Source organism: Mus pahari, chromosome 3, assembly GCF_900095145.1.
Source record: "Mus pahari chromosome 3, PAHARI_EIJ_v1.1, whole genome shotgun sequence".
NCBI lineage: Eukaryota > Metazoa > Chordata > Mammalia > Rodentia > Muridae > Mus > Mus pahari.
The window spans coordinates 60,342,317-60,414,405 of NC_034592.1; the positions used below are offsets into that span (position 1 = coordinate 60,342,317).

General features: G+C 40.9%; 1 long non-coding RNA gene across 1 annotated transcript; it reads right to left on the minus strand.

The window, feature by feature from the left end:
• Positions 1-13,500: 13,500 nt before the first annotated feature.
• Positions 13,501-22,421, minus strand: LOC110317535. Its single transcript, XR_002380325.1, has 5 exons — positions 22,373-22,421; positions 21,879-21,956; positions 18,947-19,084; positions 14,960-15,068; positions 13,501-13,636 (listed from the first exon to the last, which is right to left on the minus strand). It is a non-coding gene; the product is annotated as an uncharacterized LOC110317535 (long non-coding RNA).
• Positions 22,422-72,089: the final 49,668 nt, after the last annotated feature.

Consider the following 72,089-nt stretch of genomic DNA (forward strand, 5'->3'; position numbering starts at 1 on the left):
CTCAGAGGTTTAACAGGCCAACTGACCAACTGCTTCAGAATTATCTGGGAGTTTATGCATAACCTGGCTTCCTGCTCCCCATCCGCAGCATGGACCTGTTCATGCGGTAAGTCTGGGAAGAGTTTTAGAAGCAAGTATTTTCAGAAATCATCTCCCATGTCTCCTGTACCCACCCATCAGACTGAGAAGCCACAGCCACCGACGTTCTGAGATGCATGTGCTAATTTCTGGATACTTGGTTCCTTCTTAGAATGGGGAACAACATACCCATGGAAGGAGTTACAGAGACAAAGTTAGGAGCAGATCCTGAAGGAATGACCATCCAGAGACTGCTCCACTTGGGGATCCATCCCATAAACAACCACCAAACCCAGACACTAGGCAGATGCCCACAAGAGCCTGCTGACAGGAGCCTGATATAGCTGTCTCCTGTGAGGCTCTGCCAGTGCCTGGCAAATACAGATGTGGATGTTCACAGTCATCCGTTGGACGGAGCACAGGGTCCCCAGTGAAGGAGCCAGAGAAAGTACCCAGGGAGCTGAAGGGGTCTGAAGCCCCACAGGAGGAACATCAATATAAACTAACCAGTATCCCCAGAGCTCCTTGGAACTATACAACCAATCAAAGAAAACACATGGTGGAACTTGTGACTCTAGCTGTATATGTAGCAGAGGTTGGCCTAGTCGGTCATCAATGGGAGGAGAGACCCTTGATCCTGTGAAGGTTCTATGTCCCAGTATAGGGGAATGCCAGGACCAGGAATGGGAGTGGATGGGTTGGGGAGCAGGGGGATAGGATGGGGATAGGGGATTTTTGGAGGGGAAGCTAGGAAAGGGGATAACATTTGAAATGTAAATAAAGAAAATGTCAAATAAAAAAATTAAAAAAAAAAAAAAAGAATCAGGCATTTTCAGAAGTCATTCCACAAGTCTCCTGTACCCACCCATCAGACTGAGAGCCACAGCCACCGACGTTCTGAGATGCATATGTGCTGAGTTCTATTTGCTGACAGGGCAATCGGTGGGTCTTTCTTTCAGTGGATAGTCCTTTTTCTGTTTGGGTCACAGCCGCGTCTCTTCTTCCACTCTACAAATTCAGGGAATTCTGCTTCAGGTTCTTGAACACTTGCTGTTTATGGCTGCCTCACTTTTGAACTTACAACCTCTGACTTTTGTATTAGATCAATCTTGGAACACCCTTCAACTCCAGAAGCAGAAGGCGACTGTCACTCTTTCATGCTCCCTGCTCTTTGCCCCGGGAGTCTACGTGTCCCTGTGGGCATACATGCTTGTGTACACAAATTCTAGATCAAAGAATGTTTGGTCCACGCTAAGCTCCACACTCCTACACAGACTTTGGCCTGCGCAGAAGAGGCCTCAGGACAGAGGGTGGATGAGGAGGCGAAGGCAGTGGTGGTAGCCCAGCCACTGGCGCTGTGGCCAGCAGCCCTGACAAAGTGCGGCAGCCTCCGTGATGAGGAGAGTCCCCTGCTCTGGCCCCTGCCAAGTTTGCATGAAAATGTCCTTGATAAGGTTGGGGGAAAGTGGCTCGTGAGGCATTAAGATGTTCTCCAATTATGCTAAAAGGTAGGCAATCTTAGGAATATTTGATAAGGTTCAGCAAAGAGACAAAGACTCGGCGAGCATACTAACACGGCAGCATCTGGGCCGAGGATGTTCAGCCCCTTAGTGCAGAAGTGATTGCTTCTTGAAGATGCCTGACCTCAAGCTCCCAGACGCAATGCTACTGCTTTGACCGCCTCCTTGCAGCGCTGGGAAGCCATCTCCAAGTCCTACTCCTTGTGCTGCAGGAAAGGATAGGTTAAACTGAGTGCTTGGACTTAGTACTAACAGACAATACGCCAGACCTGGGGTGGGAGGTGAGGGGTGGAAGGACTGTGGAGAAAAGAGAGGAGAGTATACGGAGGCCACAAGGTGGAGAGAAAGACTGTTCAGTGTGACAGTGTGAGGGAGGAAGATTCCTTCCCTCCCTCTCTCCCTCCCTCCCTCCCTCCCTGCCTCCCTCTCCACTCCCCTCCCCTTTCCTCTCTCCCCTCCCTCCTGTACTCGCCTACATGTGAAGTTTTCACATCCTCTGCATGTATTAAGCCTCAGAGGGGAGGTGGACAGACCTGGAGGGAAAGTTCACGCTAGGGGTGCACTTTAGAAGCTCTTTAGTCTGAGGAACAGGGCCCGCAGAGCTCTCTAGGTACTGTAGGTAGCTGAAGGACTTGCCTTGACCTTGCTTCTTTCGGCCACAGTGTCTATCCAGAGGCTACTCCACAGCACTGCAAAACCAGCTTTAGCAGCCAGTTCCGCCACACCCTGTCAGTCCCTTTGCCATTCTTGTTTTGTCTTGTTTTTTATAGCTCTGCTTAAGCCAGGGTCTCACTCTGGAGAGCAGACTGGCCTCAACCACCTTTCCTTTGTGTTTAAATGACGAGTGAACAGGAACATACAGCTGAGACATAGTAGTGTGGAAAGTCTTGTTATTCTTTCCAGCTGTGCCCACTTGTTTGGTTCTTGAAAACTGTAATGGCCTCACCGCTAATCTCAGATATAAGACTGGGCTTTAAGGAATCTTCCTCTCAAAGAGGAAGCTGTTCAGCTGAAAATCTGTCTTTCCCAAGGAAGATGCTTTACTTGGAAAACCTTTCATGGACCTAGGAAGCAAACTGTGCAGAGATTTTTTTTTTTTTGTCTTTCTACTTTTTAAGAGATGTCACATGTGGAAATATGCCAAACATACTATATGCATATTCCTTGTATGCTACACAGATTTCTTTAAAGAATGACACCATTTGTATTGGCTCCCAAGACTCTAAAGGACCCCAGAGCTACCTAACGTCTTTCCTGGAGAGAACTGGGCATCAGAGAATCAAATGATCCACTGAACATCACCCAGCTTGCCCAAGACTGCAAGTGGTGGTAACGAAGTTAACCCCAAGAAGCAGCTACTGTCAATCAGATCCACACTAAATACTGTACCTTCTTTATTCATGGCCTATGGAGTGAATAGTATTTATTCTCTGTTTTGAGAGGAGCAGGGGAAACGTGGGGGATTAAGTACTGTCTGCTGTTTACTAGTCAATGATTTCAAAAACCAGCAGAGATGACTTCCGAACATAGGGGACCATAACTGAGAAGCAAACGCACCCGGAGCCAGCTGCCAGAGCGTGTTCTGACAGATGCTGGCAGACCCCGAACTACCAGGACAGCACTCACATGCAGAAGAAAATAGAAATTAGAGTAAGGTATTATGTTTTAAACTTTTATAGCTCTTCATGGTCATTGAATTCTAACCAGTATTCTGGAGAATATTACAGAGGAAAAAAATGAGCCTTGTAATATGGTCTAAACCTACTTAATAGTTGTGTGTATTAAAATAGCATCTAGAAAAGATATAACTGGGTCCCTTCAAAGCACATCTTTTTTTCCCCTCAAAGCTTTAAAAGACTGTTAGAAACAAGAGCATGTTTCTTTTTATTATTCTTAAAGTATTAAAGAAAAACACCTTGACTTTATCCTTTCTGATCTCTCCTATTTATCAGGCTGACATTTTGAAATTTGGGTTTGCTATGAAAGTAGCTTAGCCAATGAAAGCACATGGTGTTGGGGCCAGTGTCTTTTTTGAGCACCAGGACTCCTGCCTTCATTGTTCTGCTGCAAAATTACCATAGCTATTTTTAAAGCTGTGCTGTAGCCTTGTCTGTTGTGAACCATCTCTTCCCTTGGCTCACTGGTCCCAGTAGCTTTTCTAGTCCTATGGATGAGCCATCCCTCATGTAAGATTTCCGTGGCTTCTCATCTATTTATAATTGTTTCACAAAAAGTAGAAAATCATGTTCATGCCCTACATACCACCTCCTCAATCTACAATACTCGCTGACTGAAGCAATGACCTGTCATGCTTAAACAAATAGTGTAGGAAGCTGAAGAGATGGCTCAGTGGTGAGGAGCATTGGCTGTGCTTCCAGAGGTCCTGAATTCAATTTCTGGCAACCACTGGGTGGCTCACGACCATCTATAATGGGATCTAATGCCCTTTACTAGCATTCAGGTACACATGCAGACAAAGCATTCATAAAATTAAATGAATGTTAAAAACAACAACAACAACAACAACAACAACAGTGTAACAGAGAGGACACTCGGGTTCTTACAAGATAATGACACATCAAATGAAGCTTTGGGAGGTTAGATAATGATTCTTTTTTTAAAACAGGGACCAGTGATGTACTCTGGCAAGTCTCTTTGGTATACATATGACTAATACAGGCCACTGTCCTGGACTGATTCTTGAGAGGACTCAATGTTCTACCATCCAGGACTCTATGGTACAGTCTCCATGATTCCGACCTGGCTGGTGCTACTGAATGGTCGTGTCATGCTTACTGTAATATTGTGGTGACTTAAGGCCTTTGTCCTCTGCTGGTGGTGTTGTCTAGATGTCGTTCTGGGCTACATTCCTGGATGTAGATAACACAAAACTTTTCATCTATGTGTTAATTCAGTTGGTCATTCGTGCATTCACCCATCCATTCACTCCACAACTAGACTACCAGTGAATCAAACTTTGTAAGCCCTTATTCTAGAATGTCCCTGATTTTAGGCTTACAACCTCAAACATTTCAGAATTGAATTCTGAACCTTTGCATTTTGGTAGAATTGTAAGCAAGGACACCATTTCTGGACTCTTACAAAGAAGCAGTGTGATTCGTGGCTTAAGATGACAAACTGTGGTGATGGGCTTGAACCTGACACAACTTAGATGTTGGGAGACCCCCTCAACCCCCGAATCCTCAGTTACCTCACACTTAAAATCAGAATACTCTATCACCATAGGGTTTGTATACGAATCCCACAAATAGATAAGAAAAAAAAAAGCCCTCAAAAAACTGAGTAAGTGTGAAGTCCTCCTTCCTGTTAATGTACCAAGCACCAAATACTATGGTAAGCATGCTATATAAATTGACGCAATGAAATCTACGGTTCAGGCGTAGATTTCAGAGCAAACCAAGGCTTCAAATGTTAAGCAGATTGCCTAAGTTTGGGTAGGTGCACTGAGGTGTAAACATAGAAGCCCAATCAGGGATCCCACCAATGGTGCCCATTCCCTTCAACTCTCTTACACTGAAGTGACCGTGGGGTGGTCAGATGTGCTGTGCTCTGACCCAGGCATCCTTGCTTCATGGAAGTGGGTAAACACAGGTCCAATTCGGAAAGCAAAACACCCTAATCAGCTGTGTGGTCTCCCGAAAAGTGGACAGGGCTTTGGCTAACTTCCTTTGTTCTCTGATTTTCCTTTCCTGTGATTCCTAGTGACCGTGGGCTTCCTCAGACATCTGAAACAGGAAAGCCACACCTTCCCATTCACCGAGGGGGTTTCTTGGTACAAAACTGAGTTACATTGAGGGTTGAGATCTTCCTGGAGTCCTTTAGGTCTGTACAGAGATAGAGTCAAAACAAATACTCTTACTCTTAGTAGAAATGGTATGGGAAGAAATACTAAAATTGTTCAGTAACTAATGAAACGATGGTGCATTTGCTGCCCCCTCAAAGAAATTTAAATTTACCTCAACTTCTAAATATTGTCTGAGTACAGAGCACACAACAGGAAATAGCGGGGCCTGGATTTTACTGGCAGGTTTCAGATCCTTCAGAGCTGTTGCACTGTGCAGTTTTACATCCTGCCCAAGACAGTCTCTTTGGTCAGAAAATGAATTTTTCATATATATATATATATATATATATATATATATATATATATATATATGAATTGTTTTTATCACAAATTATTTGTCTAGTTATTATAATCAGAGTAATACATGAATTATCAATATCTGCTGAATAGACATAAAAATAACATTTCAGCAGCAAAAATAGATGAAATGAAGGTTTTTATTGAGTACTTTTTGTATGCCAGTTATATTGGGTACATTATCTCATTTAATCATAATGGTTATGAAATTGGGTATTTTAAATTTTGCTTTTATTATAGATAAAAGAACTAAAGTGAAGTACAAACTGATTTATCTTGCCCAAGCACACACAGGGGATGCCTTGCTTTTCAGAAAAAAAAAAAAAAAATTGACATCCTTTCCATAGATTCAAACACAACTCAAGAAACAGTTGCCCATCTCTGAACTACATTTCCCAGCTTCCTTTGCACCTTAATGAAGTCACTCTCAAATCATCAGCTGGTTGGATGCAGAAAACACAGAGCTTCTAGGAGACTGAGAACCAGCCCCAAGACAAAGGAGCCTCTTCCCTCAATCAGATCATGGGCACAATAACTCTTGAGGAACCCCCAGAATATTTGATTGTTATGCAAGAGAAAAAAAATACAATTCTGCTGTGTTTGTACAAAGAACTGTAATTCCAAATCTATTTGAGACAGCCGTCAGGGTGACCCTAACTAATATAAAAGATTACTCTGGAAGAGCCAAAAAGAAACGATGGCATCCAGAGACTGCCTTCTTAACTGCTGAGCGAGGGCCTCTAGGGAAGGAGGCCCAGTCTTCTCCCTGCAGCTCCCACATGGAAGAAAGGTAAAAGAAGGTACGGATGCTATAAAGAGCCTGCTTGTGTCTCGCTGTGTCACACTTAGTTGTGACTATAAGAAAACAAACAAATAAACAGGAACAATAAGACATTATCTTGAAATGCTGCTCACAGGAAGTTTAATTTCTTTTCCTTCTCCATTCAGCTTTAGAGACGGCGTGGGTAAAGTAATTATTCTAGACACATTCTTCAATGAATCGGGTAATTTTGATTCTCTAGAATTGAGAAGTATCTCTTTAATGCAGTGATGCTCAAATCCTACAGCACTGACTGAAGTTGGCAGCTGGCCATGGATTTTGAAGCTAACTAAAGTCTCAAGCAATCTGGATTTCCAAGTTCCTTCCTTGTGCCATTCCCCCCACTGCCCTTCCCCCACCCCAACACACACACTTCCCCTCAACCATTCTAGCTATCTGGACCAAGGCATACCTTTTTTTTTTTTTTTTTTTTTTTTATGAGCTAAATTTCCTAGATGGTTATGATTTTAAAATCTCTGGCCTCAGAGTGCTATAATTACCTCTTGATGATGTAATTAGTAACAAAATTTAAAAGGGTGTCATGGGACACCTAGAACCTTTCCAAGGCGTCCACCTCGTTTATAAAAGGTTTCGAAACACTCCCCTGGCCAACTTCCTCATAAAATCGGGGCTCCCAAGGTAACAAAATTCACTTCCTTCCAGCCTACACTGTACATTGACCTATGCAATAATGTTCGGTTGAAGAATATTATAAATGTTGTCAGTGACCAGTAACTCACAAGCACTCTCATTACCTTACCAGCGACGGAGGCAGGTGTGCTGAAGTTAGCACCCTGGGATACATTAGACATGATGTAGGGAATTAGTCATTAGTCCCCATAAGGTGGTGCTTTTTTCCCACTGTGGTGATATGGAGGGTTTAACACAAGAGCTTCAGTGTGAGAGCTGAGCCACTCTCTGGCAGCTTACATGCTGGCTAATGAGAGCCCAGCAGCCAGCCCTGAGTTCACATGGGATGGCAATTGTCCCCTCCACCCTGCTTCCATCTGTCACCCCATCACGATGACGGTTACTGAAGAGAATCAGGGTGCAGCCCTAACATGAGGGTTGTAAGAGCCCATTAAAACAGCTAAGTGACCCCCCCAACACACATGTCCTCAGCCTGCTTGCATCTGCTTTATTTCTCCAACATGTAAGTATTACCATATCAAATGAAAGAAGCTGGGTCATAGCAAACTCAGCACATGTCAAGGAAAGATTTAAGTGGCGTCCAATAAAGCAATGCCAACCTTAACATTGAAATTCTGGTTTACAATGGCAACTTCACCCTATTGGTGAAGAATCAGTGGGTGAATCTCAAAAGCTTATGGGAATCTGTCCGAAGTTTCTAGAATTGGCCTAGTATTTCAATGACCTTGGGACTTTACGTGGATGTTAGATGTACAGATGAGCAAGCAGAGGGTCCGTGTTTTATGGAAAATCATATGTGGCTTGGAAGGGAATGAAAGAATTGTTGTCAGAATGATCTGTGACATTACTGAGAGGGAGAAAGGCAGCTCAGTGAAGAATGAATTCCAATGCAGTCTTGCTGATCAGGACTCTCAGCAGGAGTAAAGATGTTCATAAGAGATGAATGTGGAAATGGCTTCCCAGCGAAGGCACAACGGGTGTTTCAAATGCCCTATAGGATCTAGACTAGTATTGGGTCTGTCAACATCAGAACTGGACTATGGAGCTTGGAAGAAATTGTGGAGAGAAAGAAAGGTTCTTGCTATCTTTCAGGACTTTCTTGGACATCAATAGTCTTTTGGGGGTTTTAACCTTGGGGTCCTGTTTCACTAGCTGTGTCTTCTTAAGCTAAGAATGTCATCTCTTGTTATTCTCACCGGGAAAATGGAAATAACCTCTTAATTTGCCTCTTGTAGTATGGAGATTGTACAAGGTATCAGAAGAGATTCTACAGGGCTGCTCTATCACGGTTATAAGTAGATAGCCCTCTTTGCCTCTCTGGGTTATAACTTCAAGTCCTAGTCAGAACAATGACTTTGCTCTGCAGAAGTACAAATCTGCTGTGGTTTTCCTTTTTTAATTAATTAATTAATTTTTAAAAAATCATTATCTTTTTATCTTTTTTTTTTTAATTTATGAGTCTGTGTGTGGGGGGGTGCAATTGAACACGCACAGTCTGGTGCCCATATTCATTACTTTTCTGTTGCCCTGACAAAACGCCATGGCCAAAAGTGATTTATGGAAGAAAGAGTGTGTTACGGCTGGCAGTCCCAGAAAAATAGGAGTCCATCATGACAGGATGCCATTGGCAGCAAACAGCACAACACTGCACGGGTGCAGGAAGCTGAGAGTTCACATCACTTCGCAAATACGAAGCAGAGAGAGTCAATGGCAAGCGTATGAGGCTTTAACCCTCAGAGCCCGCCCACCGTGACGTACTTCCTCCAGCATGGCTGCACCTCCCCATAACCTCTCCCAGCAGCAGTGCCACCTGGCGACCAAGGCTTCAAGTGCCCGAGCCTATGGGGGTATTTCTCATTCAAACCACTTCAGTGCCTATGGAGAAGAGGTGGTCTGAGCCCCTGAAATTGGAGACACGTGTTGTTATGAACCACCAGGTACTGGGAACCAAACCTTGGTCCTCTAGAAGAACAGCAAGCACGAGTAAGCACTGACTCAATCTCTTGTCTCATAGAAAAGTAGAAAGATTGATCAAACTAGTCTAACCTTATGCACCTTATCTTAGCTATGTGTATAGCAAGCAGAATTCTGAGGAGTCACTAAAATGGTGTTGCAAAGGACGTAGTCCATGCTCAGAGATTTCCTCAGAGGAAGGGAGGCAATGACCACAGGACTGTCATCACAGAGACAAATCCATGGCATGTCTGGTGAAAAAAGGCGCTGCCTTTTTTGAAAGTGAGACATGTGTCACATCTCAGCCTTGGACCTAGCGGGTGGGTATAAATTACCATGGTTCCCTAGTCAACGCTCCATATTGTATTGCTCACAGCAGCGATTTACTCACAGACATATCGAGGGTCACTGGGTGGGTCCCTGTTGCCATTGCAACAGCCTGCAACATCTCCATATTGCTAAGACATCGAGCTCTGGTACTTCCTGAGTGGTCACATTTACCACATATAGAAGAAAAACCCAAGATTCTCCACCATTCTGTCAAACTCCCTTACCTGCCAGTTAAGGACATCCAAAATCTGCCCCATTCTCTTTCCAAAGTGGCCCTGGCTTGTAAATTGTTTTTTGGTCAAGCTATACTCGTTTTTTTCAAACCCACTATTTATTTCCCCATTGTCCTGACTTTGTCTTTACTGGATTCCTCTCATTTTGATATCCAGACCAAAGGTATAATGTTAATTGTGCCTTATGTGCCTGTATTGTGTTGAACAGATTTCTTTCTATAACACCTCCTTTGAAATGTGCCTCCTACCCTAATCCCTTTGAAAGAGCTTAAATAAACCCCCTTTGAATTTCCTCAGAATGGTTATATTTTTCCTTGGTAGCATCATCTTTTATACCTGCTGTATTCTGTCTTCCAGACTGTAAACTCTTAGAGCCTAGAAAGCATTCAGAAAGTGTCTAATGTTTATTACATGGACAGATGTGCCAACAATTAAACAGGAGAAACCTTACCTTTCTTCCTTTGCTCATTCATTCTGCTTGAAACACTCTTCCTTTGACCCCAAAGTGTTCATCAGACTTTATAGTCAAGATCGAGGTTCATTTGCTCCATGAAGCCTTTCCCAAAATACCTGAGCTAGAGTCTAGCCTCAACACCAAACAGATAATCTGCAGAATGCTCATTATCTGTTTAAAGAACATTGGCCTTGTTTCCCTAGAGCAGAAGCTTACATTGGAGGTCCATTTGTGGGACCGGGGAGACTATGGACCCTCTAAAATTAAATGTAATTTTTATATAAATTCTCAAGTACCTGAGAGTATCCAAAGTTCTATAGCTCAAAAGGAAGTGAAGAAAGCCGCTGCTCTCAGAGGACCAGCATCTCCTTCCTGGAGCAGAGGTGGAGTGTCCTGGGCATCCTTCCTACCCACTCAGTGGTTAAACTGCCCTTGACTTGCTGGCAGCCTATCCTGGAGAGACCAGTATTTTTTGATGTCCCCAGCACTTGGCCAGAAAAAGCCCCAGCCCCTAGAGAAGTGACAAAACTGAAATGGTGGAAGAAGACCTGGTCTTGGAGACTCCCCTCTGTGTGCCTGGAATTCTGAAGAGTCAGAACAGACCCCTGCCAACCTGCCTGAAGACCAAGAATGAACATGGGGCAGATCTGGAGAGTTAAACAGTAAACCCATAAAGGAGCTGATGAGTGGATCCTAGAGGCGGTGCATCCTAGATCCACCATTGTTTCACCCTCTCCTTTCCTGGGCTCAATCCAGCCATCTCAGGCCTCCTAACAGTGCAATGTCATGCTAAGGGGTATGGGGGTCTAATATCACAGAGCCTTTCCAGAGTGCACTGCTTTCAGGGACAGTGCCAGCAAAGATGGCTCAGAATTTTCACTTGAGCTTGAACAGCAGGACTAAGTCAGCCACCTTACCAGGTCTGATGTTCTTATGGGAAAGAAAGAAAGTAAGAAAGAAAGAAAGAGAGAGGGGGGGAGGGAGGGAGGGAGAGAGAGAGAGAGAGAGAGAGAGAGAGAGAGAGAGAGAGAGAGAGAGAGAGAGAGAAAAAAAACATTGGAATCTTTCAAAGTCTTAATAAAAGGGTTGGTTTAAAAAGAAAAACAAATCAGGTTGAGTGCAAGATTGGTGACTTTTATTTTTAACAAGCTGAAATCTTGTGGGGTTCTCTTTACATCAAGGTTCATATTCCAACCTCTCTCCATCCCCTGCTCCCCCCCCAAATTATAAGCAGCTATTGCCATGCTGGTTTCAACAAAACTCTCCTAAGTAATGATAATCCCGCCTTATCTGGACAAGTCAGGGGTCAATACGGCCTCATTTGCCTCTGCTTTTCATTAGTGGTGCTCTTGACTGTATAGCATCGCATTTCCTATCAGCCCCTGGAATACACAGAGGATTCATGCTTCAGTTCTGCATGTATTAAGAATGCAGCCAGAGCAACTACTAGCATTAATGAACTATTTGCTTATGCAGTAATAATTAACTTCCATTACATTACTTTGTGTGATTACTTTCTTAATTGCCTGAATTATGCATCCATTTAATATTTAATAACCATTCTCAGAAATCAGACACTGGTAAAAAACAAATTGCTCACAGTTTCCTCGCAATAATTAAGCTCACAAGAATAAATGAAACCTTTTAAAAGCGAATGCCTTGTGATTATATCCTTGCATATAGAACAAGATCCTAAATTAGTTATTTATTAAATCTAAATTTAAGTCCAAATAGTACATTTTTCACTTTCGCCCCGGGAAATCAGCACTCAGTCTACCTGCTATCAACAACAGGATTAAGTGCCCTCTATTTTCTTTGGGAGTCACAAACTGCATTAATATTTATTACCATGCAAAATTCAAAAGTCCTTAAAATATTGTGTGTTTATTATTTATTTCAACTTGGCATCTCTTTCCTACAAGGTAAGTAAGATATTTAGCTAGAGATTAAAGTGTTGTGAAATGAGATCAATAGCTGCTTTCCATTGCAAACTCGCCCATTCTCTCCTGCCCCCCACCCCCACCTCTGATTACCCACATGTGCTCAAGCTCCTCGCATGATGGTGAAGACACATATGTGCTGCTATCTGGTTTTAACCAAACAAGAAATTGCCAGCAATTTATTCTCATACATTCCCATTCACAACCAGGCAGCTTGAGCTCCTGATCTTTTCCAATAGCCATCAAGCTCTCTCGGAGCCCCCCCCCCCCCCAGCACCTCTGTGGGCACCCAAGGACAGCTCCGTGCTGATTTGCAAAGTGATAATGCTATTATCCTATTGTGTATCAGCTTCAGTTCCTTCTGGCTTGCAAAGTCATTCCTGCCTTATCAAATAAAGCATGTGAGTACTTGAGCTCAGGTATTCAATAGAATACATTCTGTTGAATCTGGACAAGACAGCCTTTTTTTTTTTTCCTCTTCCCAGGAATGCATCTGCAAAATTGTTCTGCCATTCCACATTGATTATGGCAGCCATGTACAGACGTGTTTATCTGAACCATAACCGTGTTACGCTTAAGCTACAGGGACACAGGGATGTTATTTATCCATGGTTACCCTGTGCATACATAATATACAGGAAATAATGTATGCCACATGAAAAGGAGGAGGGGAAACTTAAAGCATTTTGTACCAAATGAGCTGGTCCTAAAAAGTAGGTGACATCTTAGAGATGACATACGGAATGCCAAGTGAATAACTGGGATGAGCCATTTCCCCACCTGCGAGGATGATCTCTTCCTAAGGCTTGGAAATAGCAACAGGAAAAGGGGAGACTGTGGGGGTGGGGATTGATCTGTGGAGAACTGGAGTTTAGGGTGTTTGAGTCAACAATAGCTGTTCCTCTGAGTTCCCAAACTGAGTTAAATTGATGCCACTCTCCCGGACGGTTGTTACACTGGGCAGAGTCGTTAGGATTTGCTTTTTAAATGATCTCTCCGCCTGGAAGGCAGAGAGCTGCTAGCAAGGCAAGGTTAGAGAGAAAATGATAGCGGTATGTTGATGCTTCACAGACCTTATGATAGTTTCCGTCTGTCATTATTTACGTCTGGCTAGATGTGTCATGTCAGCTACCTAGAAGCACTTTAATATGAGGCTCTTGTTTGCCTCTGCTCTTGCGCGGCCAGACTGGGATACGATTATTTTTGCATCACTACACTTAGGTGAAGCTTGCTTCAATCTTTCAGTAATGACACACAAAAGAAATAAAAATGGTTGTGTCCAAGTTATTATACATGCTTGTATTCTAAGATGCGTCGTCAGCATGATTCAGAAAAGTAGGGGAAAAATGCAGAATTTAAAACAATAAACAGACATTTATTAAGAGGTCAGCTTAATTTTATTTGGTTCAGTTCTTCATCTGTATTTTTAGGTAAAGTTATTTTTCTTTGGCTTTGGTTTAGTGTCATTATTGAATGGACTCACCTAAGGGAAAAGCTGAGACTAGAAAATGAGTATTTGACCAACTTTACTCATGTTGCTTAATATAATTTTATATTATCTTTATAAATCTTATCAGTGTAGCTGTAAATAAAGGTAAACACCTCTAGTTTTATATCTGTATGACTGATATCGTAAAGAAAAACCATTCTAAACAATATGTTTATCTCAAGACTGGGCATGGGTGGGCCTAATCATGGTGATTTTTAAATCTGCTAAGGTTTTTTATGTACAGGAAAAAAATGCTATTACCACAAAAAAAAAAAATGGATTTTTAGTCTTCTTTTGCAAAGAGATTATCTTAACAAATGAAGGTGGTATGCTCTAAACCTTCCTTCCCCTGGAAGGAAGAGACATGTTAGCTAAAAATGGCTGGGTTGTTAGAATTTACTGACAGGGTTTAATACTGAAAACTATAGCATAGCATTAGTAGGAAGCAGAATTTAATAAAGCCCAAATAGTCTAGGTTGATTTTTCCCTTATGCCCTAAAAATGTAATAAATAAAGTCACGTGTTAGTATGAGTGAAAAAAATCTATAAACGCATGTGAAAATGCAAAAGCATATCCATTTATGCATTCTACCAACAATGATAAACACTTGGCGATTTTTCCTTCCATGTATAATTTAGCACAAAGACTTAAAGAAGTGCCATTTAGAAAGGAAGGACTCTATAACATTTGTGAAGTTTCCACCGGGATTCTACATTTAAGCAGTAGGGGACATTGCCATTTGTAAGAATGCAATACCACTCGACAATGAGGAATTTAGTTATTTAGGAGAAACATGGAAAATAACACCTCCTCCTGAACTGTGAGCATTTGACAGATGTTAAACTCGGTGTTAACTGAACAGGTTTCTGCCAGAAGTTCAGGGTCCTTCAGAAATGACTGGGGATATTCTCGACTTGATCTCCCTATTTGAATGTATATATTTTTTAAATCTTCAAAAGCTCCTTAAACAGAAAGGTGAGGACAGAGACCTTCTCTCTTTTCTGGACATTGGACACTGGAGTTGCGAGCTGACACCTTCAGGTTGGTGCGTTTGTGTTTGGGACACATTTTCATAAATTTCTACGACAGTGCTCTATTCGACCTGATTGAAACAGCCTGTATATATATACAGTTTTGGAATACTGTGGAATTTGCATCTTAAGCAGTGTGATGGCCATAAACTACCAAAACTTGTAGAGGAATTTGAAATGACAACAACCACACCCTCTTAATCCTTTAAAACGTTCATTTCACTACAGTGTAAGCATTAAAATGTTTTCTTTAGAAAGAGGGCTTGCCCGAGGCATTTTTTTTTTTTTTTTTCTTACCTTCTTTTCCTAAGCTACAGCTCAGTTGTGGCTAACAATAACCAGTAGGTGGCGGTCCAGCCACTGAACTGCTTCAAGACTTTTCATAACCAGTCTCCTATCAGGAGTACTAGGAAATGGATGTATTTTTCCATTTTAAAGGATTCATTTTATAATTAATCTTGAAATACATTCCTAAGGTCCAAAGACACGGAAACACTGCGCTGACTACATCCTTAAGTGCACACCCCCAGAGAGGACCCATTTAATTTAAGAACTGTATGTCTTCGTCTCTGCTTCCCCTCCCCCCTTTCTGTTATAACAGTTTTAATGCGAGTTTGTGTAGCTTGGTAGTTGAGGACATGGTGAGCACATTCAGGGCCGTACGATCCGTGCCTGGATGTCTTTGTATGGTTTTGAAATAACCTCCAGGAACTTTCCTCCCCCTGCTCTTAAAGACTGTATGGAATACCTTTCACCTTTTTTTCTTCTTTTCTTCTTTTATTTTAACCCCAGAAGAGGGTGGATGGGGAGGAGTTCCTAGAGAGGAAAGTATCTGAGACACCCAAGCAATGCAGGAAGGGCCTGGCTTGTTTACTGTGGAGAGAAGAGGATGCCAGGCACACATGAGATACCTTCTGTGAGGGTTTCATAGATGAACAAATGAGCAGATGAAACACACATTCTATTCATCTTTCACAAGTCTGCCCTGTGGTATTTTGGCTGTTGTCTCAGTTCTCCACAGACAATGAGAAAGCTACGGTCTTCGCCACTGTCCTTCATGCAGACATGACTGTTAATTACTGTCACCACCAGGGCGACACAGCAGGACATGACTCCAGTGAAGTCCGTCTGGGATGGAGATGATGTTCCGTTCCAGGGAATGACTGACCACAAATGTCTTTAAAAATCCAGACTCATGCTGCAGAAAGGGCAAACTGTTTCAGTATCTTTGACCTAAGAGCTGTGTCAACTACACCAAGTTTGTATACTTGCCCATGCCTTAGCTTCTCTACCTCAAATGTGAGGATATCAAAAATCCCTATTTTATGAGGCTACTATCGGGATTAAATTAATTGGTACATGTAAAAAATGTAGACTCTTGCCATGTACATGTTAAAGTCTTGCTGAAATATTTCTTAATACTAAAATAACTATCACATTAAAATATGCTTATTATTTACCAGTGGACTTGACCTAACATCATTAAAAAAAATTATTGCTTCCTCCTCTTTTTTTTTTTTTTGTTTTGTTTTGTTTTGTTTTTCGAGACAGGGTTTCTCTGTATAGCCCTGGCTGTCCTGGAACTCACTTTGTAGACCAGGCTGGCCTCGAACTCAGAAATCTGCCTGCCTCTGCCTCCTGAGTGCTGGGATTAAAGGCGTGCACCACCACGCCCGGCTCCTCCTCCTCCTCCTCCTCCTCCTCCTCCTCCGTTGCTTGCTGAGATGGGGCCTCACTGGACAACCGAGGGTGTCCTGGAGCTAATAATCAACCCGGCTCAGTTTCCTAAGTGGTAGAATCACAGGCAAGTACCCCAGTACATCTTTTTTTTCACGATATTAATGCAGCTAGTGAGAGTCACCGTGACATTAGGTGGACTTGGTGGTGTAAGTAAAGGTTTGCATGATAAAATAACCAGTAGACCCTAAAAAGTACAGAAGAATGTAAACTGAGAAACCCCGACTCCTCCTCTCTGCCCTGCTCCTTTCTCCTCCTTGGACCTTCCTCCCCTTCTCTCTTCCCTTACAATGGCTTTACCCAGTTTCAGGGATAACCAGGAAGTAATAACTACCAACAGTTTCTCTGCTTCCACCCCCACGCTTGCTCGCATCCCAGTCTGACTAAGCTCAGAGAGCCCTTTCTAAATGCCGGAAGCTCGTCACCAACCAATACCTCAAAAAGGTCCAGGTGACTTCATTTGTCTCTCAGCTCTTTTACCATGCGTCATTAAGATGACCAACTTCACAACAACTCTCCTAAGGAGGAGGCATTATTATTGGGTGATATCTTCTTTTTCTTTTCTTTTCTTTTCTTTTCTTTTCTTTTCTTTTCTTTTCTTTTCTTTTCTTTTCTTTTCTTTTTTTTATCTCTCAAAACTGAAAGCTATAGTTTGTCAAAACTCAAGTCAGATCCCGAGGGGACTTAAGTTAGTTCAAACGTCAAGCAAGAGGCGACTCAAGCTGTGTTTACAATCTGGCAATTTACTCCCGTCGTACACAGCTAGCTGTGCACCAGCCCTCAGATCCGATTTTCGGGTTGCAGTAATAAGTACTTTCATACGTCCCTGAGAAATACACAAGGGAAGAAAGCCCCTTTCGAGCCTACACATTCCTTTTCCTCCTTCCACGCAAACAGCGTGGCATTTTTCGTAAAGAATGTGAACTAGTTAGTGTCTTTAAAAATAAATCATTTGCTAACTTCCTTAGATATAAACTTCCTCCCCTCACCCCCCCCCCCAAACCCAGAATTTTCTGTTCTCAAAACTGAACTCTTGAAGAAAGGAGGTCAAAATACTAAGTTTGAGCAATTTAAGAAAGAGACATTGAGTAATTTAAGCAGGAGACATTCGCTACAAGACTCATTCGTTTAAATTACATGAAACCTGTGGTAGAGTGTTGCAATTAGGAGCCTGTAAGTCCTCCGGCAATTTTCAGCGAGGGTTAAGAGACTGCTTTAATAGAGTATGACAAGGTTCCTTTTGTTTTTCATAAAAAATTGTATTCCCTTTTGAAATGTAACAACCTCCTAATGAAATTACAGCCTGCTCATTGTTCGGGCCCTACTTTTCATGTTTTGAGAGGTCAACAATGTCAAAACAATTACTGCAAATTTATGATGGACAAACCTCCGAAGACTTGGAGGTTGGTTGGCTCAAACACATGAGGCTTCCCGTGATGCCAAGGGAAGGCTCAGTCAGGTCTCACCTGGAAGAGCAGGGCGCCCCTCAGAGAGAAAGAGAGGGGAATGCAGTGCAACGAGATGATACTGGGGTCAGGGGAGAGCACACCCGGTTTTTATTATCTGTTCCCCACTTTCTTTATTTACCCCCCAAAATCACCAGTAGTCTCCACAGGGGCTCTTCTGTATGGTTCTCATTTTATTTGTTGATTTATTTGCTTGTTCATTCGATTATTTGTGATGAGAAATTGTTTACTGCAAAGAAACAGAGGAGTTTTAAAACAAAAGAAAAGTATGGTTATAGTTTACACACGTGTAATAATGTCTATGTTTAGTTTCCTAGTGATGAATTCAGCCACACCGAAGAGCAAACACTTTCATCTGTCATTAAACAGTTAGATGGGTTCTGGTGGCCCAGTTATAATAGTGACTGTACATACCATACCATACCCAGTACCACACACACACACACACACACACACACATCATGTGATTCATTAGAAGTTTAAGAGACTGGAGAAGAAGACAACGAAATGTACTTTATAAAGAAGTCATGCCAAACCAGTCTCCACATGTCACCGGTTCTCAGTGCTGAGTCACCGGTTCTCAGTGCTGAGTCACCGGTTCTCAGTGCTGAGTCAGCATGGAGTCTCCGCAAAAGGACTATCTTAATTCCAGAAAAATAGATTACTTACCTTGTACTGTGATGAACGAGATAAATGACCCAAGCTAGACTTGTGATGCTGCCTAACACCAAGACTCAGTAAATTAACATTCTGAAAGAGATAATAAAATAAGTCAGGTGGTCTTTAACAGAGGTAGAGTCCTTCATTCAGGATCCCATATACACATTACACATGGGAATGAGAGAAAAGTCATTGATTTCTGATAGATCAGATATAAATGATCATGGTCTTATTTGACTAAAAGTTTATAATGAACTAATGGTGTTACTTGACTGCTGAGAATATCAATATAACGACAAGTAGCACATAGCTTTATATATCAGGCATTGTTCCAAATTACAAACATTATTTCACTTATTTCTATTGACAGCATTTTATAAACCAAAAATTGATGTGGAGAATAGGCAGCTAGATGGCTTACCCCAGGGCAGAGTCAGGATAAGGATGTCAAGCTCTATCCAGTGCCCACACTCTGAGTCTCCATTACACAGCCCTTTGGCTTAGGCACTGTGACTGTCCTACTGTTCCTTGTCTAGGGTTGTCTCTCATTTCACCGTACCTTTTAAGATGCATATGAATAAAACACAGCATGAACATAGTAATAAGGCTGTGGGGAGGAGGGTCATGGTACATATTCTCATATATCTGCTCTCTCCCTTGTCAAGAAAAGATGGCATTTGTTTTTTGTGTTCTTATCAGACATGGGAGTCACGGACAGGCAAATCTCAACCCAACACAAACAACTGAAATTAGGCAACCACCTTTCTTGTGAGGACGTGAGGACCTCATTCCTGTAAGGGTCAAGAAGTCAGGTCAAGGGTGGGGCTGTGCCTTGGAGAAGACTGACCCAGCTGGTTCTAGGTTGCCTTCCAAGATGCAAATGTTTGGAAAAGCCACAGCAGGGTGTGAAGAAGAAAGAATCTTTGGACGCTACCTTGTACCCAAACCACACACTCTCTTCTCCATTGTGCCCATATATGATAGAGATATGTTGGGTTTACACCCAGCAAATCCAATCTCAATAACTGTGCAGTAGACATCTCTTCTGTCTCAGTGTCTCATTCTGTGAACAAAGGAGAAGGAAGTAAAGATGGGGGGGGGGAATCGAGGGAGGACAGGAGGGAGACAAAGGGACAAAAAAATAGAAAAGGTAAGAAAACTAGATCTACTTGTGAATCTCCCGTCAGGCCTCTTAGGGCTTCTGTCTGTTGGGCACAATAAGACAGCCACAGGGTACAGTCAGTGCACCAAGTAGCAACAATCCAAAGTGGATTGTGATGAGTGGCTCATCTGGGTACATGCAGGGGTGCAGCATCAGTGACTGGATGCTTTGCTGCAAGTGAGGACAATTAACGTTTAGAGAAAAAGCATTAGAATGAAAAATGACATGCGTGTGTGCATGTGTGCTTGTGTGTGTGTGTGTGTGTGTGTGTGTGTGTGTTTATGTGTGTGCAAAAAAATCTCAGGACGTGGAAAATGAAAATAAAGACCCAAGCCCATTACCCTGCTTTTATGCATTCCAAGACAGTAAAATATATGAACTTTTATTACTGGTAATCAATATCTTTTATCCACCCATTTTTATATCAACTTTAAAATAAAGCTACAGAAATCATGGGGTATCATAAAAAATAAAATACAAGAATCTTCTAAAGTGTTTTTAAAATGTAATTTTGAACCCCAAGTCAAATGTGACTATTTGCACGTGTGGAGGAAAAACACAAGCACATCAATTATATTCATAATAAGTTTAAGGAGCTGGATATTATGTTATGTATCTAAGTAAGAGAACAGATGTGGTATAAATGTAGAAGCTGGAAATGAGGTGGCTTATTTTTCAATTTCCCGAGCTTTACATTAAGGAAGTACGATTGAAGCTTGAAATCATAATTGTAATATGGAAGTTGAAAAATGTTCAATCTTTTAGCTAAAGATTGGTTTGGAAAGGAACCATTATGTCTTTCTCAAGAATAATATATCAAGAGTTGAGGTTTAAAAAAATGTCAAGACTAATAAAGTATGTTAGAAGCAAAATTAACCCATAGGGGCTGGAGAGATGGCTCGGTGGTTCAGATCTTATCCAGCTCTGACAGAGGACTGGAGTTCGAGTCCCAGCACCCACATTAAGCAGGTCACAACTGCATGTAACTTTAGCTCCACAGGATCCAACTCCCTACTCCGGCATCTGTGAGTACTGCACATACATGTTCAGACTCAAATGCAGACACATAATGAAAAATGAAGCTTCAAAAAGTTAAGAATACTAGGGTTTTTGTCTTTTTTTTTTTTTAAATAAGCAGTCACCAGGTGTCTTCCTTCTTGAAATTTTCTAATGATGCAGATTGTTCTAGTGACTTCTCCAGTCATAGACTGGATAACGTTCTAGAATATCTTTTGCATTTCTTTTGCAGCTTAGAATTTACAAATAAATCAATAAGAACTTGGAAAGTTAGAAACTTCTGAGCATGGCATGCGTATGGCATATATGGGTCCACAGTGGCTGTGGTTAGCTTGCACAAGACCCGTGTAAGAGCAGTCCAGTCATAATTCCCCTGGGTGAGCGAAGAGCACAGGAGGCCTCATCCCTAGCTGAGGGCATCAGATGGTTGTCAACGGAGGGAGGGAGAATCACTTTTCTTAGGAGGCCACTCGTATTTTCCATGTGCCAGGAGATAACTCCACCCCGTGCACATACCGGCAGCACCGATTGGACTTAGTGGCTTATAAAAAAAGAAGAAAAAGGAGTATATGAATATTGGGATGGGCATGGGGTGTCAGAGGAGTCAGATAAGGGAAGTAGGACTTAGATGTGATGGATGTGACTAAAATACATTGCATGTATGGAATTCTCAAGGAACAAAATAGTATTTTAAAAAGAACGAGATATAGCAGAAGTACAGAACCTACAGATGTTTTTAAAAGTTTTATTTTAGTGTGTGTGTGTGTGTGTGTGTGTGTGTGTGTGTGTGTTTGTGTAAGGGTATGCACATGCGTTCTGGTACCTGCAGAGGGCAGAAGCATCAGATCCCCTGGAGCTAGAGTTATAGTGGTTGTGATTTGTATCATGTAGATACTGGTATTTGAACTAAGGTCCTCTGCAAAAGCAGGACGTGCTCTTAACCACTAACCATCTCTCTAGCCCCGAAGCCTACAGCATTTGAAGAATAATAGAGGAATAAGATAAAGATCTGTTTAACAAATAATTTAATTATTTAGATTAAAAGACAAATTTATTTTGTAAATTTTATTCCATGTATTTATGTAGTGTGTGCCTACATGTGTGTGCTCACAGGCCATAGCATGCCTGTGATATTCAGAGGACAATTTAACAGGAGTTGGTTCTATTCTTTTACTACGTGAGCCTTGGAGATCCAACTCTGATCATCAGGGCTGGGAGCGAGCACCTTTACCCACTGCGCTACCTCACAGGCCTCACATGAACAAATTAAAAACATGAGAGTTTTCATGCTCACTAAGAAGGGCTATCTGAATAGTCTATAACTGTCACAGAAATTGAATTTAGGATCAAGCCCTTTTCCAAGGAAACTTTGAGGCTCAGGTAACCTCACTAATAAATTCTACCAGTTAAGAGGGGAAATAATGAATTCTTCCCAAACTCTTACAGAAAACCAAAAGATGAGAAAACACCTCCCCTTCTCATTCTATGAGACCAGGATTACCTTGCTATCAAAACGACAATCTAAGGAAAAAAATAAACAATAGTGTCTCCCTTGAACATAAATACAAAAGTTCTAAATAAAATTTTAGCAAATTGTACCGAACAACAATAGAAAAAGAATATTATCCTACAAACAAGCAGGATTCATCCCAGGAAGACAAGACTCACTTGACACTTCCAGAGTGAGTACTGGTTTCAGGGGATTGTATCCCCCAACCCCCCCACTGAGGATGCTGGGAATAGAACCCAATGTATCATAGATGCTAGGCAGGCGCCTATCACTGAGCCACACTTCCATTTTGACGAACGTCAATGTAGATGTTTCTCTTATTTCTTACAGAGAGCTTGCCTATTGTGAAGACAGCAGTCAAAAGCCTGTTCATTTTTCACCCTTCAGGACGAAGGAAAGCACTAAATCCAAACATGCGAAGATAAACTGACTTTATAAATTAGACTTCTGGTTATTTTCCTATATTCATCATCTTCCACTGATATAAATAATAAAGCTGGCCATGTTTTAAGATGCTAGAAATCAGTACTTCGGGGACTTCTTTTTATGTGTCTTTTCAGCATATATATATATTCTTTCTTGAATGATAGATTTTAAAACACACAGAAACCAGTTTCCTCCTGCCTGCCATAGCTCTGTGCTTATAGCCCCTGGGAAAAGCTTAAACAGGAAAGGACCAGACAACTGTCTGCAGACAACAGGGAGAACCAAGCCACACTGTAGAGAAAGATTTGTTGTCTCAATGGAGAAGGACCAGTGTCTTTCTGGTGGGACCAGCCAGTAGCCCATGCTTCATCCTTGCAACAGTGAGTTTCTCTGTTGGCAGAGAATCCATTCTCTGGGAGACCCGAAGGTGGCAGGCACACACAGAGACAGTGTCCCTCTTCCAAGGGAGATGGGGAGCTACCAATAAAGAGTATCTCAGAATGTTACATGATAAGGAGATGGGCAGGGTGGGACCTTAAACAAGAAATGAGAGAAAACTGCAGTCAATGGGCAGAGGTAGGGTGGAAAGAGAAATTCCTGGAAAGAAAAACTGAGAGAGCATAGCAGAGTAGAAAGAGACATCACTTCTGAGTTGAGGAAGAGAAGAGACACCACTGTGAGTGTCAACTTGCTAAGTGACTCTTGGAAGACAACATTTCTAAGCTGCCAGTTCTACTGTATACCTACCTCATATTCATGTTATGAAGCCTGAGTGTGTGAAATGACATCATATGCAAAGAACTTTGAGGTGGTTAGGAGGCAATTCTACTCACAGAAGCAGCACTGGAGTGAGACAGGGAAGTGTTGGCGTTGAGTTCTGAGACCGTAGCAACATCTTCTGTTTGGATAGAGAAAGTGAGCTATGAATTGCTTAGATTCTAAGGACACCTTCCCAGGTTATGTATCTACAACTGTGGGAGTTGTGGGCACCTGGTCATACCGGGATGCTTGTCTGCACACTTGCCAGTTCTATCCTGCTGAGATGTTCTGTTGATTATCACATGCCCTAACCCCACGGGAGACAACATAGTTCTGCCTCCTTCTTCACATTCACCCCCCATGCTTGTCATTTAAACAGGCAGTCTTTAGAGTCTTTTAAAAATCAGTTATAATGTATGCCTGCATTTTCTCACTGACTGTTGAGTTTAGGAAAATTCTCAACATGTATTCGATTTATATCTGTGTGAGAAATCCAGTGTTCCTTTCTTGAAGTTCTTGGCTGTTGAGGGTTGTTGTCACTTGTTAATGTTACAGCTGTGATCACCATCAGCTGAGCTGGGCTCAGGGTTTGCAACTTGCAGAGTCTGTTCTCGATTGCTTTATCTGACATTGGCTTCAGTGAGTTAGGAAACTTGTGCAGAGAAATAATCGAGTATTATTAACTGTTCTCACCAGTTAATAACTTCCAAATTAGGGGGGCAATATATGGTAATCTGAACAAATTAATCATTTAAAAACCACTAGCACCTTACTAGATTTCCAATTTTCAAAAACCTGAGAAACAAAATGGCTACACCTAGATGGCCCAAGCAGGAGCTGAAATGCAAAGCTTGCAGATGGTGCTGGCCTGACTCCCAGCTGTGAGGAGCAAGGCATTGCCTCTCTGTCTTCCTACACTGGCACAGGGACATTGGTATTTTCTTCATTCAGCCACTCTGCCAACCTTAGTCCCCATCCCAGAGCCCTGGATTCGTAGCCAAGAGAACAAGGACATAGCTAGGTGGGTTGTTCCAACAGGATAATGAATTCAACAATGTGGGACTGCCTAGAAGGGACAGATCTTGCCTTGCCTTGCAGGTCAAACCTGAAGGTTGTAGAGCTGAACCATGAAAGTGAGGGCACTGGAGTGAGACAGGAAGTGTTGGTGTTGAGTTCTGAGGGCAATGGGAAGAAAGCATGCTGAATTCAGATTCCTGAACATCTGGAGCATAAACTGCAATAAAGCCAGTAAAAAGGAAGGCAAGGCCAGATTGCTTTGTAATATCAGCAGAAGGGGAAAGCCATCAAACAGTGGCTGCATTTTCTAGATGCATACTAAATACTGGAGACTTTAACAAGCACTCACAAATATTGCCTTATTTATTTCTCAACAAATCTTAAATGGTTAAGTAGGTTTTTGCAGTACTGTGTTTCATACATACATGCTCACAGTAACACATCAAACAACTCTTCCCACATTAACCTTTAACAAAAGTGAACATTTGACTTGAACTCCTCCCCAGGTGTCTCATGTCTAACAAAGAAATTACAAATATGTAAGTGCATATTTGTATACAAATGGGTTTATACAATACACTTTTTATCAATGGTTGTAACAATATGAATAGGTATCCTTCTAGATCAATATACACAGACCTAAATCTTCCTTTATTTGTATTTGTGTTTGTTTATGTGTGTGTGTGTGTGTGTGTGTACATCCACCTGTGTGCTATGGTATGTGTGCATAGGTGTGTGGAGACCAGAAGCCAGCATCCAATGACTTCCTCAATTACCTTCTACTTTATTTTTGATACAGGGTTTCTCACTAAGTCTCACTAATTCAGATAAACTCTGTAACCAGTGAGCTCCTAAGATCTACCTACCACTGTCTTCCCAGTGCTGGAATTATAGACACATACTACCACACCAGTACCTACGTGGATGACAGAGACCCAATCTCAGGTCTATATGCTTGTGTAGCAAACCGTCTCCCCAGCCCTAAACCTTCTTTGAAACATATACATAATCGTTCTCAATGAGAATGCATCAGAATATATTCAACCCCTCTATTAACATTTAGATCCCCCACCTTAAAAAACCCAATACACTCCATATAACCCTGAAGCAAACATGTCTGTGTCTGTATCTTTACAGAGTGATGCTCTTAGTTCTGCAGTGTAGATTCCTCCACAGTGAATTTGCACATTGAAAATTTTACAGATCCTGTCACAATAAATGGTTAGATTTTTTTTTTACAACCTATTCATCTTTATACCTCTGCAAAGCTGTGGAAAATAAATGGCTTCTCCAGGCAACTCCAGGAGCTTTGCACAGAATGATGAGGTCCTTGACTCATTTTTATGGTCAACCTAAAGGTTTTAGCCTAAATTTTACATGCTTGGACAAGACAAAAAGAATATTGAGTGAGACAAGATGTCCTTATGCCCACATCGTCCCCTCGCTTTTGAGGGACTCCTTACTCATTGCTTGTATTGAACAGGTGCTGGCTGCCAGGCTGCCAGATTCTAGGTGGAGAAGTCACCAAATTATGAATGAATGCCTCTCACCATGGTCACATGGCATACCGCTCTGCCCAAGCCACAGTGCAATCAAGGCAGAATGAATTGCCATGACTACAGCTTCACTTTCAGACATCTAAGCAGGTATGTCCTTAGAACTATTTGTTACATAATGTGTTTTTGAAAGACTCGCCTGCATTATTTCTAAACTACTTTGGAGAAGATGACAGAAAGGACATCTTAAAAAGACACAGATAAAAGGAGGGAAATTTGTAAGTCCCAAACTAAAGCACAGACCTAGTTTTTAGGCTGGGTGATTCATTGTTCTTATGTGTTTGCTTTTGACTGGTTTACAAGGAAGAACTTAAAGGATGAACATTTCAAATGTCCAGCCAAAGCTCTATAGGCATAGCTCTGTGCTCTCTTTTGTCCTGGGTAGACTTTAGGCAGCATCAGAAGCTAATGATGAACCTTGTCTGGTGGACAGTCCATAAACCAGTGGTTCGCAACCTTCCTAATGCTGCAACCCTTTAATATAGTTCCTCATGTTGTGGTGACCCCCAACCATAAAATTATTTTTGTTGCTACTTCATTACTACAATTTTGCTAGTTATGAATTGTAATCTAACATGCTGGATATCTGATCTGTGACAACCCCCCCCCACACACACACACACTTGCAAAAGAGATCTCAACATACAGGTTGCAACTTCTAGGTAGAGCTCTGTGCATGGTATCTCTGGAAGCCTGCATCATTCCCAACTGGACCCTGAAGCACATTACCCTTCCTGTAACAGACTCCTAAGCTGTATTTTGATCACTGCTCCATTTCTTCCAAGCGCCCTCACTCTACTTGTTCCTCGTTCTTTTCCACGTCCCTCTATATTTAATCAAAACCAACTCTCAGGAAGACTCCCTACACCTTGTGTGGTCAAGTTTAAGTAACTTGCAAAACTCAGTATCCTATATGTAATGAAAACAAATCTCCACCTGCAGAGCTTCCAGGTGTCAGAACACAGGTAGCACATATGTGAACGGTAGGGAGGGGCTGTGCATCAAGAGAGATGCTTTCTCTGTGTTAGCCAAACACCATTCCTAGAATGATGAGTGTTCTTCACAATTATCCACATTCCAGGTGAATAAATCTGCCTGTCCCATCTGGCTACGAAAAGCAAGATGTCATTGAAGAACTGTCTTCAAAGCTGACCCTGTTGCATCCCATGATGACTGAGTTTAAGCCCAACCTCAGGAGTTAATCAGTCAACATTGCATGCCCTCATGCTCTAGACAAGAGCAATAGTGCCCGTTCCTCCATGGCTTGACCAACACTTCACACCTCACACAAAGGTGAAGTTCTATTTGCTTTCTATCTTCAGTTCTGATGCCCCCTTCTCAGAAATTCTACTCCAGGCTCTTTTCCAAACTATCCAACTCCAATTTTTATCCTACCCCCAGGGTTATCAAATATATCCCTTTCCCCAAACACTATGCTTGTGGGAAGAGACACTACGTCTCATTGGTCACTGCAACTCTGAGACCCAGAAACTTGCCTTTGGTGAAATGTGTTTGTTGTCTACTGGCACACATGCATCAGTGCCTTCAAGGTTGCAGAAGGAAAGACCCAAGTCTTACAGGCTCACACTTTGTTCAGACCCTCCTTATCAGAGGATACTTAGGAATGAGTGAGTCTCCTGAAACCAAGTCTGAGACAATGTATTTACTTAGCTTTCAGTTTCCCATATAACTTCCCAATTTCCCAAGCGAAGGAATATCCCAGTGTATTTAACATCTAGGGCTACATACCATAGGCATAGACTCTAGAGTCAGCTTCTCAGTTCTGTTCCTAAGAGTTCATCTTGTGGACTTGGATAGGTAGTAAACTTTTGTTTTGTTTACTTAGTTGCCTTTTCTATAACATGGTAGCAGGATCTGCCTTGGAGAGTAGTTAAATCAGTATGTGAAAGGTCTACTACAGCACTGTCAGGTACATGATATTTCAATAAATATTTGCTATTGTAATTATTAAGTCTGAAATCATTTGATGTCCTTGGACATTATTCAAATTTATATATGCAAATTCCACTAATGTATGCTCATTGGTGCCGACATTAATCATATCTGAATCTGCCCCATAAGCATATTTTGAGCACAGGCTAACGTGTTTGTATGCATGGGACTTCCACAGCTCCTGGTTACAGATCCACAGTGAGGATGTTTTATAGTGAACTCTGCCCTGGAAGTTAACAAGTGATAAGAAAGTTCATTCCATGGGATGTTACAGGCCGACAAATTGTCCCAAGTTGAGATTCTCTGAAGCCACTGAGTTAAAGCTTGCCCTGGCATCTGGGGCACCAATTGATGACCCTGCTAGTTAATGTGAAATGGGACAGGGGCAGAAGGAAGAGGAGGGTCACGTGAATAGAGGAGGTGGAAGGAAATATGTAGCTATCTTTCCACACACAGAGCTTCTCTTTGGGAAAATATACCAGCTGTGAAACATGAGTTTTCAGAAGAATGTCCCACTCTTTCCCCCAACATTCTCTTCCGTCTGTGCTCCTAACTTCAGGTATACTCCTCAGTCAGTGTTTCAGATTGGTCCCATGCCTCACTAACAAGCCAAACCAACTGAAAGGAGCTCAGAAAACTTTCAATGTTCTATCTACTGGAAGAAACTACCAAACCACTGCTGGACCAAGAGTGTTTTTTCTCATGCATGCCATTGCTGACCACCAACTTGGCACAAAACCCAACTTTCTTCGAGATTTTGAGCTTGTTTTAGAGTTCCTAGTATTAAATGCTATACATTTATTCATAAAATGGTCTCCATATTCTTAAAGGGCAACAGGGACTCTTTAGAGTAGCCTCTTCCTATTTTTGCATCATTTTCATCTAATTCTGCTTCTGATCCAGCATATCGTCAAAAATATTAGCTTACTCTAACTTCACTGGTACTAAAATAAACTGTAATAAGCATCCTTCCTCCAAATTTAGAAAGAGGAGGTTTATTTCTAGTTATGATTTTAGAAGGTTCAGCCCAGCCTATGGTTTCTTGTCCTCATTGTCTCAGATATTTGTTATAATACAGAAAGCCCAACACAATATTCACTCCAAATATGTAAAGCTGAAGTGCTAACCTTCAGTAACCCAGAATATGACTATATTTGGAAATAGGGTCTTTAAGGGGTAATTAAGTGGAAAAGATAGCATCAGGGTGGGCCTTAAGCCAATCTGACTGGTGGTGCCTTTATAGGAAATTGCCCTGGTGTGGTGGGACAATCTCAGCATCCAGGAGGCAGAGGCAAGCATATTTCCAAGATTTCAAGACCAGCCTAGTCTACATAGCAAGATCTAGGCCAACTGTGGATGCATAGTGAGACCTGTCTCAGAGAAGAGGAGGAGGAGGAGGAGGAGGAGGAAGAGAAGGAGGAGGGTGATGAGGAGGAGGAGGGGGAGGAGGAAAAGAAGAATACAAGAGCCTGGATGCACAGAGAACTAACCATGAACAGTGAACAGGCAGTGAGAATGTGGGTGGGTATATGTCAGTGAAGGAAAGGGATCTCAGAAAATGTCCCAACCTTGGATTTTATGCTTCCTACTCTAAGAATTAAATTCATGTTGTTTAAGCCACCCACTCTGAGATACGTTATCATGGCCACTCTTGAAAATTAATACAGCAGTATAAGAATTCTGATGTAGCAATCAGTTTTCTTCTACAAAGCAACAAACCAAAATCTCAGATATGGTGAAGAAATCAAGCACGGTTGTTCAAAGGAAAATGGCGGCATTTTCTTCTTGTCTCCTCATCTTAAATCCACAGGCTTCATGGACTAGTTGCTATGAATCTTCACTTGTAGATGGGAGTAAGACTGTGGATCACCGTGCTGGAGAGGATGCCGAGGAAAGGTAACTCTTGCTCACTCCTGGTGAGATTGCAAGCTGGCCTAGCCACTCTGGAAATCAGTGTGGAGAATTCTCAAAAAGTAAAAAATAAATCTATTATATGACCCAGGTATCTCACTCCTTGGCATATGCCCAAAGGACTTGACCTCTCCTACTCTACAGACACTGACTAGAGCAGTCATGTTCATTGCTGTTCTGCTCAAAGTAACTGGGAAATGGAAACAACCGAAATGCCCTCCAACTGACAAATAGATAATGAAAACGGTGCCTCTCCATCATGGGATACTATTCAGCTGTAAAATAAAAATGAATTTTTTTGAGTAGATCCTTAAAAGATCATATTGAGTGAGGTAACCCAGACCTAGAAAGACAAATGTCATGTTCCTCTCATATGTGGCTTCTTACTCCAAATCTTCAGATGTGTGTCTACAACCTTGAGTAATTGTAGAAACCAGGAAAATAAAAAGGGACCACGAGGCTAGGTAGTAGAGAGGGGAATAGCTGGGTTCAGGTGATTTGCAAAGGGAGATGGGAAAGCACATAGGAAGAAGTCTTAAGTTGGATACGGAGAATAGAGGTCAACACTGAAGGAGAGTATGTTTGAAAAGGCCATAGGGATAATATTATTTACCTAAAGTTATATATAGGACATATAGGTCTATGTGTATTTAAATATAGTTTAAAATTTTAAATTTTTAATTTAAAATTTTTCACTTGGACTAACAATGCTTCCCCCAAAGACTCATAGACTACCTAACAAACCCCCAACACCAGGTGTTGGGAGCCCCCTTTCGAATTGTTAGCCAGAGGAATACAAGAGACTTCCCAAACATCACAGGGTTTTACTACTGCTTTTGGTTGCTTCCCAGAGAGGGGAGGTAAGTACCTATAACTAAAGCCACTGAACTAGGGCACAGGACACAGAGGAACTGAGCTGGGTCTGACCTGAAGGCCTCCTCCCTGAAAACAAGGTTTCACGGCATGAGAACGTGCCATGCCACCTTCCAAGGAAAGGAAGCAACCAGCAGTCCTGCCCATGATAGCTAGGAGCTACAACCATGCCCAGCATGGAGAGAGAACCCTGAGGGTACAATAGTGGTACTTGTATCTTAGCGGTAACCACCAGCTCTCTAATTGAACTTAAGGCCCTCAGCACAATAGGTAAATCATATCTGTACTGTAACCCTGGCCAGCTCTGTGGGGTTAGTTATGTCATGGATGTTGGAGGAGAATCTTCTACCACCACTTTACTAAAATGGAGCATAATTCCTAACTGAATTCTCAATATTTATCCTTAGATCCACAGAGAAGTATAGTTCTTACCCCTCATCATAGTCCGTCTTTATAACAGACAGACACCATTACAGAAAAGCATACCGGATCAAAATGCAGGAGAACAAGTGGCCCTGTGGTACCTTGCCCCGGCTGATGTTTTACAGTGCAATCTCTGTACCCAAAGCTCAGAGAACATAGAGGAAGAGGGGACAGAAAGAACATAAGAATAGGAAGACTGGTGTGAGAGTGATATCTCCTAGAAAGGCCAGAAAAGCTACAGGCAGGAAGTCTCATCGACACGCCTACCTACACAAGACCTGAGCAAGGACACTATCAATATGCATGCTAACAAGCAGGGGGGAATCTTATTCAAGAGGCTTCAACCTTAGATAAAGAGTTGCAGGTAACTAAGGAATGCTAAGAATGGAGGAAATCACATCCCCCCCTCCCCCCCGGAAAGATTTTCCCCCAACTGCTTATCTAGTACCAAATAGTCAGCCCTGAAATTATCTGTCTATACACAATAACATTATACAGACTGAGTGGATTCTAATTTTGTGATTTAGAATATAATGTATAAATTATATATAATAACAATTCAACAATTAAAGAAAACTAGGCCATGAATTTGAGAGAAAACAGAAGGGTTATGGAAGGGATTGGAGGAAAAAAGGAAAGAGGAAAAATGATTTAATTATATTTTAATTTTGAAAAAGAACAATATTAAAAATAAGTAAATACAATCTTTAAATTCCTTTTAAAGACTGTGGATCTTACAAAGCTCATGTAAGCATTAATCTCTTAGCCCCGAGCCTGGCACACAGGAAATGTCCACCCGTGCAGGACCCATCTCTCCTCTTCTCCACTGGCTTCCCACATTCTCAAATGCAGCTGTGTTCCCAGTTTGCCCGGTGTCTCCAGTGCTGCATGCAAGCTCTGTGTGCCCATCAGAGGTTCGTGGAATAGAGGAATGAGTGCGCTCAGAACACAGAACCATTTGCCAAACATGAAGGAACAGATTCATTGCTCTGTTTTCCTGAATGTCTTTCTTTTCTTTTGTCTTTGCTCTCATAGGACGATTAAGAGGACATGCTGTTCAAGTTCTTAGAAGAGAACAATTACACAAGGAAGGATTGCTTGATAATTTTCTGAGGCTCATCCAAGCTTGGGCTGGCCCCGTGGGATGCATTACGGTGGCCCAGAGGGAGGTGGCAGCAGCTGCTGCTCCAACCTGCCACACTGCCTATATATTCTACACAGAGGCCAGAGATGAGACCCACAACTCAGTGATGGGGACCACTTCTTGCTCACAGTGGTCATGTGGACCCTGGTGACAGTAGCTAAAAAGAATGTGTAGGTAGAACCATGTGAGTGACCTGGTGACCATGTGTGTGACCTGGTGACCATGTGACTGGTTGTGGCCAGATACTTGGGATTTCTAAGGACCATTCCCATTATAGAGATGCGAACTTTCTCACCAACTAAGGAAGATCATGTGACTGTGGCTTGATCTTTGACTCAGAAAGGTCAACAAGAAGGTACTGGAAACCTAGCAAATTATCCAAGGCCTTCTGAGGTCATGAATTTGGTTGGGTTTTTTTTGTTTTGTTTTTGTCTTTGTTTTTGTCAACTTGGCACAAGCCTATACATACATGTGTAGAGGATTCTTAATTGAGATGTGCTCCTATCAGATTGCCTGTGGGTAAATCTGTGGGCATTTCCTTATTTTCTTGATTAATGGTTGATACAGGAGGGCAAAGATCATGGTGGGTGGTGCCACCCCTGGTAGGTGGTCTGGAGTTTCATAAGTAAGCAAACTAAACGAGTCATAATGAGCAAGCTATTCGCAACATTCCTCTATGGTCTCTACTTCCATTCCTGCCTCCAGATTTCTGACTTAAGTCTCTGACCCAACTTCCCTTAGTGATAGAGTGTAACCTATGAGTTGTGAGCTACAGCAAACCTTTCTTCTCTAAGTTGTTTTTGGTTGTGTTTTATTACAGCAATAGAAACCTAAAGCAAGATGGTTCTCAAAGTATAAATTAAGACGAAATACAGTTTAATTCTGGCCTGTTATCTTGGGGTGGGGGTGCTCAGGGATGAGTAGGTTCATTATCTAAGGTGCTCATGAGATTGCTTCCCTCCAAGTTCCATAGTTCAACCAAATTGATAGCATAGTAAGAGAAATGGGGGAGGAGGAGGTTAGGGAAAAATATAAGACCCACACTGGTGTGTAAAGACTGGATGAAGTCAGGGTTTTAGTGGTCATAGAAGTAACAAGGATGGATGCCCTCTGAATACTGGCAGGATTTTCTACATTGACTTTTCTCATGCTATCTCATTGGACTTTCCAGAAACTCTATGGACAGACCCAAACATTCAGAATCCCAGAGGATTCACTCGTCAGAGACCTCCTAGCTGGCATCTGGCATAGTCATTGTTTGAACCTTCTTCCTGTCCCTTTTCATGCTCTTATTCCTTGCCATATTTTTATTTGAGTTTAGGGCTTCTCAAATTTTAGTATACAGCAGGATTACTCAGAGTCCTTGCTGAAGTCAATTCTTGGGCCCATCCCCAGCGATTCAGATTGCATAGTACTGGAAGAAGAGCCACATACTTGCATTTCTTATCAGTTCTTCAGCAAAGTCATGCCATTGACCTGAGCACCACACTCTGAGAAACAGGGTGCCAGCTATCAACCCTAGCAAACCACAAGACAGAAATCAAATCAAGGTCAAGATTCTCAAGAACACTGAAGGACTTTGTATTGATGCTGACTTTAAGTTCCATGGAGTCTCTCAATGTAACATCGATGATGTTGAGACTTGCCAAGACCACATAGCCTTAGCCTTCTTTATCCATGCTCTGCTCTCTAGATTTACTTATCATTACCTCTCATCTCTCCAACATATACATATATATATATATATATATATATATATATATATATATGCCTTTTCACCTCAATGTTTTATTGATATCAACTATAATTCTGTTTTATGGGTGTGTATGTATGATTCATGTATGTATTGGTGTGTGTGTGTGTGTGTGTGTGTGTGTGTGTGTGTACATGCACAGAGGTCAGAGATAACTTGCATATCAGTATTGCCTTCTTCATTTACAAGGCCTTTTATTGCTTGTTGCTTATTTCTCAGGTGTCTCTTACCTTCATTTCCTATTCCCCTGCAGGTGCACAAAAACAGGTTACTATGTCCAGCTTCACATGGATTCTGCTGATCCAAACTCCAATTCCTATGCTTGTACAGTAATTACTTTATTCACTGAGCCATTTTCCCAACCCACCATCTATAACTCTTACCAGACCAAGTTAAAACATTCGGAAAGAGGTTTAATACAGAGTTCACTAGAGCATCCTTTTAGTGTCTAGTCTTCCTGCTTCATTGTTCAGACGTGTTTTTCTGCATCCCTTTCTCTCTCCCTAAGGCCAGAGATGACTTAAGTGTTGTAGGTGGGCTGAAGACTGTAACACCAAATCATTGCCAAACACATATGAATCTAATCACTAGTCTGTTACATCCAGCAGTGTGGCCTGGAACAAGACCTCCCACCTCTTGGAGCTACATTATCTGAGCTCTAAGCCCCCCTAGCTCTAGCCTTCTACTTTCAATTTCAAACTGGGAGTAGCCATTGGCTAATCTCAGTATCTGGGACTCAAAGCTGTCAATATATTCACTGAGCCAATGGCAGTGTTGGACATTAAAGTACAGCTCCAATATTCCTTATCCAGAGTGGGGCATGGTGGCGCACGCCTTTAATCCCAGCACTCGGGAGGCAGAGGCAGGCGGATTTCTGAGTTTGAGGCCAGCCTGGTCTACAGAGTGAGTTCCAGGACAGCCAGAGCTACACAGAGAAACTCTGTCTCGAAAAACCAAATATAAATATATATATATATATATATTCCTTATCCAAAACTTGAGGCCAGAAGGATTTTGGACGTGTGTGTGTGTGTGTGTGTGTGTGTGTGTGTGTGTGTGTGTGTCTATTAAATGAGACATCTTGGGGATAGGACCCAAACCTAAACACAGAATCTTTGATAGATAAATAGATATCCTAAAGGCAGAGTTGCATATTTTGTGCATGAAACAGTGTTTCACAGTATTTTCCATTTGTGATGTCAGATCAGTACTTAAATATTTTGGAGATTGGGGCTAGAGGATCTAAGTTCAGTTCCTTGTCCCATATTGTGCAGCTCACAAGCACCCGTAACTCCAGCCCCAGGGATCCTAAATCTCTGGCCTCAACAGGAATGACACTCAAGTTCGCATACCCCCATGTGAACATAAAACACACATGGAGTCATAAATACAATCTTAAAATCTGAACACCTTGGCATCTTGGAGCATCTCAGATTTTGGATTTTCATATCATGGTATTTAACTGCTCGCCCTGGACCTAGAAGAAACGAGATCCTCACTGTCTTGCAGTGCACTGCTCACCCCTACTCCTGTACCCATATCTATTCATGAACACACATAGGTTCTTCATGCTGCCCCTCAAGACCCATCCTTACTCAAGTCCTTTCCTGCCTAAGAAAAGAAGTGAGAGTCAGAAGTAAAGCCGCACACAGCCCCTTGATAGCTTTATCTAAAGAGGATTTAAATTTCAAATGCTAAAATATGCATTTGAATGTCCCCAGCCTTCCACCAGTCCACCTCTGACCCTACCTTCTGCTACAACTTAAGTAAATTTGAACAGGTAAACAGGAGTGTGGCACTTTGTAACAATTCATTTATTTAAAAAGTGCATTAATGTCCAGGAGAGAATCCCACCATAGGAGTTCTTTATTCTCTTTGCATGAATAAAAGCAAAGAAACAATTAAAACCACTCTTATTACCAACAACCTAAGCCAAACCAGGCATTAAGTGGGCAATTCCCTTCTGTTCCAATATGCCCCAATTAACACAAACCAAGGAAGGAATAAATTTAAGCAGGAACAGCTTATCAACATACAATTAACACTCAATAATTTACCCCTGTAATGCCAAATCAAATAAAAAGATTGTGTCATAAATCACCAACTTACTCGAGTGAGCCACCAGCCCTGTGCTTAGATGATCTTTTTGTTGATTTGCTTTAAATTCATCACCCTTTGTCACACTGAGTTTTATTGTGCGCTCTCTCTCTCTCTCTCTCTCTCTCTCTCTCTCTCTCTCTCTCTCTCTCTCTCTCTCTCTCTCTCTCTCTCTCTCTCTCTCTCTCTCTCTCAAGTCAAATACTACAGGCAGCTGTGGAGGCATGTGCTACCCCCCAGAGTTCAAGGTTATGCTAACGACAAACAGAACTGCAGGGAAGGCCAATTCAGTCCACCGGGTAGTGCCTTTCTCCAGGTGGTCCAGCCACCAACAGCAAAGAAATGGAGGTTGCTGGACACAACCATCCCTTTTAAAATGTTCTCAGAGCTTTCTATTCCTAAAGATAGAAGACTGCTCACACACCTTCCGAATATAGCTTCTGTTACATTTACATCAGTTGATGCTGGTTCTAAGGGTGGGGGACTCACCTCTCACCATTCTGTCTTCACTAATACCTGCACATCTCCAGGCAGGTGTTAAATCTATAGGCATTAAGTCCCTCCAATGCCTTCTCTTTATACATTCACCATCAAGCCATGGGCCTTTAAACCTGTGATGTGAGGACTCTCCAGCCAAGTGTGTTTCCTATCCTTCTTCCAACTGTGTTTCCCAGGATTCTCTTACATCTGATTAAGCCAAGAGAATCCCTGTGAGAGGGGACTAGAAAGAGACAATAGCCATGTGTCTCTGCTCTGGGAAGTTGTTGATCCTCATTAGTACAATCTCTGTGTTTTTGTAACATTGTCTGTTTATTAAAAAATGTACTTGTATCTTCAAGATCAGTTCATGTCGTACTTACATGACCCCTTTCAGGTGGGCACAGGACAGAGTTGTCAACGTCTGTATTTCAGAGGAAGTTAAACACAGCAATATTGTCTCTTTTGGTTTTCTGGTTTAAATTTTCATTGTAAACAAATGTCTCAGGGATGGCACATTGTTAGAGATGCCTTTCATGTGTACTTCTTTGTTGTTGTAGCTAACTTCATTGTTTAAAACAGTTTACTTATAACATGCTGACGAGGTGCCTAATATTCTTAAAGGCAAAATAGTTGGGATGTGTCTTATAAGAAGTTTATTAGATGTACTTAGATCAAGCATGGGTGAGCGTGTTGTAAGCTACAACGTCAATGTAATCAACACTGTACATTAGTGAGTTCTCTTTGAGCATAAAAACACAGAAACAGGATCATCTGTTAATTGGTTAAAGTCTAGACACTTGAAGGAACCTGACTCAGTGTTTTCTCTCGTCAGTATTGGCCAAATTCATAAGACACGGCTGTAGAGAATACTTGAGGAATATCAGAGGGCACTGAAGAGATGGAAAGGCAAGAAGAAAGTTTTCCTAGAGTTTCCAGAAACAAAGAAACAGAACACATCCGCCTGACACCTCGTTTTCACAGACTGATCTCTAGAACTCTAAGACAGTAAGTTTAGGTTATTTTGAGTAGCACAGTGTGTGGTGTTTTAGCAGCGGACAGAAGCATGCTCTTTTTGAGGATCCAATTTCTTCTAGATCTCCGTCTTTCAAGCTGAAGAGCACAAAGTTGGTTCTAAAAATTAAGTTCTGGTTTAGATCCCTGAACTTGGGTGTATCTGATAAATTGGGCAGGCAGCAAAGATTGGTGACTGGGGGAATCTAACTGCCCAGAACCAGAGTGCTACTAAGAACTTTGGATGCCTTCCACTTACCCCCTTTTCTTCTATTATAGGAAGCTTCTAGAATGTATACAAGTGGGAAGAAAGTTAGCACAAGGCCTTGTGTAACTATCACTTAGTTTCAACAATGACCAAGTCACGGCTAGTTTTCATTCTTAAGTATCCCCATTGCTCCCTAGGTTATCTTGAAGCAAATTCAAGCCATCATTTCTACACAAACACTTCAATATGCAGCCATAAAAGATAATGGCTCTTTTTAAAACATGATCATAAAATACTATTGAACCAAAAGAAAATTAATACTAATAGTATCTTGTACAATCAATTATGCAGCCAGGGTTGAAATATCCCCAATTGTTTCATGATCGTGTTTGCATCAGCTTTCATATAAGGACCCTACATTATAATTATTTGATATTTCAAGTCTCTTTTAATAAGCTCCCTTTATCACTTCTTTTTTTTTCATAAAATTTATGTTTAACCTAACATTAGATGTTTTGCTGACCTCATCTGTTGTGTTTAAGGGTTTCCTCTCTTCTCTGTAACTTTTTAGACATTCTAATGAATTTATGGCTCAGATTAGACTTTTAGTTAGTACTGTACTGCAGATGATGTTGTGTATTTTGCCACACTACTCAATGTTCCCTGTGTGGTGTTAGCAACCGGGCCCAGATCTATTCATTTACTAGGGATTATAGAATGGTAATCTCCAAATTCTGCCTTTCCTCCCTCGATATCTGGAATAATTTTAAGGAAAAGATATCCATCTACCAATTATCTGGTTTCCCTGAGAAACAGTTCATGTAAGAAAGACAGAAAAATGAATAATTCATTGTTTGTGTTGAACAGTTTCCAAACAGCAAGTTAGTGCCTTGGAGTCCTTCAAAGATGACAACTACTGCTATTATAACTTCATGTGTTTATGTGTATTTCACGTTCTATAATTCAATATAGTTGTGACTCTTACTGATAGTCAAACTAGCCAGTATTGAATAACACTAACGTAGGTGTTCATCTGGTTTACTGTGGAATGATCTAGAGGAATCTTAGAAAGCAGTAGCAACACTTCTAGACACAATTGTTTGCTTGGTTGGTTTTATTTTTCTGTGCAATCCATTCTGTTCTTAGACCTGTATTCAGTAGAGCTAGAGAGATGTTTAATGTGAGCCTCGTTAGGATCGAATCTGCCTCCTAGCAGAAATCTTCTATTATGAGATCTTCAACAAGATTTCTTTCTTTCTTTTTTTTTTTTTTTTTTTTTTTTTTTTTTCGAGACAGGGTTTCTCTGTATAGCCCTGACTGGCCTGGAACTCACTCTGTAGACCAGGCTGGCCTCGAACTCAGAAATCTGCCTGCCTCTGCCTTATAGTGCTGGGATTAAAGGCATGCACCACCACGCTTCTACAAGATTTCTTTGTTTTGGAATAAATCATTCAACAACTAAATTTGTCATTTATCTGTAAAAAAATGATGTGATTGACTATTATAAACCTCACCTGACCTACTAGGTGGTGTCTACATCAGGAAATAGAAACCGGTCCAGAGAACTGGTCAGAAATTTAGGAGGAACTATAAGAGAAAATCATGGGAGATAGAGTTACCCAAAGATTGTTAAATATGAAGACACTTGGACAGAAGAAATGAAAGGAGGGAGCCGTGTAACTCTGAGTTAATCAATTCTTTCATGGCAGTGAGTCTTGACACTACTCTCTACCAAGCAACCAACATGTCATAGTTGCACCAACACAGCTGTCTGATGCAGAGCCCTGCCTGCTTTCTTTCCATCCCCTAAGCTCACCTGAGTATGACTGCTTGAACTAACAGAAGTAGCTTGGTTAGAGGGCCTGAGCCTTGTGGTTAGCCTGAATAATGAGAGGACACAAGAGCAATCACAACAGAAGAGCGATCCACAGACGGTTAATACTTTGCTTTACATTTCAATAGAGGCAAAGAGCTCACCCTATGCCCTGGTTTCTCTTGAAATAATGCTTCAGGACCAGGACTGGAAACACAATTTACATGAATCAGTTTAAAACAATGGCCTTCCTTGCCCTTGTTAGTTCCAGCAACAGCCATCCATCTTCTCTTTCCGTTCTCTAGCCCTTGAATACACAGAAAGCAGGAGTTGTATGTTTATGAACAGAAACTCAGGCTAAGTAACTTGCTTCCAAATTATTCTTCTTCATTATCTGATTGGGAATAATTTACCAATTAAATAAGGCACAGTCAAAGCAGAAATAGAGACGCATGCTGGAGTGTGTTAGCACCAACAGCTAAAGTCATTCTTCTCTGGATGACATAGTGTTACTATATATAGTCTGGATATGAGTAATGAGAAAGTGATTGCAAGCCAATATTTAGGGGAGAGCAAGGCAGATCACAGCAAAATCTGATGAACTGTCATGGTGATGGATTTAGTCTTCTGCTCTCTCTATTTTTATCAGGGATGCTTTTTTATTTATGATATTAAATGGCTTAGGTGTGATGGACAGAGGAGGGCACTTATTAATTGTGGAATCTTAGGCAAGATATGTAACCTTTCCAAGCTTTCTCATCTATGAAATGGGGATAATAATAGGATCAGCTGCCCACAGCCACGCGTGAGGATTAGATGACACCATGCACAGATGTGATGTGGAACACTGCCTCACATATAGGAAAGTTCCCCATAGAACGAGTTCCTAATAATAAGGAAATTAAAAGTCATTTCAATTGTCAGGTAAACATATTTTACTCAGACTTTCCAACTTGTAAGTCATAAACAATATTGAATTCAGCAGAGCTTAATCACACCAATAAAACTCACTAGAAGTAGGCTGAGAATCTGACATAAGGAAAGAGTTGATGAGATTCTTGGCAAAGGCCTTTATGCTCTGGAGTCAAAGGACTCTGGCTCTTCTGAGAGCAATGGGGTAGATTGTCATAAACTTTAAACAACTATAAATGGAGAAACATAACCTAAGGAACAGTCAATGGGAGGATCATTCTAAGTAAAATTAAAAATTGTGGGAGCCTGGTCTCCTTACCATGAACATTATGCTGCTTTCTGGTGAAAGTGGGAGGGATCATGGGAAAGAGAAGAAACACATGTGAATAGTCTCAGCTGTGAGGAAGAACAAGAAGGTTTTTGTACTGATGGGAGGGGGGATGTTCTGTCTCACTTCCTTAGCCCTGCTGGATGTGGTTGACATACCCTAGAAAGAAATGTAAAGACAGACTTCCAGTCTGGGTCAGTACCCTGAGCAGACCTTGGGCAGGAACTCAGCAGCCAGTTCCACAACACCCAGATGAAGCTCCACTCTCAGGCCCTCTAACCTGCTGAGGCTCACAAGATCACAGGATCTCAGGAGCTTGGTCACACCAGGATCTCAGGGTCCCAGAGGCAGCTTGAATCCCAGGAGCTCTGACACATTCAGGATCTCAGGATCACAGGATCCCCGAATAACAGGATCACAGACACAGCCGGACTCTGAAGAGTTCTGACACAACCAGGATCACAGGAAGGACAGGCTTCAGTCAGATATAGTGAAGGCAGGTAACATTGGAGATAACTAGACAGGGGGAGGCAAACATAAGAACATAAGCAACAGAAACCAAAGGTACTTAGCATCATCAGAACCCAATTTTCCCACCATAGCAACTCCTGGGTACACCATGACACCAGAAAAGCAAGATTCAGATCTAAAATCACTTCATCCTAAAGCAAAAGAATGTACCTTCTTCTCAGCACCTCATGGTACCTTCTCAAAAATTGACCATATAATTGATCACAAAACAGATACAAGAAGATTGAAATAATCCCATGCACCGTATCAGATCACCACAGGGTAAGGCTGGTTTTCAATACCAACAAAAACAACAGAAAGCACACATACATATGGAAGCTGAATAATACTCTACTCAGTGATAGCTTGGTCAAGGAAGAAATAAAGAAAGAAATTAAAGGCTTTTCAGAATTTAATGAAAATGAGACACATCATACCAAAATTTATGGGACACAATGAAAGCAGTGGTAAGAGGAAAACTCATAGCTCTAAGTGCCTTCAAAAAGAAACTGGAGAGAGCTTACACTAGCAGCTTGACAGCACACCTGAAAGCTCTACAACAAAAAGGAGCAAATACTCCTCATCTACAGAGGAGTAGATGGTGGGAAATAATCAAACTTAGGACTGAAATCAACCAAATAGAAACAAAAAGAACTATACAAAGAATCAACAAAACCAGGAGCTGATTCTTTGAGAAAATGAACAAGATAGATAAACCCTCAGTCAGACTAACCCAAGAGCATAGAGATAGTATCCAAATTAATAAAATCAGAAATGAAAAGGGAGCCATAACAACGGAAATGGTGGAAATTCAAAAAGTCATCAGATCCTACTACAAAAGCTTATACTCAAAAAAAATTGGAAAATCTGGATTAATTGGGCAATTTTCTAGACAGATACCAGGTGCCAAAGTTAAAACAGGATCAGATAAACCATCTAAACGGTCCTATAACCCTATAACCCCTAAAGAAACAGAAGCAGTCATTAATAGTCTCACAACCAAAAAAAAAAAAAAAAAAAAAAAAAAAAAACCAAAAAACCCAGGACCAGATGGATTTAGTGCAGAGTTCTATCAGACCATCAAAGAAGACCTAATACTAATACTCTTCAAACTATTCCACAAAATAGAGACAGAAGGAACAGTACCCAACTCATTCTATGAAGCCACAATTATGCTTATACCTAAACCACACAAAGACCCAATAATGAAAGAGAAATTCAGACAAACTTCCCTTATGAACATTGATTCAAAAATACTCAATAAGATTCTTGCCAACCGAACCCAAGAACACATCAAAATGATCATCCATCACGATCAAGTAGGCTTCATCCCAGGGATGCAGGAATGATGGATTTCAATATATGGAAATCCATCAACATAATCCACTACATAAACAAACTCAAAGACAAAAACCACATGATCATTTCACTGGATGCTGAAAAAGCATTTGACAAAATTCAGCTTCCCTTCACATTAAAAGTATTGGAAAGATCAGCATTTCAAGGCCCCTACCTAAACACAATAAAGCAATATACAGCAAACCAGTAGCCACCCTCAAACTAAATGGAGAGAAACTTGAAGCAACCCCAGTAAAATCAGGGACTGGACAAGGCTGCCCACTCTCTCCCTATCTATTCAAAATAGTACTTGAAGTTCAAGCTAGAGCAATTAGACAACAAAAGGAGGCCAAACGGATAGAAATTGGAAAGGAAGTAGTCAAAGTAACAGTATTTGCAGATGGTATGATCATATCCGTAAGTAACCCCAAAAATTCCAGCAAAGAATTCCTAAAGCTTCTAAACAACTTCAACAAAGTGGATGGATATAAAATTAACTCAAACAAATCAGTAGCCTTCCTCTACTCAAAGAATAAACAGTCTGAGAAAGAAACTAGGGAAACAGCACCCTTCACAATAGTCACAAATAATATTACATACCTTGGTATGACTTTAACCAAGCAAGTGAAAGATCTGTATGACAAGAACTTCAAGTCTCTGAAGAAAGAAATTGAAGAAGACCTCAGAAGATGGAAAGATCTCCCATGCTCACGAATTGGCAGAATTAATACAGTAAAAATGGCCATCTTGCTGAAGGCAATCTACAGATTCAATGCAATCCCCACCAAAATTCCAAATGAATTATTCATAGAGTTAAAAAGAGCAATTTCCAAATTCATTTGGAATAACAAAAAACTCAGGATAGTGGAAAATTGTTCTCAACAATAAAAGAACTTCTGGGGGAATCACCATCCCTGACATCAAGCTGTTTTACAGAGCAATAGTGATAAAACACACACACACACACACACACACACACACACACACACACAAACTTCATGGCATTGGTACAGAGATAGACAGGAAGATCACTGGAATAGAATTGAAGACCCAGAAATGAACCCACACACCTACAGTCCTTTGATATTTGACAAAGGAGCTAAAAACCATCCAGTGGAAAAAAGAAAGCATTTTTAACAAATGGTGCTGGTTCAACTGGTGGTCAGCATTTAGAAAAATGCAAATTGACCCATTCGTATCTCCTTGTACAATGGTCAAGTCCAAGTGTATCAAGGATCTCCACATAAAACCAGATACACTGAAACTTATAGAAGAGAAAGTGGGAAAGAGCCTCGAACACATAGGTACAGGGAGAAAGTTCTTGAACAGAACACCAGTGGCTTATTCTCTGAGATCAAGTTCAACAAATGGGACTTCACAAAATTGCAAAGCATCTGTAAGGCAAAGGACACTGTCAATAGGACAAAATGGCAACCAGCAGATTGGGAAAAGATCTTTACCAATCCTACATCCAATAGAGGGCTAATATTCAATATACACAAAGAACTCAAAAAATTAGACTCCAGAGAAACAAATAACCCTATTAAAAATGAGGTACAGAGCTAAACAAAGACATTTCAACTGAGGAGTACCTAATGGTCAAGAAGCACGTAAAGAAATGTTCAACACCCTTACTCATCAAGGAAATGCCAATCAAAACAACCCTGAGATTCCTCCTCACACCAGTTAGAATGGCTAAGATCAAAAGCTCAGATGACAGCAGATTCTGGCAAGGATGTGGAGAAAGAGGAACATTCCTCCATTGTTGTTGGGATTTCAAGCTGGTACAACTACTTTGGAAATCAGTTTGGCGGTTCCTCAGAAAATTGGACATAGTACTACCAGAAGATCCAGCAATACCTCTCCTAGGCATATACCCAGATGATGTTCCAACTTGTAATAATGACACATGCTCCAAAATGTTCATAACAGCCTTATTTATAATAGCCAGAAGCTGGAAAGAACCCAGATGTCCTTCAACAGTGGAATGGATACAGAAAGTGTGGTACATTTACACAATAGAGTACTAGTCAGCTATTAAAAGTGATGAATTCATGAAATTCTTAGGCAAATGGATAGAACTAGAAAATATCATCCTGAGTGAGGTAACCCAATCACAAAACAATACACATCATATGCACTCACTGATAAGTGTCTAGTAAGTGGATATTAGCCCAAAAGCTCAGAATACCCAAGGTACAAAACACATAAACCTCAAGAAGAAGGAAAACCAAAGTGTGGGTGCTTTGGTCCTTCTTAGAAAGGAACAAAATACTCATGAGAGCAAATATGGAGACAAAGTGCAGAGCAGAGACTGAAGGGAAAGCCATCCAGAGACTTTCCCACCTGGGGATTCATCCTGTATACAGTCACCAAAATCCAACACTATTGTGGATACTAATAAATGCTTGCTGAAAGGATCTGATATAGCTGTCTCCTGAGAGGCCCTGCCATAACCTGACAAATACAGAGGCAGATGCTCACAGCCAACCATTGGATGGAGCATAGAGTTTCCAATGGAAGAGTTAGAGAAAGGACTGAAGGAGCTGAAGGGGTTTGCAACCCCATAGGAAGAACAACAACATCAACCAATCAGACCCCCCCCCCATAGCTCCCAGGGACTAAGCCACCAAACAAGGATTAGATATGGCTCCAGCTATATATGTAGCAGAAGATGGCATTGTCAGGTATCAATGGGAGGAGAGGTCCTTGGTCCTATGAAGGCTGGATAGATGCCCTAGTATAGGAGAATCAAGGGTGGGGAGACAGGAGTAGGTGGGTGGAGGAACACCCTCATAGAAGCAGGGGAGTGAAAATAGGATATGGGGTTTCTGGGAGTGGGGGAAACCAGAAAAGGGGATAACCCTTGAAATGTAAATAAAGAAAATATCCAATAGTAATATATATGTATGTATATATGTACATATATATATTATATATATATATATATATACTATATATAAAGAAATGTAAAGACATAGTGAATCAAGCAGTTAAAGCTGATAACATTTCACCATAAAACATTACTCTATGGTCAGAACCTTAGCACTTCCTTATTATTCANGAAGAGAAAGTGGGAAAGAGCCTCGAACACATAGGTACAGGGAGAAAGTTCTTGAACAGAACACCAGTGGCTTATTCTCTGAGATCAAGTTCAACAAATGGGACTTCACAAAATTGCAAAGCATCTGTAAGGCAAAGGACACTGTCAATAGGACAAAATGGCAACCAGCAGATTGGGAAAAGATCTTTACCAATCCTACATCCAATAGAGGGCTAATATTCAATATACACAAAGAACTCAAAAAATTAGACTCCAGAGAAACAAATAACCCTATTAAAAATGAGGTACAGAGCTAAACAAAGACATTTCAACTGAGGAGTACCTAATGGTCAAGAAGCACGTAAAGAAATGTTCAACACCCTTACTCATCAAGGAAATGCCAATCAAAACAACCCTGAGATTCCTCCTCACACCAGTTAGAATGGCTAAGATCAAAAGCTCAGATGACAGCAGATTCTGGCAAGGATGTGGAGAAAGAGGAACATTCCTCCATTGTTGTTGGGATTTCAAGCTGGTACAACTACTTTGGAAATCAGTTTGGCGGTTCCTCAGAAAATTGGACATAGTACTACCAGAAGATCCAGCAATACCTCTCCTAGGCATATACCCAGATGATGTTCCAACTTGTAATAATGACACATGCTCCAAAATGTTCATAACAGCCTTATTTATAATAGCCAGAAGCTGGAAAGAACCCAGATGTCCTTCAACAGTGGAATGGATACAGAAAGTGTGGTACATTTACACAATAGAGTACTAGTCAGCTATTAAAAGTGATGAATTCATGAAATTCTTAGGCAAATGGATAGAACTAGAAAATATCATCCTGAGTGAGGTAACCCAATCACAAAACAATACACATCATATGCACTCACTGATAAGTGTCTAGTAAGTGGATATTAGCCCAAAAGCTCAGAATACCCAAGGTACAAAACACATAAACCTCAAGAAGAAGGAAAACCAAAGTGTGGGTGCTTTGGTCCTTCTTAGAAAGGAACAAAATACTCATGAGAGCAAATATGGAGACAAAGTGCAGAGCAGAGACTGAAGGGAAAGCCATCCAGAGACTTTCCCACCTGGGGATTCATCCTGTATACAGTCACCAAAATCCAACACTATTGTGGATACTAATAAATGCTTGCTGAAAGGATCTGATATAGCTGTCTCCTGAGAGGCCCTGCCATAACCTGACAAATACAGAGGCAGATGCTCACAGCCAACCATTGGATGGAGCATAGAGTTTCCAATGGAAGAGTTAGAGAAAGGACTGAAGGAGCTGAAGGGGTTTGCAACCCCATAGGAAGAACAACAACATCAACCAATCAGACCCCCCCCCCATAGCTCCCAGGGACTAAGCCACCAAACAAGGATTAGATATGGCTCCAGCTATATATGTAGCAGAAGATGGCATTGTCAGGTATCAATGGGAGGAGAGGTCCTTGGTCCTATGAAGGCTGGATAGATGCCCTAGTATAGGAGAATCAAGGGTGGGGAGACAGGAGTAGGTGGGTGGAGGAACACCCTCATAGAAGCAGGGGAGTGAAAATAGGATATGGGGTTTCTGGGAGTGGGGGAAACCAGAAAAGGGGATAACCCTTGAAATGTAAATAAAGAAAATATCCAATAGTAATATATATGTATGTATATATGTACATATATATATTATATATATATATATATACTATATATAAAGAAATGTAAAGACATAGTGAATCAAGCAGTTAAAGCTGATAACATTTCACCATAAAACATTACTCTATGGTCAGAACCTTAGCACTTCCTTATTATTCAAGATAGTTCAGAACACTGAAGGCATATATTGAATATTTGTCCTTTGACTACATTAAATAATTGAATAATAGTCCTTACACTACAAACGCAAACCAATAAATACATATATAACTATACACACACACACACACACACACATATATATATATATATATATATATATATATATATATATATATATATATATATGTTTACCCATGTACACATAAATATTTGCATAATCGCAGAGAGAATTATCATGTTTGTAACCACTTCAGACGCATACTGATACAAAGACATTGCATCTTGGCAACTCAAATAAGCAATTATCAACATGATTTTCTAAAGGAAGAATTCTTGTCAAATTTCCAGTCTTAAAAAAAAAAAAGACAATCACCCTTTAATTAACTGGTAGATGATGCATTTCTAGATTTATCAGTGACTAATAAGACCAAGCAAAACTACTTTGTGCTCCCATGTTCAACAGAATTAAGGTTGACACTTGGGTGATTATACCTGATCTTGTGAGACATGCAAAATTCATGTGGAGCATGGCACAAATCTTCCATGTCTAACATTCTTAGCTGTTGCTTACAAATGACCCTAGTGGGGCTGGGGAGATGGCTCAGCAGATAAGAAAACTTCTGTATAAGCATAAGGACATGTACCTACGTAAAAAAGCCAGGCATGTCAGTGCTCGGTATGCAAGCCTGTGCTGGTATCCCCAATGTTATGAAGGGGCAGAGACAAGGGGAACAGTTATTGGGGCTTGCTGACTTCTAGCTCCAGGTTCAGTGAAAGACACTTTCTCAGAGAAATAAGGTAGAGATTGATAGCACAGAATATACAGCATTCCCTGGCTTCCAAGTGTGTTCATGTGTCCATACCCACTCACATACACATGTACAAATACCATATATGCATATAAAAATGTGAATAAATAAAATTTTAAAAATTTGAAAATGACAGTTGTGTTCCTTTTTTTTTTTTAACCGACTGAAATTATCCCCTAGCTATAAAATGTCCCTCTTCCTTAGCTCTAGGAGCAGTCTGGCTGTTGAGAACATTTCTCTGTAGCCTCCATGCTTTTAAAAGGAATCCAGCAGGATCCCAGATGGGTAAAATCTCTGTCTGGAGAAAATATCTCCATAGCACAAAATATCAATATCAACTTTTAGTACAGTGGCTGGTTCAGCATCTCAAAGTGTACTGGAGACCATACACTCAACCAAGAGACACTACATGGGCCCAGTCACTTACCCTGAAGAAGCACATATAAGCCTCTCCTTTGGCTACACTTGACATCCCAAGACATGGCAGGTACCACAGCCCCAGAGCTGACCTCCACTCTGGGCATTAACAACTTGGGTATCTCTGCTACTCCCTTGTCAGACAATGTCCTGGCAACAGTGCTAACTTGCCTGTGGGAAGTGCTGCCATGAAAGACTGCCTGATAATTCCTCAAAGGTTCTGTTTACTCTCCTCCTGTTTGCAGGCATATCTGGTAGGAAGAGAGCTATATGCAAAGGCCTACAATGACTCTACCTGATCTAGGTTGAGTCTAACGGGTGTTTACTATAGGAAACAATGAAGGCAATGTCTAATGGCATAGACTAATGTGCAGAGTGATAAACATGGTTCTATTTGCATTCTTCTACATGCAGTCATTCAGTATGACCAGGACCATTTGTTGAAGATGCTATCTTTTGTCCAGTGTTTATTTCTTGCTTCTTTATCAAAAAAAAAAAAATTAGGTGTCTATAGGTGTGTGGATTTATGTCCAAGTCTTTAGTTTGATTCCACTGATCAACCTGTCTGTTTTTGTGCCAATACTATGTGGCTTTTATTACAATAGCTTTGTAGTGCAACTTAGAGTCAGGAATGATGACACCTGCAGAAGTTCTTTTATTGTTCAGAATTGGTTTAGCTATTCTGGGTTTTATTTTGTTTTTCCACATGAAGTTGAGAATTGTCCTTTCAAGGCCTGTAAAAAATTGTGTTGGAATTTTGATTGGGATTGCATTTAATCTGTAAATTGCTTTTGGTAGAATGACACTTTTATTGTGTTACTCCTACTGATCCATGAGAGATTTTTCCATCTTCTGATGTCTTCTTCAATTTCTTTATTTAAAGACTTAAAGTTTTTATCATACAAATCTTTTGTTTGCTTAGTTAGAGTTACCTCAATATATTTTATATTATGTGAGGTTGTTATTATGAAAGGTGTTGTTTTCTTGATTTTTCTCAGTCTACTTGTTGTTCGTATATAGAAGGGCTACTAATTTTGTTGTTGTTGTTTTTAATCTTATATCCAATCACTTCACCAGAAGTGTTTATCAGCCATGGAAATTCTCTGGTGGAATTTTTAGGGTCACTTATGTGTTTTATCATATCATCTGCAAATAACAATACTTGAACTTCTTCCTTTCCAATTTGTATCCTCTTGATTTCCTTTAGTTTTCTTATTGCTCTAGCTAAAACATCAAGTATTATATTATATTATATTATATTATATTATATTATATTATATAAATAAGGAAAGAGTAGACAAACTTGCCTTGTTCCTGAATTTAGTGAAATTGAGTTTTTCTTCATTTAAGTTGATGTTGACTATCGGATGTCTGTAAATTGCCTTTATTCCTTTATTAGATTTAGGCATGTCCTTTGTATCCCTAATCTCTCCAGGATTTTTATCAGGTAGAGGTGTTGGATTTTGTCAAAGGTCTTTTCTACATCTAATGAAATGGTTATGTGATTTTTTTCTTTCAATTTGTTTATGTTTACTGATTTCCATATATAAACTGTCCCTGCATCTCTCGATAAAGTCTACTTGATCATGATAGATTATCTTTTTGATATATTCTTGGATTCAGTTTACAAGTATTTGAGTATTTTTACATCTATATGAAGTGGAGATTTCTGGTTCCATTGGAGACTCAGTTATGTCATGTGGAACTGACATATGACAGGATGTTTCCCTGAAGCAGACACATGGGAGGACATCTTGCTGAGAACAGACACATGGTGTTTTTCTGGAAGTGGCCTGGTGAAAGAGTATGTGGTGTTTTGCTGGGGTGGATGCTTGAGAGAACATGTGATGTTTGGGGATGGTATATAGCCCAACAGACAGTGGACGATGCTATGACATTGGTTCTTCTTGCCACTCTTTGCTGGCTTTGTCGGGCTTTGCTGACACTGGTCTTCACTGTTGATGATGTGATATTGGTTCACCCTGCTTTCTTCACTGATCATTGTCGTGACTTTGTAGAGAGAAACGCACTAAAGAACTTCTTGTGATATTCTAGTGGCTTCTTGCTTCTGTAGACTTTGGCCACCTGGCAGAGCTGCATAGTTTTTTTCTGGATTGAACTGCTATTGCTAGTGGATCAAACTACTGCTGCTGATTTGTGTAAACTGAACTGCTGATATCCTTACAATGAAGACTGGAATTGCCCCCAAAGAACTATTTCTAAACAGATCCACATCCTCCCTTGCCTGATTCATCTTTTATTCCACTAACTCGGGTGGGTGGTGGGTTAGAAGGGAGGTTAAACATTTAAAAAACCCTTATTAAGTAGATTTTGAAAAATCTGAGCTTACATCTATGTTCATAAGGGAAATTAGTTTGTAATTTTTTTTCTTTGTTGTGTTTTTATGTAGTTCAGGCATTGGTGTAACTGTAGCCTCATAAACCGAATTGGGCAATGTTCCTTTTGTTTTTATTTTGTGAAATAATTTAGGGAGTATTGGCGTTAACTCTTCTTTGAAAATCTGGTAGAATCTTATGCTAAAACCACCTGCCCTGGGCTTATTTGGGTTTGTAGACTTTTAATGATTGCTTCTACTTCATTACAGGCTACAGGTTTTTAAAATTGTTTAACTACCTGCAAGCACCCTTCCCAGCCATGCCAGGCTTAAGTAGCCAGTGAAGAAGATACCCAAGCACCCGTTGTAGGCGCCACTACGATAGACAAATGTGTGATAGAAAGATGAATAGATGGAGTATGGGGTGTAAGAGTGGAAAAGAAAGACCAAGGGGTTCATACACTGTGGAGAAAGATAGAACTGGAGACTCGACAGTGGTGAGGAACAGGCAGATACGAGGAAGTCATGGTGAGGTTCTGACTGCCACCTAAGGCCACAGAGACATGTGGAGCCATGAGGCTGCACTCGGTCTGTAGTGCTATGTTAACCAGGGTCTGTGTTGATGTCCCAGTGCAGAAATGATGACCGTGATAATGGGGGAGTGGGGAGCCAGACCTTGAAGACATGAGAGAAGAGCAGACCCTGCCTCTTGCCAGCTGCAGCAGTGGGTGAGCTAGCCAAGGCAGTGCTGGCGAGCTTACTCTTGTGGTGCAGGTGCAGAAGAACTGGTAGGCTGCCAACTCAGTTACCTCCAGACCCAGATCCAGGGCTTTGAGTTGGCCCACATCAACATCTACCCCATCTATGATCTGATGAAGCATGTTAAGCCCTATAGACCCAAAGTGTGGAATCCCCATGACACAGGGCCACAACAGAATATGCATGTCCCTGTGAGGCTCTGTAGTGATAGTGGAACAGAAGCCAGAGTTTTCAAAACGGACCAACAACTCATTGAAATGTGCAAGTAAAGATGTATGGACCAAGGGCTGTACTATGGGGCAGATGGTGACACACTACAGCACCCACGCAGGATTTTTTAAATTCTATCTTATTTTATTTTATTTTGGGGGTGAAGCTGTAAGGGCAGGGAGTGGCTATGAAGGGATGGGGAGATGAAGGGAATTGGGGTGCCCTATGTGAAATTCACAAAGAATCAATAAAAAGTTTTAAAAATTGTTTATCTGATTTTGATTTAACTTTGGTAGATTATTTGTTTCTTTTAGATTTTCCAATTTGTGGAGTACAGATTTTTAAAGTACGGCCTAAGAATTCTTTAGATCTCCTTGGTGTCTGATGTTATCTCCCCCTTTATGTTTCTGATTTTGTTAATTTGGGTATTCTCTCTGTCTTTTACTTAATTTAGATAAGCGTTTGTCTGTCTTGTTGATTTTCTCAAGGAGCCAACTCTCTGTTTCATTGATTTTTTTTGAATTGTTCTTTTTGTTTCTAGTTTATTGATTTCAGCTCTCAGTTTGATTATTTCCTGCAACCTACTCCTCTTGAGTATATATTTGATTGTTTTTTGTTCTAGAGCTTTCAGGTGTGCTGTTAAGTTGCTAGTATGAGATCTCCCTAGTTTCTTTATGCAGACTCTCAGGCTATGAACTTGCCTCTTCCCACCACTTCCACAGTGTTGCACAAGTTTGGTATGTTGGGAATTCATTTTCATTGAACGCTAGAAAGGATTTATTTCTTTATTTCTTTCTTGACCTATTTTTTTCTTTCAATAGAGATTTATTCAGTTTCCCTAAGTTTGTAAGCTTTGTGTTGTTTCTCTTGTTATTGATATCCAGCTTTAATCTGTGGTGCTCTGATAGGATGCAGGGAGTTACTTATCTTTCTTATGTCCATCGAGTCTTGCCTTGTTTCTGAGTATGTGGTCACTTTTGAAGAAAGTTCCATGAGGAACTTAGAAGAAGGTATATATTTTTGTGTTTAGATTAAATGTTCTAAAAATGTGTTAGGTCCATTTGGTTTGTAACGACAGTTAGCTCAGCATTTCTTTTGAGTTTTTGTCTGGATGACCTGCCCAGTAGTGAGAATGGGGTAGTCTTCTACTATCAGTGTGTAAGGGGGGGGGGTCAATATATGAATTAAGCTATAGTAGTGTTTCTTTTACAAGAGTGGGTGCCCTTGTGTTTAAGCCATAGACTTCAAGAATTGAGTCTTGGTGGATTTTTTCCATTGATGACTATGTAGTATCCTTTCTCATCTCTTTTGATTATTTTTGGTTTATTATTTTATTAGATATTTTAAAAGCTATACCACCTTGCTTCTTAGGCCCATTTGCTTAAAAATATCTTTTTCTAACCTTTTACCCTGAGGTAACATCCATCCATCGTGGTGATGTGTTTCTTGGATGCAGCAGAAGAAAGAATATTCTGTTAGTCTGTGTGTTTTATTGGGGGGTTGAGATAATTGATATTGGGAGATATCAATGACCATTGATTGTTGATTCCTATTATTTTGGTGGTGGTGGTCTTGAAAGTGGTGTGTGTGTGTGTGTGTGTGTTCCCTACTTTTCATTTTGCTGGTGTGAGATTATTTATTTCCTATGTTTTCATGAGTGTAGTTAACCCCCTTCATTTGGAATTTTCCTCCTAGTAACTTCTGTAGGGTTGTATTTGTAGATAGATATGGTTTAAATTTGACTTTATTATAAAATATCATTTTTTGTCAGTAGTGTTTGCAAGTTTTGGGGGTTTTAGTAGTCTGGACTGATGGTATCTGTGGTCTCTTGCTATCTACAGAACATCTGTCTAGGACCATCTGGATTTTAGATTGCCATTGAGAAGTCAGGTGTAATTCTAATAAGTCTGCTGTTACATGTTACTTGGTCTTTTTGCTTGGCAGCTTTTAATATTTTTTCTTTGTTCTGTATGTTTAGTTATTTGACTATTATGTGACAAAGGAACTTTACTTTCTGGACCAATCTCTGGTTTTCTATATGTCTTTTTTTTTTTTTTTTATCATTATTGGCATCTCTTTCTTTAAGTTAGAAAGTTTTCTTCTATGATTTTGTTGAAAATATTTTCTGGGCCTTTAAGCTGGGATTCTTCTCTTCCTCTATTCCTATTATTCTTAAGGTTTGATCTTTCAATAGTGTTCCAGAGTTTTTGGATGTGTGTAAGGAATTTTTCAGACTTTATATTTTCTTTGACTGATGTACCTTCTTCAATGACTGGGATTCTACCTTCCATCTCTTAAAATTTTTGGTAAAGTTTGCCTCTGTAATTTTTGTTTGGATTTCTAAATTATTCATTTCCAGAATTACCTCAGTTTGCATTTTCTTTATTGCTTTTATTTCTATTTTCCAGGCTTGAACAGTGTAATTCATTTCCTTTAACTGTTTTTCTTGACTTACTTTATAGAAATTATTTATTTCCAACAACTGTTTGTGTTCTCCTAGATTTTTTTCAAGGGATTTATTCATTGCCCTTTAAAGAACCTCTACCATCTTTATATAGTTAGGTTTAGGGCCTTTTTCTTGTGCTTCAGCTATATTGGAGGATTCAAGGCCTATAGTAGTATATCTAGGCTCTAGTAGAGACATATTTCCCTCCATGTTATTATGTTCTTACACTGGCATCTAGACATCTGGGCTTGGGGTGATGATAGGTCTAGGAGCTGATTTCTGTGTTCATCATTGCTGGGTGGGTGGTTTCCTCCTTGGTTTCTTTTTTCTTTCTGGATTGCCAGAGAGTATGATGACTGTGTGTTGCCTATTTTACTGGCCTGCTCAGCTGTTATGTCCACAGGGAGTGCTTGCTGATGTTAGAGGCTGGGATACAATGATAAGTGTAGGCTTAGATTTTTTGGAACCTATTTTTTTGTTTGTTTACAGAACCTGATTTTAATGTTTTCACCTGCTAATATTCAACAAAAAGAATAATTATTTTAAGATATATTTCCCTGTTATGACTCCCTTTTCATTTCTGATTTTATTAATTTGGATACTGTCTCCATGTGCTCTAGTTAGTCTGGCTAAGGGTTTATCTATATTGTTGATTTTTTCAAAGAACCACCTCCTGGTTTTGTTGAATCTTTGTATAGTTCTTTTTATTTCTATTTAGTTGATTTCAGCCCTGAGTTTGATTATTTCCTGCTGTCAACTCCTCTTGGGTGTATTTGTTTATTTTTGTTCTACAGCTTTCAGGTGTGCTGTCAAGCTGCTAGTGTAAGCTCCCTTCAGTTTCTTTTTGGAGGCACATAGAGCTATGAGTTTTCCTCTTACCACTGTTTTCATTGTGTCCCATAAGTTTTGGTATGAAGTGTCTTCATTTTCATTAAATTCTAAAAAGCCTTTCATTTCTTTATTTCTTCCTTGACCAAGCTATCATTGAATAGAGCATTGTTCAGCTTCCATGTGTATGAGGGCTTTCTGTTGGTTTTGTTAGTATCAAAAACCAGCCTTAGTCCATGGTGACCCGATAGGGTGCATGGGATTATTTCAATCTTCTTGTATCTGTTGAGGCTTGTTTTGTGACTAATTATATGGTCAATTTTTGAGACGGTACCATGAGGTGCTGAGAAGAAGGTATATTCTTTTGCTTTAGGATGAAATGTTTTATGAATATCTGTTAGATCCATTTGGTCCATAACTTCTGCTAGTTTCACTGTGTCTCTGTTTAGTTTGTGTTTTCATGATCTGTCCATTACTGACACTGGGCTGTTGAAGTCTCCCAATACTATTGTGTGGAGTTTGATGTGTGCTTTGAGCTTTGGTAAAGTTTCTTTTATGAATGTGGGTGCCCTTGCATTTGGAGCATAAATGTTCAGAATTGAGAGTTCATCTTGGTAGATTTTTCCTTTGACCAGTATGAAATGTCCTTCCTTATCTTTTTTGATAACTTTTGGTGAAAGTTGATTTTATTTGATTTTAGAATGGCTACTCCAGCTTGGTTCTTGGGACCATTTGCTTGGAAAATTTGTTTTCCACCTTTTACTCTGAGGTAGTGTCTGTCTCTGTCACTGAGGCGCATTTCCTGTATGCAGCAAAATGCTGGGTCCTGTTTACATATCCAGTCTGTTAGTCTATGTCTTTTTATTGGAGAATTGATGTTTAGAGATATTAAGGAAAAGTGATTGTTGCCTCCTGTTATTTTTGTTGTTAGAGGTGGAATTATGTTTATGTGGCTATCTTCTTTTGGGTTTGTTGAAAGATGACTTTCTTGATTTTTCTAGGGTGTAGTTTTCCCTCTTTGTGTTGGTGTTTTGCATCTACTATCCTTTGTAGGGCTGGATTTGTGGAAAGATATTGTGTAAATTTGGTTTTGCCATGTAATATCTTATTTTCTCCATTTATGGTGATTGAGAGTTTTGCTGGGTATAGTAACCTGGGTTGGCATTTGTGTTCTCTTAGGGTCTGTATGGCATCTGCCCAGGACCTTCTAGCTTTCATACTCTCTGATGAGAAGTCTGGTGTAATTCTGATAGTTCTGCCATCATATGTTACTTGACCTTTTTCCCTTACTGCTTTTAATATTCTTTCTTTGTTTAGTGCATTTTGTGTTTTGATTATTATGTGACAGGAGGAATTCCTTTTCTGGTCCAGTCTATGCAGAGTTTTGTGGGCTTCTTGTATGTTCATGGGCATCTCTCTCTTTAGGTTAGGGAAGTTTTCTTCTACAATTTTGTTGAAGATATTCACTGGCCCTTATGTTATGAATTTTTGCTCTCTTCTATACCTATTATCCTTGGGTTTGGTCTTCTCATTGTGTCCTGGATTTCCTGGATGTTTTGAGTTAGGATCCTTTTGTTTTTTTATTTCCTTTGACTGTTGTGTCTATGTTTTCTATGGTGTCTTCTGCACTTGAGATTCTCTTTTCTATCTCTTGTATTCTGTTGGTGATGCTTGCATGTATGACTCCTGTTCTCTTTCCTAGGATTTCTATCTCCAGCGTTGTCTCTATTTGTGACTTCTTTATTGTTTCTATTTCCATTTTTAGATCTTGGACTTTTTTGTTCACTTCCTTTGCCTGTTTGATTGTGTTTTCCTATAATTCTTTTAAGTGGTTTTTTTGTTTCCTCTTTAAGGGCTTCTACATGTTTACCTGTGTTCTGCTGTATTTCTTTAAGGGAGTTATTTATGTCCTTCTTAAAGTCCTCTATCACCATCATAAGAAGTGACTTTAGATCTGAGTCTTGCTTTTCCTGTGTCATGGTATATCCAGGACTTGCTATTGTGGGAGAATTGGGTTCTGATGATGCCATAAACCTTGGTTTCTGTTGCTTATGTTCTTATGCTTGCCTCCTGCCATCTGGTTATCTCTAGTGTTACCTGCCCTCACAATATCTAACTGGAGCCTATCCTTCCTGTGATCCTGGTTGTGTCAGACCTCCTCAGAGTTCAGCTGTCTCTGTAATCCTGTTATTCTGGGATCCTGTGATCCTGAGATCCTGGGTTTGCCAGAGCTCCTGGGAATCAAGCTGCCTCTGGGACCCTGAGATCCTTTTGTGACCAAGCTCCTGGGATCCTGGAATCCTAGCATCCTGTGGTCCACCATGTTAGAGCACCTGGGAGTGAAACTTCCTCTGGGTGTTGTGGGGCTGGCTGTAGAGCTCGCACCCAAGGTCTGCTCAGGGCACTGGCCCAGATAGAAAGGAACCCATGCCACTGGTTGGGCTGAGTTCTTAGGTGCCTGGGTCCCACTGGTCCCAGTTACTCCTGGCGTTGGGTCAGATGTTGTGTCTTCCTCACCTCTGATCCTATGATCCTGGGAGTGTTAGAGCACCTGAGAGTGGATTTTCCTCTGGGTGTTGTGGGACTTTTGAAACCTATTTTAATAAGTGTATTTATTTAACCTCCCTTCTAGCCCACCACCCACCAGAGGTAATGGAAAGAAAAGGTTAATAAGGCAAAGAAGGATGTGGATCTGTTCAGAAATGGTTCTTTGGGGAGAACCCAATCTGTGCTGTCAGGATATCAACAATTTAGTTCACACAAGTCAGCAATGGTAGCTTGATCTAAAGACGCTCAGCAATAGCAGTCTGATCCAAAAGAGACTGCAATCTGCTAATCAGTCTGAGTCTGATTTTTTTCACTTCAGGCACGTGGAAGGAAGGAGGTCATGGGAGATGGTCTAATGCAAGGCTAGGAAAGAGACTGAGTGAGTGGGTCTAGGGGAACAGAAAGAGTGCAGAAGGTCTGCAGGCAGCACACCTGGTTTTCTGGCGGGTATGATCCATGGTCGAACAGGGGGTATCTGCTTGAGTTGGTTGCTGGGGCACAATAATGAGTGGGGAGAGACACTAGGAGGGTGGAACCCACAGGAGACACACACAGAGGGGGAGGGAGACTGCAGCTGGTGTTCTGTTGTAGTGTTAAGACAAGACAAGCCTTAGGGATTAGATCTAGGGCAGTGGGGTACGATCTCCTTGAGGATCAAATCACTGTTCCATAGGGCTCACCAAAGACCATCTGAAACCACAAATATTTATACTTATGATTCATAAAAGTAGCAAACTTACAGTTATGAAGTAACAACATTTCATCACAGCCTTATTTATAATTTCCAGGAGCTAGAAAGAACCCAGATGTCCCTCAACAGAGGAATGGATACAGAAAATGGGGTACATTTACACAATGGAGTACTACTCAGCTATTAAAAACAATGAATTTATGAAATTCTTAGACAAATGGATGGAACCAGAAAATATCATCCTGAGTGAGGTAACCCAATCACAAAAGAACACACATGGCATGCACTCACTGATAAGTGGATATTAGCCCAGAAGCCTAGAAGGTCAGAATACCCAAGATACAATTCACAAACCACATGAAACTCAAGAAGAAGGAAGACCAAAGTGTGGATACTTCAATCCTTCTTAGAAGGGGGAAAAAATACCCATGAAAGGAGTTACAAAGACAAAGTGTGGAGCAGAGACTGAAGGAATGATTATCTAGAGACTGCCCTACCTGGGGATCCATTCCATATTCAGTCACCAAACCCAGACACTTTTGTGGATGCCAACATGTGCTTACTGACAGAAGTCTCTGGAAAGACTCCACCCGTGGCTGACAAATACAGAAGTGAATCCTCGAAGCATGCCATTGGACTGAGTTACAGGTTCCCAATGAAGGAGCTAGAGAAAGGACCAAGGAGCTGAAGGGGTTTGCAGCCCCATGGGAGGAACAACAATATGAACTTACCAGTACCCCTAGAGCTCCCAGGGACTAAATCACCAATCAAAGAGTACACAAGGTGGGACTCATGGCTCCAGCTGCATATGTAGCAGAGGATGGCCTAGTCAGTCATCAATGGGAGGAGAGGCCCTTGGTCCTGTGAAGGCTCTATGCCCCAGTATAGGGGAATGCCAGGGCCAGGAAGCAGGAGCGGGTATGTTGGTGAGCAAGGGGAAGTGGGAGAGGATAGGGGGTTTTCAGAGGGGAAACCAGGAAAGGGACAACATTTGAAATGTAAATAAAGTAAATATCTAATTAAAAAAATAGACCAACGGACAATGTAGACAATGCAAAAAAAAAAAAAGTAACAACAAAAGAAATTATGGTTGGGGATCACTATAACACGAGGAGTTGTACTAAAGGGCCACAGCATTAGGAACGTTGACAGCATTAGGAACGTTGAGAACCACTGGTCTGGGAGAACAGAGATAGAGAGTGGAGACAACCTACAGTCAGATTATCTGGTCTTCTAAGATGCAGGCATGGCCTGTGGTTGAGGAGAGGGTGTCAGCCAGAGTTTAGGGAGGATGGACATAGCAATGAGTTGGTGGGGAGAGAGGTCAGAAGGGGGTGGTCTATGGGATCTACTGAAGACATGAGCAAGGTGGAGGAGGGAGGCCACAGCTGGGGTGTGTGTGTGTGTGTGTGTGTGTGTGTGTGTGTGTGTGTGTGAGAGAGAGAGAGAGAGAGAGAGAGAGAGAGAGAGAGAGAGAGANGAGAGAGAGAGAGAGAGAGAGAGAGAGAGAGAGAGAGAGAGAGTTGCAATTGTCCTTTTACCTGCCACTAGAGTGCTCCTCCAGCTCCGTGCCTTTTTTCCACTGTATATTCCAACAACTCAGACTTTCTGAAGAGGCCAGAGCAACAAATGATCATTTCCTGTGCTAAGAAAAGGAAAGCCTGAACTAGACACAACAGAATCATCAGTATTGATTCTCCCAGAGGTATCTGAGCGTGTGGGTCTCCATGTGAGATGTCCTTCAGCTCTCTGCTTGGAAGGAGCCCTCCAGGGGGTTTAAACTATCTCTGCAAAGTAGAGACACCCACAGTAAGCTACTGCAGTAAAGCACAGCCTAACGTCATCCACTCTCCACCATTAGATACTGTTAAATATTTAATTAAGAAGTCGCATGAAACAAACTGTTATACACACAGTAAAGAGATGGGAGAAAGAAAAAAAAAATTGCCAAAATAGGGTAGAGCCTACCTTGTTAGTAAGTACATTTTTCATTTGCTTTTTACCCTGGGACATTTGCAGAAAAGATTGTTTTGCCTACTATTTATCTATTTCTCCATTTTCTTGAAGCATGTCTTTTCCAGAAAGAAAATATATTTAATAAGTATTCAAAGCATGTGTTTAAACCATCTAGAAAGTTTAATTTTCTTTGAAAATGGTTTCCGCAGCCGAGGTCTTCTCCAAGTTTCTGTAGCTAAATTTTCACCTGATCAGATGTCAAGTGTAGCCCGAATGACCCTGTGTGGGCCTCTGTCAATCATGCAGCTTTTACTTGGACCCCCCCACTTGAGAAGATCTACCATCCACTGGTGTCTCCTGCAATAGAAAGACAGAGACTAACAAAGACCTGGTGCAGTTCTTTGATTTAGAAAATTTGGTTTTCTGGTAGCTTGTTCCATGTTATTGCGAAGGCAATAAAGAAACTTCTGGAAGAAGGCCAAGGAGCTTTGAGTTGTATAGTCTTGAGCATCTCAGGCTATAAACATAATCAAAGTCTGTATCAAGTTTATACCCCATGAGGTAGTAATAATGACACAAAATGCAGACCTTCAGCATGGCCCTGGGAAGTTAATGGAACATAAACGGGGTTCTACAACTGCCCTGGTCACTGGAAACCAGTTCCACACTGGATCACATGGGAACTCAGTCAAGCTGAATGAAAGGGAGGGGCCGAGCTTCCAGCAGCCTCTCTTGTGCTCAGGGTTTACAGGGTCCCCACATTTGCAAAGGCAGAGCCTGTGTAAAATGGCTCCAAGTACTTCTTGGGGCTTTGACATAACCGACCCTTGTTTCTGGAGCTGATAAACTAAGTCAAACCTGACCTTGCCCTGGCAGCATCTGAAGGTGAAGGGTTAAGGATAAATTGCCCTCAAACACCTTCTCCAGGGTAATATATTTAAAGGGACAGAAAGAGCATTGTTTTGCTCAGTGTCTTCTAGTTTCTTTTGTCAAAGAAAATAATAGTGCTGTGGATGCTAAGAAAACTGCATCTCCAGCCTTTAAAGGGATGGTATTTGGGAGCCTGGCAGAAATCTCTTGGCCTCTGTAATGATGTGTATGGAAGAACAGTTGTCCTCAGTGTCCAGGCCCGGAGGGGTCTTAGAGCCTGCCTTGTATCCATTCCAGCCTCACAGAATCAGAAACCACAGGATCCCTTTTTCTGAGGACAAGAAAACTCACCTGCTACAGTATCAAGATCCTGGCAATTTTCTCCTAAAAACTATCTTCCAGGAAAAGCAAAGAGGCTTTCTCTGGAGGGAAGCAGCTTTGTCTCACTATCATATGGTGAGGATTAGAGAATCCTCTTGCTGGCTGATCTATGCAGTATGATCAAGAGACATGCCCTTGATGGTGAGAAACCCAAGACTTGAATCATGACCTGTGCTTTTATGGACAACGCTAAACTAGAGACAGAACAATAACAGTTTTGTTGTTTTTTAAACATGAAGAATGGCTTCTGTATTGCTACCAGCATGGGACCACTTTATACTGTGAACAATAGCCTGGGCAGATTCTGATTCTTGGCATATTACATACAGGCGACCAATGTCTCTGCACATTGTGAGTATAGCTTTTCTGACCAGGAAGGAAAAGGGACTCCAGCTTTAGAAAACCAGAACAGTGCGGGAGGGTAGTTTAGCCACGGGATTTGGAGCTCCCGCCAGCTAGCCCAGCAGTTCACCTCCTGATTACACCAATGCCAGGCTCTCATCCTTCGTGTGCTCCTGGAGCATATGAAGGTATCTCAGCATCAAATAGCGTCCAGGTTCAACCTCAAAGGTTCATCTGCTCCTCCCTGAGCCAAAATCAACCAGGACTGGTCCTCAGCTGCAGGAGGGGAAACAAACAAAGCAAATTCTTAAAGGCATACAGCTGGCACACTGATTTATTTAAAAAAAACTGAACATGGATTTTATATACAATTCCAAAGTGCTTCAGAGCTGTGTGCTTCTGTAGAGTTGTCAGCAGTCTTAGCACTCACAGTCAGAGCGGGGGTTACTGTACTGGGTTCTTAAAGGCCGAAACACGAGATCATGGAGACTAAAGTTTAAGAATCATGAAAGTCTGCTTTTGTGGAGAGAAAAAGAGAGACCTGTCCGCGATACAAAATACAATTCAGTGTTTTAAGTTCAACAAAGAGCCGATGCTAGTTTTGAGAAGTAGGAAAAGAACAAAAATCGATCTCAACATTACTCGCTGAGAACAGCAAAGGGGAAAAGAAGAAAATGGTAAGGAATGAGGAGAGTTTCTGTGGGGTTATAGACCAAAGTGTGCTGTAGACTTTCTTGTCCAGAAAGTTAAAGGCCAAATAAGTTGAGGGAAGAAATAAAACCAAAGATCAAAAGGCAAAGCCTGTGCTTAGCGTAAATACTTGTTGACCAATCAAGCAACTTCTGGCATTTCATAGAAAAATAAAACAGAAATAAAGAAACACACTTGTTAAAATTTGTTTTAACTCTATCTCTATCTCTCTCTTGGCTGGTAACCAAACTTGGGTACTGTGTAAGAGCAGTGAGTGATTTTCACCACTGGGCCAAGAAGTGCATTTATCTAAAATATAGTCTTTCAATAAAGATTTTAGTTGCTATCCAGGAGTGTTGGCATATTCCTGTAATCCTCACACTTGAGAAGTTGAGACAAAAAGCCAGCCTGCGCTACATAGTAATTTAAAGTCCAATGTTGACCATATGGTGGAAGTGTGTGTGTGTGTGTGTGTGTGTGTGTGTGTGTGTGTGTGANAGAGAGAGAGAGAGAGAGAGAGAGAGAGAGAGAGAGAGAGGATAGATAGATAGATAGATAGATAGATAGATAGATAGATAGATAGATAGGTAGGAGATAGAAATATGTAGTAATTGTTGTGATTAGTCCCCAAAATACCATTTAGGTTCTATGATTAGACCTAATAGAACAAATCTAATCATTTTAACCACATGTGTGAGCTTACAAAACATGATGAAGCAATGTATAACACCTCTCTAATCAGTATTGGTCCTTCTACAAGTGTGTGTGTGTGTGTGTGTGTGTGTGTGTGTGTGTGCATATGTGTAAACTTACTTTCCTCCAAGCTACAAAGAAAGGCACCACCTTGAGGAAACAGACTGTGAATCCTTGGATGTTGAGGTGATTTATATTCAGTTAACAAATGAGAAATAGTTTTATTAGAACTTAATGATGCCTGTGGGGGAGGCCCACAGACATAGGAATCTGGTACTTTATAAAAACCCAAACAGCAAAATAAAATCAATCTATCAGCAGAAAAATGCCCTTGTTTCACATTCTTAAAGCTCTGGCTGAAGCTGGTTTTCAGTCCATGCCACCAATCAAGAGTCATGGGAAAGAGCTCTAGAGGCCATCTGGAAGAGTTCTAGAGTCACACTGGACCACACCACTGAATTCCGTCACCAGGGTGGAAATGAAGAAACCAAGACAGTGTGGGTGAGACCTGGAGGAAGGATAGGGTGGTAGACCGCCCCACCCCAAGAAAGGTGGAGGCTGAGGAACTCCCGGGAGATTGTGCTTTGGCCCCATTGTGTCTAATGGGAGTGAGTGTTATGCCTTAGAGGACTGGCCTGAAGATGAAGCAAGTGAAAGAAGACACTTGGAGAGACAGTTAGGGAAAGGGCTCCCCTAGAGTGTGCATAAGACCTGGGCACCTTATTCTCTCAACCCATATAAGATTCAAAGGGCAATGGGAATGTCAGCAGTGATCAGCAGTATGAGCAGGCAGGAAGCCACTCTGAGAACAGCCAGGGTACCCGTGACAAAGGGGAGCAGACAGGATGGAAGCGAGACAGGCACAGAAAACCCTCTGTGAAGCACGAACACAATTCACCCAGGGCCTTTTCAACAGGAGGAGGAGTCGCTTTAGAAGACTGATGACGGGGCTAGACTCTTAGACATGGTCTGGAAATTTCTCTAAGAGTTAAGTAAAGCCAGGAAGGAGGAAATCACTTTTTTTCTCATGGAGCCTATGAAAATATAAGATCTCTTTTTCTGTCTCTATGTCTGTCTGTCTCTCCCTCTCATCCTTCCTTCCTCTCCCCCTCTCTCCCTCTCTCTCCTTCTCTCCCTTCCTCCTTCTCTTCTCCCCCTCCCCGTGTGTGTGTGTGTGTGTGTGTGTGTGTGTGTGTTCTTTATGAATGCCTATCTTCTTTTTAGGATATGCAGGTCCAAATCCTTTACTTCAGAACTTCTTTCTTTCCTTCTTCTGCCCCCCAGCTTTTGAGTCAGTTAGCTTTCTGTCATTATAATGACACAGCCGGTACAGTTAGCAGGTGAAAGGAAGAAAGTTACTTTTCAGCATTTTAGTTTTAAATGCTTTTCTCTAAGATTACATAGACTCAGTCTGTGGGCATGCTGAATGCCAGTGGTGGAGAGCATATGGCAGAACAAACCTCTAGGAAGCAAAAACAGAAAAACCAAAGAGACCATGGTCCCACAACCCCCTCGCCCACACAGCTCCCCCACTTGCACTATCACTCCTCCGGTGGTCTCCACCTCCTCACAGTTCTGCCCAGAAATGGCAGGTGTTCAGGAACAAGCCTTTAGCACAACAGCCTTTGAAGGATGCATTCAAACCCTGGCAGCCTGTGTGTGTGTGCATGTATGGATGTATGGGTATGCAATACGTGTACACACGCCTGTGTGTGTATGCATGTGTGTGTATGCATGTGTGTGTGAATGTGTGTGTGTGTGTGTGTGTGTGTGTGTGTGTAGTTATCTTTCTCCTACTGTTCTTCAACAGAATCCCAAAAACAACATATACTAACCTAAAGCACCAGCATTGTGTCAGCCATTCTCGATCTTAAAATGGGACCCACTTAATTAAAACCCGTTTACATCTCTAGCGAAACCCAGAAAGCTAAAATAAAATTTGTTATGTGGGTTATGTAGGTATAGATCTGTCTATCAAAATAATACAGACTTTTAGATATATTATGTGTACTCTATTTCAAAATCAAAGAGAATGAGGATGGATCTTTATGGAAGAAGTGAGGGTTTGGGGAAGAACATGGAAGTTATTTTCCTGCTCCTTCCCTTTGTATAAGTTTGAAAATTTACATAAAATGAAGTGATGATTCTTCCTTCCATTCTATCTTTGTCACAGACATAACTCTGTACTCTTACACAATCAATATATGTGTGTATGCACACACTCTTGAGAGCAGAGACCCTGTTCTTAGAACCACATGGTCCTGGTTGCAGCCCACGTAGCTCACTCATCGAGAACCAGCAAGGTTTCGACATCTGTCAGTTTATCCAACACTGCACCAACTGGAGCACTGAGTGTGAATTTCTCTTGACTTTCTTGAGCTGTGCCTGTGGAAGGCATCTGTGCACTGCAGTTTTCAATAGCAAGCATTATATAATCCTCTCCGTCCCTTGTCGGTATCACAATCACTATTCTGTGCTCTGCTGCTCAGGCTGAACACCAGGACTGCAATGTGATATCTCAGGGAAAAGCCAAGAATGTGGCTAAATACTTTCCCCTGGAATTCTCTCCAACAGAAGGCAGGCCTGCGGAGGCTGTTCTTCTCATTCTTGTCTGTTACTTCGTTTCCTTTCCACTGTTACTTTCTTAAATTACCAAAATAAGCATGATCTATGGCTTCTCCTCCTCTCTCAGGCAAGCTTCTTTTAGTCTCTCTATACAAGTTACTCTTTTCTTTTTTTCGTTGTTAACCTCTGGTGCTTTTTCCTTAATATAATCCCTTAGCGTCTCTAAATAATTTCTGTACCAGATGAATTTCATACATCAAAAAGAAAAGGCTACATGCTAGAAAACTTTGAAAATAAGCTATGCAATAAACATTATAGCCCAAGATAAAAGTATTTAATTATTTGAACTAATTAGGGATAGCCCAGTCAGAATTATAAAATATTTAAAAAGAAATATCCCATAAAATAAAAACTATTATAGCCAATAAAGGACAAAGGCTTGCAAATCATTGAAAGTAGGGATATTTGAAGACCTATTGAAATGGATGATCGATATTTTAAAATTAGTATACTAACAACTTTGGGAGTCAATTTTGCTTTTAAAGTATTCACAGACCATCTTTAAGTACAAAATAAACTAAAAAGATCTACACCCATACTTTCATAAATTTTGAGTTGCTAGAGCCCACATTCATATAGTCCCACTCTCATAAAGAAATATTTTTAAACAATTCTAATTTACTTCCACTTTTTAAAAAAATCACTCAGAGATCTTTCTACACATTTGTTTTGTCCAAAAGAAAAAAGAAAACGGTCATATTTGTAAAAGAATTCTCCATTAACATACATGGTTATGGTGAAGTATAGGAGGGAAATGGAGATCCATTAAAATAAGACACAAAGAGCAGAACAGGAAATAACTGGTAAGCGGACCCATTGGCCACAGGCGCTGTTTCACAAACAAACATTACCCCTCTCCAGGCCCCCAGACCCATAAACTTCAGCTCTCAACCCTTCTCAGCCTGGGATTCCCTTCCTGGGGGATGATCACAGGCCCCGTCCTCTCAGGCCCTAAATTTGCCCCAAACTTTTCCATCAACTAGAAATGCTTTTGTCTGAACTTGCATGTTAGGCAGGTCTCTCTGCCTAAGCATTTCTTAAGTTTGTTTTTTAGAATTGTCAAATAACTTAATAACAAGTTATTACTATTATAAATTTTTAGTATGACTCCATTGTTTATATTTAAGTTTGTCAACTATCTTAAAATCATTTAGGATATAATATTATCCTTTGCAACTTTTTTCAGGTCCTGATTTACTTATTTAGCGGTGTGTGTGTGTGTGTGTGTGTGTGTGTGTGTGTGTGTGTAAATAAATTCACCATTTTACTCAGTTCTATGTGTTCAGTCCAATAAAGTTAGACATGTGAACAGTTAGGCAAATGTCACCATCAAAGCAGTTTGAAGAGCCTTTAGCCCTAGGATCCAGGGTAGTTCTGAGTCCTTGGACGAAGATACAGAGTTTGAGTCCAGGTATCTTCACTAGGGAAGTGACTGAGCAACTTATCACAAAAAAACTACTTAAAGTTAACTACTTAAAGGAGTTAAAGAGTAGTTAACTACTTAACCACTTAAAGTTACCTAAATGCAGTACAAACATCTTTGCTGCTCTAAAATTTGGGTATATGTCTGTATCTGGCTAAAGGGAACCCTCGTGGCTAAATTGTATGCTGAGCACTCCAGCCTGATCCAGAGAGCATATGCAGGTATTTCATTAGTAAAAATGTGTCTGAAGTTGAGCTTGACATGAGCTTGACAGCTAAGATTGAGAGGAGATGAGAGACACCCCGACATCCCTAGTATCCTTGCACTTCTCATCTAAACTCCTTTTTATTAGGTACGAGTGGGTTTTCAGAGATGAATTCCTTTTGAGTTTCCCTCAGTTACTTGGCTCAGACTGCCTTGGATGTTCCTGAGAAAACACAATTAGGTGGGAGAATATGCTAAAAATAAGCAGGGTCCCAAAAGTGCCATTAAAGTTAGTATATTAACTTGGGGGGACTTGGATTGGTTTTCCTAGGTGAAGAATCAGAACAAGTTTCCAAAGATGTTCCTGGGATTATGTGTGTGTGTCTGTGTGTATGTGTGTGTGTGTGTGTGTGTGTGTGTGTGTGTGTGTGTGTGTGTGAATTTGGAAACTTCTTCAAGTTTTTGGCTGCTTGACAATGAATTCTCTATGGAATGGAATTATATCTTTTTCTAACAGCCAAGAGTGGGGACGTTGGGTATGGGGAATATACCTGAAATAAGGACTTGGTAAATTTATCTTCTAATTCTGAACCCAGTGACAAGAGACCGAGAGGAATGACTACTTAGCAGACACAGAAGACAACATGTGTCTAGTACTTAGCAGGTACCACATGTATGGAGGCAAGTCCTATAGTTGTACTATATAATCAGTCTCAGCTTACCCTTTCCAAGACCAATGTTTCACAGAGAGAAAAGCAGGCTCAAGGATGTGTAAATCATGCTAATAAGCAATCCTGCCTGGAGAGGCTTCTGAAACATCACTGGATAGGCAGATAGGCTTGTCTGAGAGACCCCATGGGCACCAAATTTCCAATAATTGCTAAGTGGCAAGTTGGAAGGTAGTGTATCACACAGTTGTGTGTTACGTGACATTTCTAGCTGTTCCTCTCCACCTTCTCAGTGGTTTGAACAATGCCGTGGAAGCAAACCTGGTGGTCTACATATGATGTGTATGTAGAGGATAATTAATATACAGGGTAACAAAATACGGGATTCCTAACAATCCTGAATGCTGGAGTAAGGAGATGAGAGACAAGGTCTTCATTGGTGTTCAAGAGATTGAATGTACAGCACAGGATGGCTATCACTGATACACGTACATGGAAACAGAAACGGTTCAGATTGTGATTATTTTTCTGATTTTGGAAGACATATAGCTATACAATGAGTAATCTTAGCAATGGATTCAGTGCCAAGCGTTAAATTTAAATTTATGTACCTTATGCACTTAATCTGAAATTTACAGTATTTTTGGTGTCTCTGTGTTTGACTACAAGTCACATTGTCATGGGAATTTTCTACTTGCACTGCCATGTAGGTACTAAAAATTTTTTGAATTTTGGAATATTTTGGACTTTAATTTTTTTTTAAAAAAAAGTAGATTAGGATGCTCAAAAAACAGAGCATAAAGCTCTAACGACAAAACATAAAGAAGAAAATGTTTGAAAAAAAACATAGGAAAGAATTCATGTTAAAATCAGAAGTTGATTGGTCACTATGGAGGCAGGCAGGGTTCTAAGCTACATTTAAAGACATATCACAGCCCTGATGAAGGTGTCAATAATTCCACAGCAACTTGCGCTCAGTGCATTTTGTGCATTTGATAAATGGGTGTTGAATGCATTCCAGATGCTAGATGCTGTGCTTAGCCAAGGGGAGTTGCTGAGAGGCTAAACAGACTTGGCCCTGGTATCTGCTGAGGATCTAGACAGACCTGGCCCTGGTATCGCTACAAGCTTTATAATTCAATAAAATGCAAGTGGAACGGTACCAGAGAATCGAAAAGGATTTAAAACTACGTTTCAGGGGACAATGAAAGGAATATATTTAAACTAGAAAATATTTTATTTTAAAGAGCTTTTGAGGGGCTGATGGAAGGAAAAGAGTCATGTTCTGTGTTTGGCTTCATGATATGTAAAGTGTGGCCTGTCTCTGTTTGCAAAAGGATGATACACCCTGAACCACCGACATTTGACTCGGCATGTGGCCTGTGCACACTGGAAGGATCTTTGGGTGAGGGCAAGCTACATTTATTTCTGGCCCTTGTTTAGATGTGCTAGAGCTTGAACCCAGGACCTCTCCTATGCTAGGCAAGTGGTAGCACTGAGGTATAAATCCAACCACCAGTCACGTGACCCATGGTGGACTTACATGAGAAGTCCACATCTATACCTGAGTCTCCTGAGTAGCCATGTTACTTGCTCTGGCCACTGGCACGTATGCAGAAGTGATCGTGAAAAGCAAAGGCAGCTAACCAGATTAGAGGTGAAGGGTGTCTTTGTTTTATCCAGAAAGGTCTGCCAAAAGGAATGGTCTCTAGCGGTAACTGAGTATTGAGTTTAAACCAACGTTACTCCTTTAACCAAACATGTACTGTCTTAAGCTAAAGCCGAAAGTGAGGTCACTAGAAAGCACAATAGAAGCATCCTAATTGTTATTATTTCTCAAAATTAGGTAGTCCACCTATCATTAACACGTATTAGTGTTGCCAATTTTTCTGTAATTGTCGGTTTGATTCAACTCGCTTAAATCAATTTTATTGATGTTTAAGGACACCTACAATGTATCACATGCAGTTTCGGCTAAAAGTTTAGTGATCGGACTGGAAATGAAAAATTGATGCCTGGCTTTGTTACCAACCCTGTTTTCTCTACTCTTGCATAGCAGCCTGCTTAAGTATCCAGCACTAGAAAATGAATTCTCATTTGTGACTAGGAGGTGAAATTGCAAAGGTGTCGAATGATGGGACATGAAAAAGGAGGATCTTTTGCCTTCTTTCACTCTATTCAATATTTGGGGTTTTCCTAGATGCTGAAGTCCCTCTAGATACCTTCTACCTTTCTTGCAGTGAAAAACTACCGACTGTAAAAAAAAAAAAAAAAAAAAAAAAAAAAAAAAAGAGCATAGAGCCGGGTAATGGTGGCACACGCCTTTAATCTCAGCACTTGGGAGGCAGAGGCAGGCGGATTTCTGAGTTCGAGGCCAGTGTGGTCTACAGAGTGAGTTCCAGGACAGCCAGGGCTACACAGAGAAACCCTGTCTTGATAAAAAGAAAGAAAGAAAGAAAGAAAGAAAGAAAGAAAGAAAGAAAGAAAGAAAGAAAGAAAGAAAGAAAGAAAGAAAGAAAGAAAGAAAGAGCATAGAATGAACTTCGATCATGCCTTGCTTTCTGGGACTCTGACTTGCCTGCTAGAGTCTCTTGTTCACTCCTCATTGCTGTGGATACATCTAGAAATCACCTTCACGTTGACCTGAATAAGCCATCTTTTACATGAAAGGTAGGTAATTCCCAATTGGTCCCTGCACAATCCCCAAGGTGTCTCAGTTCCAAATCTGGGTATCTGCCACTACCACAAAGGGTGGGAGCTGTCCCTCACTTCCCCCCCCCTTGTTCACTAGCTCACTACACACAGCACTTTATAAATGGTGGTGCCATGGCTCTCATCTGAAAAGGGTTAAACTAGGGCAAGTCTGAATACACATTTCTCCTCCCCAGCCCCTGCTTCTACTTCCAGGGATTGAAAAGGCCCCAGGCCCTCTGGGGGAAGCGCTCTACCACTGAGCTATATTCCCAGACTGAATCTGAATTTTCAAGTGTGATGAGCTTCAGCCAGTTCTTTAATCCTGCTGGATCTTTGCACTGGCAGTGGCTGTAAAGCAATCAGGAGCTCATTTAGCCAACTGCTTCTGAGACTCCAAAGAGGAGATGCTTGAGAACTCTATGGTGTTTCCATACAACGCCACCAAGTAAACACACCTTTCTGCCTAAAGAGCTCTGATTATCTCACGCAATAAAGCTCACTGTGGCTTTCTGGGTTTCAAAAATAAACAGTAACAGTAATTGTTTATTGAGCCTACTTTCACAGACATAGAAAGATTGTCATGGCTTCTTCCACATTGGAGGTTACTAACCACTGGACAGCCTCAGCATAGTGAATATCCGACTCAAAGCTGGGACCAGAGTTCCATGGTAGAGCACTTGTCCAGTATGTAAATGTGTATGAGGTCCTGGATTCAATCCCAGGTGCCACACGTAACCAAAGAGGAGTTGACCAAATAGGTGAATGAGTGCGGATATCTCAACAGTAATGGGAAAACTACAAACATTGAGAGTTGTTCAGGAAAACATGCTGAATAACTGAAAACAAGAGAGTCAAGGTGTAGTTTATCAATGAATGATAAAGAGCTGAATCATATAAATAACCTTCTTTTGTTGTTT